At 30.9% G+C, this 72089-nt stretch overlaps 1 protein-coding gene across 9 annotated transcripts; it reads right to left on the bottom strand.

Moving 5' to 3' along the window:
- Positions 1-17866: 17866 nt before the first annotated feature.
- LOC111625167 lies at positions 17867-52587 on the bottom strand. Of its 9 annotated transcripts, none has more exons than XM_023368224.1 (19): positions 52442-52587; positions 51936-52043; positions 43372-43492; positions 43020-43202; positions 41770-41892; positions 40142-40605; positions 38394-38741; positions 37763-37891; positions 37559-37669; positions 37124-37255; positions 36701-36811; positions 36527-36625; positions 35744-35771; positions 35525-35609; positions 33932-33998; positions 20850-20960; positions 20116-20373; positions 18856-19072; positions 17867-18384 (listed from the first exon to the last, which is right to left on the bottom strand). In XM_023368224.1, exons 2-18 carry the CDS (start codon positions 52014-52016, stop codon positions 18878-18880), a joined length of 2646 nt encoding a protein of 881 aa, XP_023223992.1. In that variant the 5' UTR covers positions 52017-52043; positions 52442-52587; the 3' UTR covers positions 17867-18384; positions 18856-18877. The 9 variants fall into 9 exon arrangements, with proteins under 9 accessions (XP_023223992.1, XP_023223994.1, XP_023223993.1 ...); XM_023368226.1 differs by lacking the exon at positions 52442-52587 and adding an exon at positions 52219-52339; XM_023368225.1 differs by lacking the exon at positions 52442-52587 and adding an exon at positions 52175-52328.
- Positions 52588-72089: the final 19502 nt, after the last annotated feature.

Genomic DNA, 72089 nt, shown 5'->3' with positions numbered 1-72089 from the left:
AACTACACACCTCAATAACGTAGAATAAATTTATAAGATATCAAAAAATGCATTCCATTCTGTGAAATTTATAAATTTCCATCCTAAATTATGGATATATATTTTTTTTCTACTCATCATATAAAAAGTATCTTTGCTGCAATTTCGCGTTAATGCATCAAGATGAAAAAAAAGCAACTACTTTATAAAGTTAAAGCTGCATTAAGAATACTTAATTTATAATAACTTTCTTTTAAAAAATATGACAATATATATTTTTTTTTATTTTTTAAAATATTGCTATCATCAATTTATTTTATGCAACAATATTAATCTTTGTCTTCTAAAATAGGTCTTTTAAAGTATATTTTTTAATAAATATATAGATATGTGTATGTATGTATGTATGTATATAATATAATGAGAAAACAGAAAAGAAATTTGGTTGAATCTATTCGAACTGAATGTTAAAAAAACGCATTAAAGTAACTTAAGAAAAAGCGATAAAATTGCTACTGCTATTACTTCATATAACGTAATTAAGTATATTTCTTTTTCATTTAACTTTCTAGTTTAATATTTTTCTTTCTTTTTTTTAACTTAGTTTGGTTTATGTCTGTTTTATTTTTACTTTTTTTTTCTCTTCCTCTTCTTCATTTTTATTTTTACTGAATCTAAAAAAAAGGAAAATCCTTATGAAAAAAATTAAGAAATTTTTACATTTCTTCCTCTTCTTCTTCTTCTTCCTTTATTTGAAAAGTTAGATGAATATTATAATTAAGCTTTTTACTCAAAATATAATAGGAAAAATTATATTATTTCCTTTTCTTCTTCTTCTTTCGTTACTAAATGAGAATTTAATATAAATGATGAATATTACGTGAAGTGTTTTTGAATTTAAAGAAAATATGTCATATCGACTTAATTGAGTTGATATCTTATCTAATTTTCTATAGAGATTAGTAAATTTAATCAAAAAATAAAAATTTTTTTCTTACTTTTTTTTTCTTTGCGATTTTTAACTGTTATTGAGAAATACTAAACGTGAGGAATGAATGAAAATCCTCCAAAAATACTTGAAAAATCATTTTTAATATATTGTTACTAATTTAAAGCTTAATTAAGTAAATTAAGTAAATATTTTTTTACGTTTTTGAAAAAGTATTTAATTTTTCTTTATACTTTTTTAATGAATTAAAAAGTCAAAGATACACTTTAATGAATTATTATCATACGTAACTTCGGTTTCCTTTTTTAATTTCTTAATAAAGATAAGTATATTATAAAATTTAAACTGCCTTTTGTAATTAAACATTTTTTAAATTAAATAATCTTTATTCTAACCAGAAGATTTTGTTTTTTATTTTTATTTTCTGTCTTCAAATTTCTCGATTTTAAGCCTGTCGTTTCCTATCGATTTCACGTTTTTAAAATCTGTAAACTCTGTTTAAAATATCAATCTTTCAGTTTTGACTTCTCCTCTATTCATCTAACTCTCTTTCTCAATTTCCTATCAGAACTTTAAATGTATCTATGAAATCATCTCCGAATATCTAATACAAAATGATAGAAACAAAATTCCAAAAATAAAAATTTATTTCTACATTTTTTAGGATATTTATACATTGTTTTCTTTCATAAAAATATTATTAAAATAATTATGTAATTAAATTTAGTATATACAGATTCTTGATTGAACAATAGTGTGTGTGTATAGAGGTGTGTATAGAGGTGTATAAGTGTAGGTGTGTGTGTAAGATACATGATCAATTTTATGAAAATACTTTGTCTGAGAACATGGCTATGGTTTTAAATAATGTAATTAACACAGGCGAATAATTCTAAAGTTCAATCAAATATATTGCCAGAGGGGATCTCCCGGCGAATGAACGTTCGAAGTAAACATTAAAATATTTTTCGGGTGTAACAAGAAGAGAAGAAAAAAATTCTTTGCTTGAACGAAAGTTATATTTATTTAATTATCTTGAATATTAATTTTTACCTATACAACACACACACGCCTACACACCCTCGCACTTCTATACACACCTACACGCACATAAGTTATATTGCGTATGTTTTTCGATTTAAAAAAATCGATGCTTTATTCAACAGTATAAATAAAACAGTAAAAATTTAAACATTTTTAGTATTAACATTAACAATTTTTTTTTAAATTACTTATTACGTATTAAGAGAATTTCTAGCATCCTTACTCATTTAGAGCCCAGGACCTATGTCCCCTGTATAACCCTCTACCTATTTTGCGTATGTGCTTAAATTCTATTGAACGTCAAAAAATATTTAAAATTAAAATTTTATTAAACTGAAATTTAAAAAAAATCCCTTCAAATGTATTGCTGATTTTCCGTATCATATCCATCAAATTTTCATCCTCATCCTTTCTGTTGATAACTCGAGATATAAAAATGTGATAAGAATATGACAAGCACTTATACAAACAAGTGTAAGAGATGCTAAAATTAAATATCGTATAAATTGGTATTCTTTACTTGATTTTAAATTAATTTTTATAATAAGAAGGAAAAAAAACTGACGAGTCATCGACTTTGATATGTTTATTAATTAGTTGTGTAGCTTTAAGAAAATTAATTAAATCTCGATGATAGAATAAGATTTTTATCAACAACCGTAAGAAAAGAAATGAAATATATATATATAATTCGGAACAGTTTATAATAATAAGAAAAAGAAAAGGAAAGAAACGGTCTGTCGGCATTTTACAGCATAAAAAGTTTTTCTTTTTCGTGTAAAAAAGTAAAAAAACAGTCTAATTTATCTGCCGAACTGACAGCCATATCTTCTAACTTTTCAATAAATTTCATCTGGAAGGAAACAAAACGTAAATAAGAGAAAGAAATGTTTAATATCTCTTCCTTAAAAAAGAGTTAGGTACTGTAACTAGTTTTGAAGAAAGACGAGAAGTAAAAAAAACAAAAAAATAATAAAAAAATAATAGAAAATAAAAAAGAGCCATCATATATCTTCCGTACGACTTTGTAGAAAAGAACGTTTAGTTTCAAAAGTATAAGTCGAATGTTGGAAGACACAAGTGCCACATTGTAAATACATTACCATGACACGTCAGCTGTAGTAAAACGGTATCTTTTCTAGAAAGAAAAACAAGAGCAACCGTAGCAAACGTGAAGGGGAGGAGGAAACTTAAATTCCAATAAAAGTACTTTTCTGAGGAATTTAAAGACTATCGAAAGGCAGAGAGTGTGGAAACGGCATTTGTGTCTAATTGCCCAATTATTCAAGAGTCTCCACCAAATGAGTTTAGATTAAAAAGCGTGAGATTCGACTGACATTAAACTTGCATTTTCTGCCAAACTACAATTAACTGAAGAACTTTTCCTCCCCGTGAATTCTGAAACGGAATCTGTTTAACGCGGTTTCTATTGATAAATTTAAATGAGAAATTTTATTATCTGATCATTTATACAACTTATCAAACCGATTCTCTTAGCATATTTCTCTAATAATCGATTATTACGTACGTAATCTATCTAACTGAAGCGTGTTTAACCAACAACCGTCCTAAATTTACCCCTCCCTTATAAAAGTTTTACAAATATAATATTTATTAATGATTACATTTAACATAAGTTATAACATTATAATCGAATATATAAGAAATTTTTGATTTAAATATTATAAAATTAATATTATTAAATAACGAACAAAATGTGATTATGGTGTAAAACATGATTATAAATTAAAAATATATGCTCTCCATTTCAAATTAGTAATAACTTGCCCCTGTACATCATACTTTTCCTGATAACAACGGAGTCGTGCCGGTCATCTATTTAACTCGGTTGTGGAGAAAATTTTTGAATTGAAATAACATGACTTCCATTCTATACCGGGCTTCCTACCCCAAATCTTTCTATAACTGGGTCTCGATTTTCAATTATCTAACACCATTCTCGAGATTAAGGAAAAGCAGATAAACATAATTTTTTTTTCAAATTACAGCCCAATAAATCTTTTGTAGTATAGAAAAGTTAAGTTTTTCTACTGTTTTCATTAATCAGAATCTTAAATTTTTTTGAAAAATTCAACAAAGAATTTAATAATAATAAAAAATCAATAGTACTATAAGTTTAGTGTACAAAGATAAAAAGTTATGCCTTTATATGACTTTTTAATATTCTTTTATTTTAATCCTGATTGAATATTAATAATTCAGTTCTATTTCTAAAATTTTAAGAAGGATAAATAAGCAAAATTCGAAAGTTTCGAATTTATTTTAACAGGTTTAACAAAAGAATATTTGTATTTTTATGTTTTAAAATTATAATGTCGAATAAAAATTTGAGAAAATTATTTAAAGAAGACAATTATAAGTTATGAAAAAAAATTTTAAATAAGTAATTTATAAAACGAGAATAAACTTTTTTTTTAAAAGTTAACTTTAACTTAAATTGCAAAATAATTTTTGTTGATAGTATCATACTTGAAGCTTATTCCTGTTGTCAGAATTAATTTTCTAATCAAAGAATTTTCCTTTTGAATACATTAACTATTTTTGAATAATATAAAATTTCTTAACATATTATAATTCGTGCTTCTTTTTTTTAAATATAAAAATAAAATACAGAACTTTACGCAATATGCAAATTTCTTTCAGAAAATTGGATCATTCCTTCTTATTTCTTCTTTACCAAAGAGCAGAAATTTTATTATTAATTCTATATTTTATTTTTCTTTACATGGCTTCACTCGAGTTTTTTTTTTTAAATTTATTTTAGAAATTTAAATAATAAAAGGTAGTGATGCGCCATTTAATCTGTAGGAAAGTTTATTATTTTAATCTAGTAAAGTTACACTTTATAATGAATTAATTAATTTTTGTAGGTAAATTAAATTGCATTTTATTAATTCTATAAACAAAAAAAATCTTGTACAAAACGAAGAAATTTAAGAATTTTACGCCTGTTTCTTTTTTCTTTAAAAAATTAAATATTGACTTTTTCCAAATCTCTATCTTAATTGTATTTGAAGAAGGTTTAGAAATTATTTTATTATCTAAATTTAAACAAATTAAAAACTTATTTTCGAAAATTATTTAGAGTATTTACATATTTTATAATTTATTTATCAAATTTATAGCTTATTTATAGATCAGTCTTAAAAGAAATTCGCATTTTCTTTCTCTTGTCTCAACAAAAAATCAGATAAAGTTTGACAAAATATTTTATTATTTTGATAAATATAAATATATTAAAAACAATCAAAAGTGAATTATTTAACAATTAGATATTAGTAAAATTTCTAAATATAATAAATTTATGAATAATAATTAATAGTTTTTCTTAGAAAATGAAGGTTGAAGAATGATCAGACATCGAATGAATATGGAGTTGATCATATCCATAGTTAATTGATTATCTGGAAAATTTCAAATTTTAGTAGCTTAAGCGTAAAAGTAAAAGGTAATCCAGATTTTCTCGGTTGATCTCGTGGAATCTTTAAACGAGATTACTGCTGGATTTGTTGTGGAAGGATGATGAAGCAACCGGTATTTGGCATCCACTCTTCATCGATTAGTTGACATAAAAAGTAAATCAGACAAAATAATGAAGATAAATGCGAGAATTAAATACATAAGAGATTATTTTTTAAGTTTGATCATTCGTAGAAAGAAAAATTTAATATGTAATTACTTATTTTGGTAAATATTTACTCATTTGAAAATAGGAAAGAACTGTAAATATTAAGTTATCTCTTCTTCTTTATCAAATTTAGAAATTTATATTTTTATTTCTTAATTAAAATAAATTTTAATTAATTTATAAGCATTAGATAATATTATTTATTTTTTTGTATTTGTTTTAAAAAATTTTATAAATAAAATTGAACTCGTTCACTTTACTAAATTGTTAAGCTTTAGAATATGAAGTCGGTGTTTCGAAACAATACTCTTTTACATAAAATTTTAGTGCTTGAATCTTTACATATTTACATAAATTCATAAAAAAATATCAACAAAATTATGTATATAAAATATTCATAGGTTCATATTTAAGAATATTTACAGACGTTTAGAAAGAAAGGAAAAAAAATATGCATACTGATCGAGAGACGGCAACTACAGAATAATAGAAATTATTCACAGATTAATATTTTAAAATAATTATAATTAAACTTAAATATTTGTATTGAATTATAAGAGAAAAATGTTTAGAATCTGGTATAAATTTATAGAAAAAATTTACAAATATATATGAATATTTTGGAATATTTTCAAGATGTGTTTTGCCTTTCTTTCTATATGAAAAGTTACAAAATAAAATTTAAAAAAAAGTAAGAAAAAAATTAGAATGAATATATATATTTTTTATTTTTAAATTCTTTAACTCTAATAAAATATTCTATAAATCTTATATTGGAACCGAGAATAATTTATAGTTCTCTTAGTATTTTTCAAAGTGGCATTATCATCGTGATAAGTAATAAAATTAATTTTTATACATTTGCCATTATAAAGGCATTTAGAGCAGTGGCGAGAGAGCCAATTATTTTAAATTAAGTTTAATGATATCATTCTCGGTTGTTGAGAATCGTTGAAGAATATTTTTTTCCTTCTCTCTCTCTCTCTCAAATTGTAGCATTTTTTTTAATTTTACTTTTTTTCCCTTCATTTTAAGGGAAAAAAAGCTCAACTTTAATACAACTTTCGATAACGCATTTATCTAAGCCATCAAATTCCGGTTCTTCTATTCTAGAGAAGAGTTGATGGAAAAAGTCAAAAGAAATAATGTACTTAAACAAAACGAACTAAAAGATTTTTTTAAAAAAGCTCAACAAGGCGAAAAAGTTAGTGGCAAGAAAGAAGTCGAAAGAAAAACAGGAAAGGGAATTATTTATGCGCTATCGACCTGTCTGTCCTTATTACTTGACGCTGAATAGATAGATAAAAAAAAACACGAATGTAAAAACAGGAAAAAGTATAAAAAGTGGCGAGGGTGCCACGTCTTGTTAACTTACGGATGTTTGCACAAGGGTTCTTCCATTCACTGCCATCGTTAAGTGGTTAAATTTATAGCATCTCCCCCTCTGCCAGGTTATGTTCGATGAGAGCATGAACTCTAAGAGCATGACTATAGATCTCGTGTATAAATTACATACTATGCTCCTTCGTTATCGCGTGTCATCGCTTCACAAAGTTTCAACCTTTTCTCTCTTGGAAAAGAAAAAAAAAGTGAGTTTTAGAGTTTTATAGTTCTGGTTTTATGTGGAGATTAAATTAAATTTTAGTGGGTTCCATCATTCGCAGTTTTGTTGAGTTCTTTTTTTTTTCCGTCTCCTTTTTCCTCTTCTTCTTCCTCCTCCTCCTCCTCTTCTTCTTCTTCTTCTTGATTGGGATTTTTAAAGCGTGAAGATCTAACCCATTTCTTTAATGCTTCTTTCACCTATAAACAATTCTGACCAATGACCGTTAACAGGATATTTAGTACTTGATCGAAAAAGTCGAGGTTTATTCAATTGGAACAATGAGAAGAAAGTGAATAGGAAACGATTGCATCTTATCTCGGAGATATAAACGATAAAAAAGAAGGAAAAAATATATATTTTCCCCCTTTTGACTGCTAGTTAAGATACTTTTACTTTTTAAGAGGAATGTCAAAAATAATAAAAGAAACTTTTTTAGTACCACACAATCTATTGAAGCGTTATGAGGTCTTAAGTGTAGTTAGTTCTTCACGACAATACATACTTCTAGATGAAAATCGATCGCGTGTAACACGCTACACTCTATAAGTAAAGTATATGCCCTTGGCATTTACATAACTGCAGAGAATCTTGTGTGAAAATAACCTTTTTTTCCCCCCTTTAAGCTTCGGATATTTTGCAATAGTTTTAATATAAAATCCCCCCTATTTTTTCTTTAAAAATATTCTTTTTTTTTCTTTCTTTTTTCAAGTTACTATATTCTAATTTTATAAAATATTTTTAAAATAAAGTTTTTTTTTATATGTTTATTTCTGTTTATGTTTTAAAGTATGAAAATAATTTTATTTTTTATTCAGTAACCTTACATTCTCTGTCTAAACTAATTTTCGAAAAGTCGCTTAATTATGTTTGTTTTAAGCTAAAAAGTTATAAATTTTTATAGAAAAAAATGTATTAAAACAGAAATTATAAAGTTTAAAGTATGAATATTCGATTTTACTATTTAATTTTTGATCATTTTAAGAATTTTAAGCACATCTACAAAAGAGCATGCGAAGTGTTTAACTTTAAAGTTATTTCTTTCTTAAATAATATTTATCATTAGAATAATAAAAATATTTGAATTAGAATTAAAATGGCAACGTAAGAAACTATTTTAGACTTCGTTTTTTTTTCTATTAAATACAAATTGGCGTATTTTTAAACACTCGATACCTCTACGCGTCGTCGCGTCGCGCGGCGCAACGCTTAACATCTTTAACGCTCGTGAATCGACAAAAAGAGAATAATTTTTAATTTAAAACGATAAAATTTTGAGTAAAATATATTTTGATTCACAATTGATTAAATTAATTAGTCATTTAGCATAATTTTTTTAAAATTTGTCTTCTAAGTTTCCGAGGCGTCGACGTGGGCGCGACGCGAAAGTAAATGATATTTCAATTACTGTTTATTAATGAAGAATTATATTAAAGAAATTTTACATTTTATATATTAAGAATTACATAATCTTCCTTATTAATTATTTTAAAATAGAAACTGCATAAAATTTTAATGGATAATCATCATAATTCCTCGTAGCGTAGCGCCTCTTATCTTAGGGAGAAGGATCAAAAACTGGGAAAAACAAGTAGAAAAATATGCAAAAATTATGGAAAATTATAAATTTTTATTTTTAAATAAGATAATTACACAATAAGAAAAGTTTCGCATTAATATAAGAACTTAACTTAGATTTGTTGCTGGAGCAGAGAGATAATCAATTTTCGAGAATTTTTTTCTCCTGTTCTTAAAACAAATTAGCTCCCATCAAACAATAAAGAATAATAATTATATTCATTATTATCTAATTAAAAATTGTAATCAGAAATTACCTTAACACTTGTCGAGAAATGTGATCTGGTGCAATTTTCCCCCCTCCTCCTTCTTCTTCTTCTAATTAACGAAGATTAAAAGTTATTTACTTTCTATATTCGATTCATCTTCAGTAATAAATTAATTGAGCGTGTGTAGAAGTACCTTAGATACTTAAAAGAGCGGCAGAAATTTTAATTTATCAAAAAATATGAAACTTTTTTTCAGAAAATGCTTAATAAATGTATGAAAATTAAAGATTTTTGTATGTTAATTGATAAAGGCTACAAAATTGAAGATTTTATAGTCATTTATAGTTGATAAAGGCTACAGGATTAAAGATTTTTGTTGATAAAGGCTAGAAAACTGAAGATTTTATAGGCATTTTCAACTGAAAAGAGTCACAAAATTGAAGATTTTGTAAGAATTTCCAGCTAATAAAGACTATAAAACTGAAAAATTTATAAGCATTTGCAGTTGATAAAGGCTACAAATGAAAGATTTTATAGATTTTATTATTATAACCTAAGTAACTAAGCATTAAAACGTGATATAAAATGAATAACCTAAAACAAATCGATATTCTGATAGAAATTACAAGATAAAGAACAATTTTTGCTATCCTTTTACGTGTTTCATTCAAACTCTCATAAAACGGTTGCCATTCTCGAAGGTGGATGTTTGACTGACACCGAGTACACTTCTGGCATTAACTAAATACACTGTGTCATTCAGAACGTGACAGTGTTGGCAGGGGAGGTAGATACGTAGTCCGAAATAAATGTGACAAGTAGACTACTGACGTTCTATCGCCATACCGAAAATAGATTACATGACAATTTTTTCTGAACAATAATAATCATTCACAAAAGATTCGAATTAATAGATAAATTCTCGTTTTATTCTTCTAGTTACCATTGATCTAATTTTCTTTTTAGCTACTGTAATATATGGCTATAGGCTATATATATATTCAAAATCTATAAAACTTACTGGATTGAAAATAGAAGCAATTGCCATTATTTTAATAGTCTGAGTTGACTTTTATATCTTTTTATTCGAGACAAGTTTGTATCTCTTGGTTGATAAAATATTACTGTCATTGTGAGCAACAGTAGTAGTAGTTTAGTAGCGATCAAAGATCCATCGACAGCTATCCATTCTTCAACTTCCTTTAACGATTTATCTCATTCTTTCTTTCACTTGTCTTCTTACTTTTTCTTCCGATCCTTTGTCGTTCTCTAATACATCAGCACTAACTGCCCAGAGTTCGGCCCATTAAGTTCACTCGGAGGACTTCTACGTCAGTTAATGGTAGACAGGAGAAGGATACTTTTTATCCGGGATAACGGTAACTTATGGGTACCAAAGTTAACAAGGTGCTTAGCACATGGGAGTACGGCCAGTCGTCAGTAGGTTTACAACTGCGTGAAGAAAGCTTGGACGACTCCGCCAACTATCTCTACATCTAGTATTACGTCTATTATCTTCTTTAAGAGAACATCGTTAGCAGTATTTTTCCGAAAAGAAAGAATTTAGATTGTGACAGTTGAAGTTTCTTATCTTACATCTGGAAAATGAGCCCACAGAGAAAGTTTGTGGCGTGTTTCTACACATATTATTTGACATTCGCCTTTGTTTACGATCATCTCCTGTGCCCAATAGATACTTCTAGTGATACTGAACATCATCGGAAACACGAATTTACAGTTTCCTCTGTCGGATGTACGAAAAAATTCTTCGATCTTACGAAGAGCAACTCGTCTTCAACAAAAAAGAAGCCTATCTCAGATATAAAGAACGAAAAGAAAAAGTATTCCCGACAGTCGTATAACTTGGAAATTATTACCACAACTACGGAGTGGCACATAAAGACATAATTTATTTTTATAATGCACATTACATATTTTTAACGCCTTAAAAATTTGTTTTAATATCGCATTAGGAGAGAATGCATTAACTGGAATATTTTATCATTGGGTAGAAGATAGATTTTTCCAGTTTTCGACATAGAATAATGAAGATAAAATTTAGTAGAAGCTATCACGAAATGTGCTTTTAATATGAGATTTTAATCGATATAAACAAACGACGGATATAATTTTAACAGGGGATTAAAAAGTTCTCTTGTCTTTTGCAAACGAATAATATTTCTTCATCAATTATATAAAATCGACGACAGAATAAAATTTATAGATATATAAAGCTTTGATAGCTCTATTATCGAAAGCGTAAAGCATCTTTTAAGAACAGATTTCAGACAAACGAGTGAAATGAGTGAAGCTTAGTGGATTTCGTTGTTTTCCATTCCACAATCTGTCAAGTTCAGATGTCTGGAAGTTGATTAGGTACAAGGAACTGGTTGTCTCCTTCAGATCAGAAGTCCGAGGAATCAATCACAATAAAAAAAAAGCACTGTAAACCTCTTTTATTTTATCGAAAAATAAAATTTTAACCCTCATTTTCTATCGTAAACTACGGTAAATTAATTTGCGTTAGTAGAAACCTGAGATTGTAACTCCTTATTAATTATAGTTTTCTATTATATTCTTAGGTTACTCTATTTTAAATAATGATCTACTTTATTATTTCAGTTAGCTATTTTCTATCTTTTTACTTTTTTTTGTTATTATTTTGTAAAATTAACTTCGAAGATTATGAAAGATGAGGAAAGTTTGTCTTTAAAGTTATATTTAATCTTTCATTAACAGTGATTTAATTTGAGTTTCATAAATTAATTTCTTCAAAAATAATGGAGGCTAATGTTTGGTTGAACGTTTACTAAGTCTACAAAATTTTAAATTAGTAACTAGTTTTTTGGTAATATCGATTTGTAGATTCTTGTTAAGTATAATACTTCTTTTACCATTTCCTGCACTGTCACCACCTTTTTAATCATGTCTATCATGGGTTTAGTTAGGCCCACAATAGGAGAGGCCGAGTAATGGGACACCCCCTAAAAATTTCTTAAGCTTTTCGAACCTCCGGATTCGATCTCGGATTCCTCCAGAACAGTATAATGACACCTTAATTTCCTCGGCCATCCGGCTTTCCTTGTTAAGTACTATTCATAGCTAAAAGGTCTATAAAATCCTGTATAACTGGTCTACTAAATCTAACATTCAATGACTTCTACATAAGATTTTCATTTAGTTTCATGCTTTTTTCCTCTGTACTTTTCTCTAACTTATAATACTAATTACAAGATTTCATAGGTTTAATAGATTAGGACAAGTCTCTAATAATGTACTTTTAATTACTCTTAAATAGTTTTTGTAATATAAATTCTTATATTGTAAAGTATTCAGACAAGATTTACTCTTTATTTAACACATATTTTAAAAAAATTTTTTTTATATTTTCTAATTCTAATCTCAAAATTTCATAACCTTCATTTATTAGTAGTATCTTAAGTTCCTTTAAAGAAACCTTTTAGTTAACTACCCTTTAATACTACCGAAACCTCTTTATTAGCTACTTTTATGTAGTCTCATCCGGATTTCTGCTATCTTTATCTGCTGAATATCGTCTTTTAAAAGAGCTAGAAAGATAAGTGATGCATAAATAAGCTCTTAACTAAGATCCTACTACATTTTTATTAATGTACAATCGAACTCGTTTCGTGCTCTATATAGCTCTCTTTCCATTTTATTTAGGACAGAATTTAATTTTAAAATGGTGCAATTCTATTTATGAGTTCCGTACTTTGTCACTAAAATCATGTATCAAATCTTATTTGGGACCATCCATCTGTTTAAAGTTATTTATGTAGCTCGTCTGAATTTCTGCAAACTCTGCATTTATATGTAAAAAAAAAATCCCTTTGGTTCTAATGTAAAACGGATGTTTTCCTTTAGAATCTATAAACAAAATTTAAAATTTAAAAAAAAAATTATCTTTCAAAATTAAATATTAACCTATTTATTTTGCATTGAACATAAACGATTAAATCTTTCTTCTCTTACTTTTCCATTCAAACTAATATGTTAATATAGAAATGTGTTTATTCTCTGCTTGTTCTTAACATGAATTTAAGACGTTTTTGTTGTAGTTTTTTTTTTCGGCGAAAAATCCTTTTCACTCCTGCGCTATCTCTTTCCTGTCAAAGATGCAATTATAAACTCTAGCGCAATTTTTCATTGGTCTATAGTATAAGTTGACTCACTTCTCGACTTAAATCCATTATTCGATTAACTAAATTCATCATATTTTACAGAACTTAATAGTAAATAGAATGCGGAGGTGATGGATAGCCAGTATAAAAGAAAAGTACAGTCTCTGATGATAAATTGTAGAAGTGCACATGACCATCCAATGCAACGGTTTTAAAGATTTAAGAAAGAAAAAAAAAAAGGAAAAAAAATTATAAAATTTTATAAGTTACTCAAAGAATGAAGTTTAAGAATGATTTACCAATTTTATAAGAAAATAATCGATGCTCTTTGAACTTTTAAACATCTTTATATATTATCATTATATAATTTATCAAACGTTTATGATTATTAATTGAGTTTTTGATCACTTATGTTCATCAAAAACTATCGAATGAAATTTATTTTTATAAATCTGCATTATTCTGAGTTTAAATTTAACTAAATTAATAACATTTGATCGGTAAATTTGTCAGGAAAAAAAAAAACTAAGAAACTACGGAGTTGAAGTTTATTATTGGCTCAAGAAATCATATTTTTGAAGAAGCTAAATGATAATAAATCATAGAAAATGAAGCAGAATCGCCAGTTATTTCTTAAAAATTTATATATAAGATACTTCAAACAAAAGAATAAAAAAATAAACGAGCATCATCCGAAACTTAAAATCTTATAAATGCTGCTGAAAGATAAAAATCGATGTTCTCTCGAAATTTTCAACGGCACTCGAAAAATTTTTGCAATTAATAGGAAGAAATCGATTTAATTCTTCTTATAAAGAATTGCCTTCATAACAGTGAAGAAATTCGTTCGACCCAGAGATTTAGTACAACAGGTTATCCGAAAACTAGAAATTTTACGCCTTTTTGAAGATCGATACAGTACAAAGGCCGATAGGGTCTGGCCACCACACGTCACAATTCGTTAATGTTGGCCATCTTTCTAGCTAGGGTCGAACATTATTTACGTGACCACGATTTTATTGACTGTAACCAATTCATAATGTCTAGCTAGACTGGCGAAGATAGCGAGACCATCTGTCATATCGAGACATATCTACGGCTCTAACAGCAAGGATCTAGGCTCAAATTGATGGACCGTGGGACTTTCTTGTCAGAGAAACTCACCCCGACTCGTCTAAACAGTTAATGATACAGAAGTGTTAAATGTACCATTCTTTGTGTTTCAGTTTGTCAGCTTCACCTCTTCTTATATAAATTTCCGCAAATGTATTGTGTTTAGCAGAACTTATATAGAGTTGTTTTCATTAATCTTTCGTATTAAAGGCTTTCATTTATATATACTTTCTTTTTTTTAACTTTTATATATGGATAATTTATCAGTTTTCAACGTTTTATATTCAACCGATGACAGATTATATTGATATTGTTCGCTTTAACAATGAAGTTATTCAAACAAGAATGAGAAAAAAATACTCTTCTTTTTTTTTCTTCTGTTATATTGCCTTTAATCAAAAATAGAAGCCACCGTGAATGACACAAGAGAATACACAATATATGTTTTTAAATTATCGAAAAAAATTTATAAAAGATGGTTGCAATACGATAAGACAGATCCAATTATGCTTTCTGACGAAAATAAATCCTTTAAGGTAGAAATAAATGTTTTTAAAATAGAATATTTGCTTTTGTGCATGTTTCCAACGTCTCCAATTCATGTTTTTATGATCGAGATTTTTTTTTTAAATTTATTTAAAAATAAAATTATAATCTTCCCTCTCGTGCATAGCATTTTCATGTTTTCAAATTGCTATAAAAATATCTGAAGTGTAAACAAATTTTTTTCTAAATATTAATACGTTTCTGTTTCGTTCCTACGCCAAAATAAGTTAGTAAATAACGGAAAAATATCTTCTAAACATGTAAATTCTTAATATATTTTTTCCAATAACCAACAAATTCTAAATATATCCGCCTAAAAATACATTAATTTTCTATCTCAAACATTCATAAATTAAATAAAAAACTATTTAATATATTAAATTCGAACTTTCAGCACCAAATTTACTTAAATATAACCGAGTTTTCTAACATTTTAATCGGTTATTAGAAAGGGGATGCGTGGTAAATTTATAAAAACAACACGTAGAATGCCTCCAGAATGTTTATGTAACGGGTGTTATTCTTAAAATGTATACAAATAAAAGAAAAAAAAAAGGAAAATAGCTTTTGCAAGATGATGTTTCAAGCAGAATCCAAATTATAAAGATATTTGTTTTGTGCCCGCCTTACTCTAGACACTTTTGGATCTCATCCAAATGTTGAAAAATTCCGTGAACGAAAAGCTTTTCTACGTCGCTTGTTTTTCTGTGATCAATGACCTACTTCTATTTGCATAAGTAATATATTGTTCTATAAATAACCACCAAAATATTTTCTCTTCCTCTACCGAAGAAACCCGAATTTTAAGATCATTCACAGCGTGAGATATGTAACATTTACTTTCACCAATCGTCTTTAGAAAACAAAAAAAAATATCCAATTATAAAAACATTGTCAAGATTTTTCTTTAAAATTTTTGTTTTATTTAAATAAGATTTTTGTAAAGTTTAAAAAATATATTTTTAAAGTTTTTTTTCCCCCTCTTTATATTAAAGTATTTAGCAGGGTTTTATCCTGGTTTATTTTTCGCAAAAATTGTTTTCTTTCAATTGGATTTTTTTTCCTTCCTTCTGTTTGTTTTCTAATAAATCAAATTATCGATATATCTATATTAGACAACTTAGACTTTTCTTCTTTTTTCTTCTTATGCACTTCCACTCCAACCTTTATTGCTTTACAGATGTTATTGGAATCTATAAGCTATCTTCTTGTTTCCTTTCACATGACAAATTTCACTTATTAAACTGAACTCTCTCAAGAAACTAATTTAGAAAACAATGGAGTATATTTGAAGAAGTAAAAGTTGAGATAATTTATTCGTTGTTTTTTAACCGTTTAAATTTTTTCAAAGGCCAATAGCAAAGTATTTAGGATAGAGATGAGGTCACCCTGTACTAGGAACTTGTCATTAACTCAACTCGAAGAAATAGTTGTCAAACGTAACAGGATTACAAATTACTGAGGAGGTGGAGGAGTTTTTCTTCTTGACACTGCAGTCTAAACTTATATATAAAGGAGTGGAGTGATGGATGACGGATATTTCATCGCGACACTCGCGACTGACTGATAGCCAACACGGATTTTTCGGTAATGGTGCTACTAGATAGAGTAATGTGCCGAGAGCAGATGTTTGAGATTAACAAGTTGCTGAAAATTGTTCTTTGGCACTCCATTTTTGAATATTTGTATCATCTGTACTCTGTGGTGTATCGGTTGTATCAATTTCCTCCCGTTCTTTACGCTATTTTGCGCCATATTTGATGACTGTAATCTGAAAAAAAATGCTCTCTTCTTCAGTCAGTAAGAATATCAAATGGATTAGGAATAAATGTACTTTATTCTATTCAATTTAAAAAGCACAAAAACAACTGAATTAATGTAATTTCTTAAATTCTTAGTCGTTTAATAAATGAAATTTTTACATAAATAAATAAATTCTTGTGCACAAAACTAATACACATTTTTAAACATATAAATTCAAAATTGGGATTATCTATTATGAATGAAATTACAATCCAATCTTCAATAAACGACCAAATAACCTCTAAACAACGGCCATCTTTTATGTTTCCGTCAGTGGTCGTTGTTCAGAGATTTAACTGTACAAGTTTTAATGTTCAATTTAAGCTTCTCTGTAACAAATTTAAAGAATAAAACCTGTGTACAATTTTACTTTTTATAATATTTATTAAGTAATTTATATAATTTCTAGAGGATTAATTTTATCTCTTTAAAAAAACTGATGTTACGGGATGACCGTAAAAGATGACCAAGGATAAATCTTATTAAGGAAAAGCCAGATTTTGCTTTTAAGTAATTAAATTTAGATGAAAAATTGGACTTCTTCCACAATCGCATGTTGATGTAGAGTTTCAATAAAACTTAATCCGCAAAATTTTAATTTAGGATAAAATATTGCATCCAATTGATAAAGCATCTGGTTTGTTTTAATAATTAGCGGCCATATTTTAAAATGAACTTAGCCAGAGAAAACATTCATTAAAATATAATTTATTATTCAAAGAGAATGAGACTACACACGTTAAAAAATTCCTTATGAGCATCAGAACAAATCGATAATCTGATATTCAGCTTAGACGTAACTATTTATCTAAGTTATCATCAAAAAAAAAAAAGTAGAAAAATAACACTTTTATACACAAATCTTGCATTTTTTTTTCTTTATATATATAGGAAACTCGATTATTAATTAATAAAATTGGTTTGTATACATCAATTAAGAAGGGTCATAAACAATGTTTTTTTTTTTTTAGTTTAAAGAATGTACTTGTATGCTTATTATATATATCAACCTTTCTGACGACTTTTAATGCCTTTCTTAAAAATATATTTCTCTTCTCTTTGTCCAGCTACACCCATTTAGATTCTATTCACAAAAGTTAGCGTAGCACACATAAAAGTAAAATGAAGTGAATTAAGGACACCATAATTCACTTTACAGAATGAAATAGGCTCTTTTTTTCCTTCTCCAACTTCGACTTCTCAATGAGACGTCTAGCAGCTAAACTTATTTACACTTCAAGAAAAAAAAAATANCATAGCATAAATATCTAACAAAAAAAAAGGAGGATTAATAATACTTCATGCACGTATATATCTATATAGCTCTAGTATAATATAGTAACCTGAATTTTGGCTAATTTCTGCTTTCCATCACGTATAAGCAGTACGTTAATATGTTTAATACAAGGGATAATAATTAAAAAAAATTCCATGCAATAATTTAAGGGTAAAAATTTTACATCATTTCTGTGAAGTCCTATTATAATGTACCTCTTAGGAAAATTGTTACGTGATAAAAACGACCGCCCACACGAGTGGGGTCGACAATTTAAATAATTAAAATACAGAATAATTATCTTCGATAAGGCAGCTTTAAGTAGAGAGCGACAAAGTCGCTTTCATTCGAACATAACAAAAGCTCTATTAGGTATTTAAAGACGAGATGACCAATGATACGAGGTCTTAAATTTGGCATCTCTTCTATCCCGTCTTCCATTTGTACCATAAATTCGGAACATCGTTAAGATATGCTCCAGTTCCAATTCGTTATCCTGAAACAAGAGAGATTTTTCAGTATTTTCTATATAAATGTATACTATTTATAGTATGTATTAAATATAATTTTAAGGAATATAAATAATTTAATATAAACACTAGAAATCTACTCTACGCGTCAGTCTCTTCTCCTACATCCAGATCTTTAATTAAATTTCTATCTGGATATTTTTATGGTATACTCCTTACACTGTCGAGAACAACAGTGGACGAAATTGCTTCCAATCTATTATCCACAAAGCAATTATGTGTCTACCATCTGAAAGTTAGGTACATCCTTGGAAGGTACTGTACACACACGGATACGATCCAATGATCATCCGAATGCCGTATTTATCTGGTTCTCGCGTGTCTTTCCTACAGGATGCAAATATCTTTCATTTTAGAATTTTACTAATTTATATATTAATACTGGGATGACAGTTTCTTATAATAGCAAAGTGATTAAAAGTGTGGCAATTTCTCACCTGTAATAATTAGTAGACATTTTCATGGATCAAAACCTGGCATGAAATGTCTGTAACCTTCGGCGCCAGTAAAGATGACATCCACCCAGATCCGCATCGATTCGGAGTTGGGAGCCACCAGATAGTAGAGCTGATCATCAGTTTTCACGCAAAAAGTAGAACGTGGGTTCGGGCTGCGAGATGAATGTTCGTGATCCACATATACTTCTTCGATGCACTAGAAAATAAGGTTTATCGATTTCATAACTGAATCACGATCTCTTCTATCTTATCTAAACGCGAATTTTTTTTCCCTCCTTCTATCCGAGTGTCAATGCACGAAAAAAAAATATCGAAAACAATGACTGGAAGAATCGAAAATAATTATTTTCCCTATCCTACTGTAATTATTTCACGTATTGGGATTACCAACTAATCCACTTCTTGTTACGTAGGGTAATTACGAAAAACTGAACATTAGTGCCATTGAATTCGATTATAAACTCATCTAGCCGGATGTAAAACTTTATTGGGATTGGGATTTAAAGCTGTGTAACGTCATAGAATTTTTGGAAAACCAATAAAAGATGACCAGATAAGTTATTAGCGTGGCTAACGTAATCCTATCTCCCAAAGGAAGTTGAAAAAAGCTAGGGATTGTCTCTAGATGGAGTTATCTGAGGAAGAAAATAATCTCGTGTGACATCGGATGCCCACTTAATGTATCCAATGTTTTGCACCCTCGCAACCAAGGGAGTCATTTCTGGTAAAGATGGCTCTATACTTTACACCATTGGCCATTACGTTAGATTTACAGGACTATGGATAAATCAATTTAGAACGGATAATGAAGATGAAATGTCGCAGAAATAGCGGAAATTGTCTCACTCAGTCTAAATAGTTTATCTAGACACGTACCAGGACGTCTGTCCTGACTGGTTCGTGATCCGCATCCCCTCTCTCGCATCTACATCTTGCAAGCAAATTTATATATATATTCTTCGAAATAAAATATAGGACTATCGATTTAAGTAAGATTATTATTAAATTATACATTAAATATAATTTTCTGTAAAGTCATTCATGAATTAAAAATATGCTCGAAAGGAGTAGAAAAACTTCCTAGTTTTGAGATACTTTAGACTTTCTCTATTTATAAAACGTCGTTATATTTTGGACTCGCACATGTAGCAAATTTTGGCCATTTCCAAGGTCGTTATAAAAAGATTTAATCTTTCTAAATATACCAGTAAAAAAAGAAGAAAAAATTTCAAAACTCACCTGGAATGTTATTCCATCTTTTAGTTTATTTTCGGACCGATCTGAGTAGAACACTAATGTTTTCTGACGTCGATCGAATACCACCCAACGTTTTTTCCAGCTTCTCCATCTTCCAGTCAAAACTTGGAGATATCCTTTGCAGGTGGAAGTGGTGATGTCAACGTGGTGACACAAGACTATTTGGTGGCCCGCCGATTCGATGTGTCTACGAAGATCGATATCACCTCCTCTTACTGGTAGATAGCGCGTTAAAGGACGCTGAAACGAAAATAAACATATTTAACCCTCCCTCGACCAGGTAACTAATGCTTATGGCCAAACAATTTTTCTAATTATAAACTTGGCAATCTGAAAGACGAAAATAGCTTAATAAGCTAGTAATGGTGTAGTGTGCAGGCAGTGAATTAAAGGACGATGTTAATCGTCTCATACTTTGATGATTGCTCGATCCGAAGCGATAGTAAATCTTATCTCGCTGTTTGATCTTCTTTCAGAGAAGAGAAATTGCTAGCTGAGACCATTGGCACACACTAAGTTAGTATGCCTTCGAGTAATTGAGAGTGACTTGCTTTCTTTTTCCTTCTTTTTCTTCACCAGAAGTGATCACAACTTTAAACACACCAAAACAGCTTTGCTTAATAAAAGTGAACTTTGGAAACACTACAGCTTTCCGACCACCCTTCTTATCGGTTTCCTAACTTCTAAAGGAATTTATAAAGACCAATATAATATACCTGTGCATTCTTGTTCTTCCTTTCGCCCGCATCTTCGTTTTGACTTTTGTCGTAATCGATGCAGCTATCATCTGGATTAGCAATGACCAACGATTCTCTTCTGGTTTTCCCCTAAAATAATAAAAATAATAATAACAATAAATTTTATTATTAACTGCATCGTTTCCTCTACATTTTTACATTTAATGATCATCACTCCGACGTCTAGGCAAGAGCAAAGGTTGGCTCTTCTCTTCTACTAATGGTATTACTTCGGATGTTAGAAGAATCCTAACAGTAAGAGCCAAATGAAGATAAAATGGAAAGGTTTAATGTCGAGTGGAGAAGTTATCCGAGGCAATATTCCACGATATATTTTAAAAGCTGTCAGCAGAGCCATTAATTATACCAAAGGATAAACGAAACAAAAAAAGAGTAAAGTCAGCTTTTTTTCTTATCGAAGAACACTTTCTTGTAAATTTTTATAAATGTATCGAGACGACGTTTTTCGATTAGGAATTCTTCTCGAGTTTTTCGACTTTTAAGATTTTCTTCGCACCTGGCCACCGTACTAAAAGTAGCATATCGTAATTCTGTAAGCGTTACTTAATCGAAAAACTGGTGCCAAGAGGGGGTAATTCGAATATTTCTCACATACGTTAAGACGTATAAAGCTCCTATTTAAGTTTCAAAGATAGAAAGTGACAAAATAATGGCTTAATGCCATTAGATAAAAGTGATACAATTTTGTTTCCTGTAATTCGAAGATGCAAGACGGAAGTCGAAGGGTTAGTAATGACCCGATTAATTGTCCATATTAAAGACAATAAACAAATATTTTTAACGGTTTGGCAATTGGGATAGATCTTTAATAAAACTAGAAAATGATTATAAAACTTATCTTTCTCACTTTACCGTTAATATAATTAGATAATTAAAGCAAATGAAATTGTTAGAGTAATGTTAAGCGCATTAGGAACAGTACCTTAACGTAGTAATACCGTTAGTACTGTTGTAGTGGAATGCAATGAGAGCTTATTACGAACATGTAAATCTTAACGCACTTTACCAATCGACTCAAAGGTCAAGAGAACTTCTCTAACAGACTTTTGCCACGAAGTTTTCTCCGAATCTACAGAGATTTGAATAATTCCCTCGGATAATACAATTAAACGTAGTGCGACTCGACCTACAGCGCTTTAACTTATCCTATACGGATAGATTTAATTTCCTAGTCACAACAACGACGGCCTTTTCATCGGCCTACCATTAAGTCCTCAAGAGAATTGGCTTTGTCCACGTTGACAATTTATCCGACAGTCATGCCTCCGTATCGCTGACAGATTAATGCATACAAGAGCCGCTTAATAGCGAAAAATTCCTTTGAACGTAGAGAACCATAAGCTATTTTCTTGAATTTCAAATGCTTTAAGTTGTTGTATGTGTTACGAAGATATAAGCTGAATGAGCTATAAGTAAAATTTGCTTTATCTTGAGAAGAATTGAGAGTTGCTTCTATACCAAGTTTAAATTTCCCATGTCCAGTAATATTTGAAAATAATTAATTTAATCTTTATTTATTCTTAAGTTGTTTAAAAATATAACAGCCTGAGTGACTTGTTAAACTCAGAATAAGGATATCTATCCACATTTTTAGTTCTCCAACGGATAGTCATTAAAATATTATAGAATCGATATCACGAAGATCGCGAGAGACGATCTTGGAAATCATTTTATTAAATTTGTTTCCTTTACTAAATTCTATAAATATTATACTTTCAATTAAAGTCTATCAGACCAATTAAATATAAATCACAAATAACGTAATGATCCTTAAACACTTCTACTTCTAACAAACCGTAGTCAATCCAATCGAAAGTATCCTGGTTACAACTTTGAATTTTGATACGGATATATTTTCGTAAGAAAATTCTCGATTTGAAAACATGAAAGGAAACACTTAACAATATGTCCTTAAGAAATTGTTTAAACAACAGTCAAATACGTTAAAACTCTGGTATGCTATTCCCGATATTCTCTTAGGAGGAGGAGAACACTAAGAGAAAATCAATAAGAACCTGATATAAAGATCTTAAGGGGTATGAGAGAAATGGACGAAAGCCCGTCTTAAGCTTAACTTGGTAAGAAATTCGCGTAATGGAACTTTTCCACGGTGCCAATCCAATTATTAAAAAATAAACAAGCAAAAAAAAGGTACAAAACAAATAATAATTATTTATCTTCTAACTTTATTATTGATTTTCTATGATAAATGCGCCTGGCAGGAAACGAGAGAGTGCCCCGTTCCTACCTTTAATGGGGATGACCTACCTTACCTGGCGGAGGATCGCTTCCTTCGCTAACTAACCAAAGAAAAATTTAATTCGAGAGCGCCAAAGGGCAACTACAAACGCAATCTAACGTGGACAATCGATAACCGGTAATAAGCAGCAAGGTCCCTCTTCCATTCTGCAAATGAGATCTGCAGATGCCCAATTCGCCCAGAAGCACCCATACCAGAAGCGACCAAAGTATCTACGATGTAAGAGAAGTTATGAGAATTTTTTTTAAAAATATTTTTATTTTGTTAATAGAATTTGGTGATTTGAAAGAATCGCTTCGAATTTCCCTATTCCACATACGAAAATCTAGAACGTCTGAACTTTTTAAAGATTTATGAGGTTCTTTCATTTGCCAATTTCGTCTCATACAGGTTATATAAGTCTAAACAAAGTAGGATCCTTTGCCAGAAAGATGACGAAGTAGCAGTAAACAATCCGACATCTTTTCTAACGAGTGGGGTGGATCGACCTTTCCTCCTGTAAATTAACCCCTCTCTCGCTTTTACTGATGGTAGATTCGATTTAAAAATTTAATCGACGGATGTTTACGCGACTCAGCGGCCGGAAAATTATATGTTTATGTAAATGGAGGGGGGTTTTTGCAAGGCCGATCGAGTAGCAATTCCCCCTCCGAACACTACTTAAATGATTGAAGCTTTAAATGAAAGTGGTTTGGTTTGGCGGTGCGGTCTATAATCGATTCGACATCTGGCCAGCCACCTTAATGAGGCAGGGTCATCAATCTCGAGGGAGGAAAGCGCGCTTATCATTTATCATCCCTTTCAACCGGTTCATTTTCGAATCTGGATCGAAAGATCCCGATTAGACATTAATACCTCCAGTTCCGTAATTAAGTAAGGCAGCTCTACTCAAAGGATAATCTTTTAATTCGCCACTCGTCACTCTGCGTTTAATTAAGCACTTCGATTTAATCGACTCGTTCCTGATTTTCCTACTTTTTTTAAGGTATCGACTGAGAACGAACTAGAATTTCCCAACGCCATTATCGAAGAGAATTTGGCAACGTTTAAATAGATAATAAAAGATTATCGAGTGAAGTTTAACCGCCTTTATCAATGACCGCTTAACACTTCCTCGCAGCAGTTTACATTCGATCCCAAATCTAGTTTTCTAACGTCGCTAGAGAGCCAAAAGATCTCAATTCTTAAAGAATGTAAGCGCTTGTAACTAGATTGAAGAAATGATACGTGCATCTAACTGTATAGGCTCTACAATAGATCCAGTTTCTCTTTTATCTATAATAAATTGCGAATGTTGCAGCCTAGATTTTTATTTGACGTTGGTAGCATCAATATGAAACAAAAGTACTCTTTCTTCGTCACTTTATGAGAATTAATATTTTGTCTATTGTAAGTAACGTTAAGAAAATCGTACCAGTTCAGAAAATGGGTTTTGTGAATCATCTCGAGAGGTCCGATTTAATATCCGAAAGTAACAAGTTAAAATTGAAAAAAAAAGAGCAAAAGCAAACAACGTTACTTGGGGGAATAACAGCAGCTTAGCTACTTATTTGACACCGGAATATAACCGATTCGAACATGTGAACGGGATGTAGTCTGTTGCTGCTCATCACTTTTCAGCTGTCGAGTAATGAACTTTCAATCCCCATCGGCCGGTAGCTTCGGTTACTACAGCAAACTGGTGATAGATAGCGCAGCTTCTAACCGTCCCCGGAGCATAGCTCCTCCACCGCATCCCGGAGGAGCGCGGCTACGCAAGTAAAGAACCGAATTTTCCATTCTCGACTCGATCAGAGTCGAGGGAGCGTCACGAATGGTTTCCATTTCCCTTTCATCAGTGCGAAAAGTCACAATTTTTGCGCCATTTACAGATTTGTTTTCGAAAATAGCGAGGAAGATAGAGAATTTATAAAAAGAGTTGCAACTATTCAGACAAATGAAACATTCTGAATATTTCCACGTGTCCGGGATGATGGTTATTAAAAAAAAAAAAAAGTCTTTCTTTTCGTATCAGCAGCGAGTGCACTTTCGTAATTTTCCAGCAAAGTCGTTATGGAAGTCGGGAGAACGGTGCAGACTTTGTAACGTGTAGCTTTGCCCCCTTTTTTTTCCTGAAAGAAAGCTCTGACCGCTCGTAAATCTATTCGACTTCCAAACAGATATAGCCAGACGTAAAATATTGCCAGAGATTGCGGAAACGTCGAAAAGGCGCATGTTTACAACTCCACTCCTTTTACGACTTTCCAAGATTTAGGAGTGTCGAATATGATTTGTAAACTATGAGTTCAGATGTCGGTGGAGATGCGAAAACGCTTACCGTGTGTCAAACTTTTGTTTCTCCTTTGCTTGTCTAAAATATAAAAGCGGGAATGCTTTTAATTCTATAACTTAATTCGGTTTACCGTTAATTTGACGAGTTTAGATCCCGGTTGATTAGATAATCAGATTATTAAACCCTCGTAGAGATGCTTTGTCGTCTACAAAATCCTAGAGGCACGAATTTAATCCATTTGGAGGATCGGGAATAAAGCGTTTAACATATAATTAATTAATACCTCATTGGATTTAAATTACTTAACCGGCTAAATGATGATGATGGTAACAGTAATGAACTCACCATTTTTCCATTTCGAAAAAAATAAACCATAAAAATGATGAGGAATTCGGAGCGTGCATTACTCCTACCCCCCAGAGACTATTCGCAAACATGACACGTAGAAGCGAGTCGGGCACACAACCCTTCGATAAGATCGCTGAACTCGGTTTCCGTTAACTCTTATCAGGGATCCTGATCCTGGCCGATAATTTAGGATAAAATAGCAATGTGATACGGCTAATGGATATCGGAATGTATCCTTGGGCCAACAGTTTCTCCCGCTATAAGTCGAGAATAAAATCCTCCAGGGTAGATTTACCAGAAGTTTATAATAAGGGTGAGCTCTGGGTGAAGAAGTTGCGATAATCCTCAAACTTACTTTTCTTATCTTTATCATTTACAAACTTCTACTACTGAAATTTTTTTTTCTTTCTTATTTTTCTTTTTGTACCTCCAAGCAAACGTCACACAAAAATAAATACAATTATATAGGGATTCTCTGTTTTACATCGTGTTACACATATTATATGGCAGAAGAAATAGTCTAGTTCACCCGATATGACATTTATAGATAATCCGTTCATCTTTTCCTGAATTAGTTTCTCTCTTCTGTATCTGTGGGCGATAGTAAAGTAGCTGTTAATGCGATGTTATTAATGTTTGAACAAAGCAACTTCTATGTAAGCTCCTTCTTCCTTTAGTACAACACACAGAATGATAACTAAGAGAAGAAAGTTGTTAACCGACAGCTATTAATTCAAAAATTCCGAATTCTTCAGCTAAATTTAACTGTGTTTATTTTAAACTTTTACATTTTGCAGTAGGAAATCTGTTTTAAGAAATAAAATTTAAAGAAAAACGGGTCTTTTCCTTTACCTTGTCGAAGTTCTTGCCATCAATCTGGCAGTAAAAACACGGAAAAAAAATTGAAGTGCTTCCTATAGAAAGAGAGTAACATAAACGATTAACCAATAAGATACATGGCGAACTAAAGTTTAAAATACTCTAACATGAAGTGCACTTTATTACACCAACACTTTTGTCAAGATGGAGACATATCTACACACGGTAGACATTCTCCGTTAGATACAGATAACTGTGTCATCTCCCAGAGAGCAATCAATGAACGTCAACTCGGTGCAGGTGTCACAGATAACAAACGTTTGTAAATAAAGGAAAAATCTCCGGAGAATCTCCCATCTTTGTCTTATAAATTTGATACGATTTCGCATTTTGAAGAGAAGAATGCACGAAAAGAAAAGAAAAGAAAAAGAGATTCGAGAGCACGACGATGAAATTACACGAAGAAAACACGAAACAAGGTAATAGAATTAAGTTTCCTCCTCTTCCAGCATCTAACTATCTCTAACATCATCATTAAATTTTGTGCGTGGCTAAATAAGGTCAAAATTAACCTAAAAATTGAGTATTAACGTTAAAAAACATCCTGCTAAGAAACGATTATTTTTAAAATTATCGGTAGCGGCATCGAATGATGTGTTGCATCGTACCGAGAAAGAGAATTGTGTAAGAGTTGCAACGCTCTTTATTTTTAATATCCGTTCTTCCCGGTACTCTTATTTTTAGATGTAATCCTGCTCTTGAAAGATATTCTCCAGCAACGTTTAAGGACATTGCACCATTCTCGAATACCACATTTTGTTTTTCCGCATCATTTTACAACTGTAAAAGTCTGGAAAAGCTGTTTTTACATAGAAATTCTTTGTAAGAAAAGCTAGAAAACTAGGAGAAAAACTCCCGAAAAAGCACATGTAAAAGCTATTAAACAATCCTCTCGTCTTTTTTTATAATAAGGAGCACTAAAGAAAATTGCTTAATTTACGAAAAGAATTAGTGATATAGAAATTAATCCTTGTTTTTTTTTTAATATAACGTCTAGTCACTATTATGCTTTTGAACCCGAGAAAAATAACAGCTATTTATCACCTCTCAAAAATAAAATTTAGGAGGTGATAAACAAAGGTAAGGTAAATTATCTTTCTTCGCCTCCGGGTTAGATTTTAACCGTCGCTAAACATTAAGCAGAAATCCTTGGAAAAAGCATTGTTAGCGAAAAACAAAAAAAAAGGAGGATGTTGCAGCACCTTAAGTTGATTTTGGACGTCTGCCAGGACCAAACGATTTTGACTAGACATTGACGAATGCTCATATTAGAGAAACAAAGTGGAAGAGGTATTAGAAGAGTTAATACAGGTTGTGGGCTTTCGTGTCTAGGGAGCGATGAGACACGCAACGACCGGGCTAAATGCCTCAAAACTGGTCCGAGTCGCCATTATGAGGACTCTTTCCTCATCCTGCGTGGATTTAAGCTGCTCCCCTTTCTCGACATTAAGCCGCTATCTGCCTCATTACATCACAACTCGGACGAGGTCTTAGTCTAATTACCGTCCACATAAACAGATGAACTGTCTTGTAAACGGATAGCTCAAGTTGTTTATCTCTTGTTATCTGCGCTAAGATAGATATTCCCACTTTTACTTAACACATGAGAGTAAAATAACCGAAAATTTTAAAGAAAACATTAACTTAAGTATCGATTGTACTGTACATCATCGTCGTTATCAGATCAAACGGGATGAAGGTTATCTAATAATCTCCCGCATCCCAGTTTTGTTATCCGTAACAATGACATCCTCGTCTAGTGGATAAATACCACGCAACAAGCTACGAAATATATATATATATATATTTGCATACTTTCACGAAAAAATTCACGTATCTTATCGGGGATAGATAAATATTTTGCATCAGATAGTGCGTTTAAACGTGAGATATAAACGTAATAATCTATTTTTAGAAATGGAAATCTTTCGCAATGGATTAAAGAACTCTTCCAAAATGTTTAAAGTTAATTAAATAGCTGGTATGTCTGCCAACACTTTAGTGAAATGCGATTCAAAGAATGAGATAATTTAAATGTAATTATAAGGGTATCGTTAGTTTAAAGAAAAAAAAAACACTTCTTTATTTAGAAGTTTTAATGCTAAAAAAATCACTATGGAGCTCTTCTCTTAATTTATAAAGACACAATAACACGTAACAGATACTAATTGCCTTAAACGCGATATTTTTCTGCATAAACAAACTAGAACTTCACACGTAAATACTATTATTCACCAAAATACAGCATTTTGTATAGAAAATGCCAGCTGCGCCTTCTCTAAGGCAAATCTGGTTTAACGTCCTATAAAAAAAAGAAAACAAACAAACAAACAAAAATGCTAATTTTATATAATAAAACACGATGCTATTGTCGAATAGGGACAGAACTATTCTTGCGGCTAAGAGGATTGATGACAAAAGCGATAAAGGGTTGTAAAAGTATTATCGCGTAGAAGAGTGTAGATACTCGAATCTTATTCGGAGCTGACAGATTATGTGCCATATAACAAATCTAAAAGCGGCTTATAAATCCGGAAACTGCGTGATTATATCGCGTACAATAACGTATAAATGCGTAAAATAAAACACGAGTAAGATTTTTCTCTCATTCTCCAGTCTATATAACACTTACGAGTGTTATAATTTTTCTGGTTTTTATTATTATTTTTTAATCTATATTTTTGGCAAATTTCTCTTTCGCTCTATCATTAACGAAGTAAGAATTGTAATAAAAAAACCCGAATTCGGTTTTATGGTTTGAATAATCTCATAAAAATACACGCATATTAATCGCTTTGAGGATAACCGAGCGAACAAAGAAAGTAGAGAAACATCCCAAAAACTCTAATTTTTCGAGTTACATCTTCCGTTATCGAAGCCAAACCGAATTTTATACGATAATCTGTATCATCTCCGGATCATAAACCAATGTTCTCTTTATATCAAAACCGAATAGAGCTTTAAAAAAAAGAAAAAAAAAACTAGCAGAAGAAAAATAATAATCATCACCAAAATTGCTCATTTTTCGAGAAAAATTCCAGATTAAAAAGCTGAAAAATATCTTTACCTGTTTATGATGTTGAGGTCGTTTCGTTTGTTTTTTAATCCTGATAACATAACCCATCAGAATGGCAGACATGTTATCCCTTTTAGAGACAAGTCACATCTGAGTCAACAGAAGATCGAGAGGATATAAAAATAGAATCGGGGATGAGGAAAAAAGGGTTATGGGGAGTGTCTAACAACCGCGAGGGTGGGTCGACGTCAAATCTATTCATCCACTTCTCCGTTTTAAAAAAATTTGATTCGACGTCCCACTTCGTCGGCTTATGCATGATTTATTTAAACACGTGGCCTGAATAGTAAGTATTTGGGAAGGTGGTCCAAACTAAACATTAGAAGAGCCCACCTGCAGCGACTCATCCATTCACAAATGTAATAACCATCAATTTTACTTTTTTCAACGTGACACTTTTCTGTAATGATCTGATTCGTGTTAAACTCGATAATTTACTTTACTGTTTATCATTACACTATTCTTAATGGAGTAAAAATATATATAATTAATAAATTTAGAAGCAGAAAAAAATATATATCACTTCCTTTCCAGTAACTACAATAATGTTACTCAGTTGGCCCACATAACCCAACCTTCACCCGAATTCAACCATTCATTGAAAACTAAGAATATTATCGGTATGTAGGTTGCACGTTTCCAAAAAATAACCCATCCTTAAAGCATAACTACCTTTTCTCTGTGTTTTAAACTCCTCCGACCTTCGTACACAGGAATAGCAGTGTAATTCTTAAACAAAGAAGTTTCGACAATTGTTTTCCTCTATTGTAAATCCTAGCAATACGACCCCTTTACCATACTTAGAAGTGCAACACCGAACCCTTTTGTCCGACCTTTGTCGAACTTCTCAAAGAGGTCAAACAAAAGTAAAGATATGAAATTCTTCGATCCAGTAAGCGAAACAAAAGAATATCGATTTTGATCAAAGTCGAATATTCAAAAAGTTTATGAACATCTCAGAAAGATAACGCAAATAGATAAAAGAAGACAAAAGAATGTTTCCTTTTTATCTTTTTTTTTTCCTCCTCCCCTTCTCTGCAGATAAGCGAAGCCAAGGTTTTGATAAACAAGAAAAATAAAATGCAAACGTGTTCGTTAGACTTGTTAAAGAATTACACAAGTTAAACAATCAAATAAATATCTATATTTTAAATATATAAATATGTATTTTATAAAATAGCTTATAAAATAATTCTTTTCGTTTATTAATAATACGATATGTATCATTTTCTGATCAAGTTGTGTCTAATAAATTCAATCTAATAAATATTTTTGTTTGTGTTTATCTATTTAAAATAAATAAATAAATAAATTATGCAAATATTCGCTGTCGGAATAACACGAGTTCCTGCTCGAAACGAAGAAAAAAACTTTTAGATTAAAAAAATGCTTGCTCCGATAGAAAAATCAAGAAGTTTTTGATAAATCCAGATAACTAAAACTCTTATTTCAACCGTGAAGAAAGCATAAAAACTACAACTTGTAATTCGTTGGCAGACAGAAGTAAGAGGAGGGAGAGACAGGGGGGAACGTCAGAGTAAAAAAGGAAAAAGTTGGATTTAAGAAACAAGCTGTTGCTTTTCTTAACGCTCAGTCGCTTTCCATCATTCCTTCTGTTCCATTGACCCCGCATTTTATAGAAGGGAAAAGATTCGCTGAAAAAGATCTACTAAGAAAGCCTCCAGACATACTAAATCCCTAAGTAATCCTCTGTTCCCTCACCATTTCTTGTCAAGTGTTTGTTTCGTATAAATTTCAGTCTGACGAAGCAATAAGGTGTTTACTGATATCGGTTATCTAGTAAACCCATCAAACCCTAACCTATCTGTTCAGATAAATGTAAGATTAGTTTTCTAAGTATCAATTTGATAAAGTTAATTCCTGGATGTTTATTTCGTATTTTAGTTGAGCGAAAAACCTACAGAAAAAAATTATATTTGAGAAACGTTACACAAAAATATTAAGAGAGAGTGAGTCACAAAATCGTCACGCTACCAACAGGAGCGATAAAAATACTCTGGAAGGAGGAGGAGGATTTCGGAATCCTGGATGAGAAAATTTAAACCTAGTAGTAAATCCACCCACTTCAACTTTAGAGATTGTGCCAACCCGTTTTGCCACCATTTCTGGTTAAAAAAAAAATCATAAACTTGAAAACAAATATGACCCCTGCCAAGGCGACTTTTCCTTTCAACTCCACTGTCTCGAGGCGAAGCAAACTTTTGATACCTTTTTAAATTGTCATAAATGAAGTAAAACGTTTGAAAAAAATCATTTTAATTTGTTAAAAATTACAAATTTATAAACGCTTAAGATTATTATTATTATTAACTTTAATTTACCATCTTGAAATAAATAAATATATGATTTATCCTTTTCATTTTTTTTCATTCTGAATAAAAGGATGATGACTGGAAGATGGAAAAATCGGATTTATCTTGGATGAAGGAATCACTTATTCAGTTTTTTGATTAACCCGAAGAGAAGATGGAGACATAATTCTGTCACGAGATCCACCAAATCAATCAGATTCGACCAGAGAAATGACATCGAATATCGAATCATGATGCTTCTATTTACTAAGAACATCAAATGGGAATTTAATGTCAAGCTTGAGCCATATACTTAATATAACGTCAACAGGAACATTTTTAAATCTCTTTTTTAAGACTTTTTGAACGATTAAATATCACTTTTCCGCCCGAGTTTTGTTATTGTATATCACTTAATTTTTCCTTTTATTGTTTATCATCAACTTGTGACGCTACCCGCTTCCGAAATATTACATTTTTTAGATTTTTTTTTCTTTTAAAGGAATAAAATTGGGAAGCGAAAATAAATTAAAATAACACAAAATATAAAAATTAAAATTCTTAACATATTCAAGATTTTCCTTTTCTTACACAGTATAAATACCGAATACAATAAGAGAAGGGAGATCTTCCACGTTATCGATTCTTGTCATTTTTAGGAGGTATGTTAAACGATAAAGAGCAATTACGATGCTTGTTCTTCTAAAAATATCTAAACTTCGATGATTCAGTGATTTTTATCTTTCTTGCTTCGACATAATGAGAACTTTCCTACGCAGCTTGTCTTTATTCATTTAAACTAGTTACCAGCTTTGGTTGGAGCCAAAGTTTAAAATATTCATCGCAGAAAGGATGAAAACTTTAGTTTATACATGGCGCCATCTTTTGAAAGAAAGTTTTAATATATATATTTTTTCCTTCAAAATTATTTTTTAAATCATTAAAAGTTTATAAACAGAGAGGGAGAGAGAAGTATAGTCTTTATTACTTTTGATAACAGCTTTACAGTAAATCATTTTGATCTCTTGATCTTCTATGGTTATTTAGTTGTAATGATTAATCATAACCAATGATAAACATATTCATTTTTCCTGTTATTATTTGATGAATGAAATTTAGTAGCTAAGACGTAAGTGTTTTAATGTTTCGTTGATTGCATCCGACATCCGAACTACTGATTAGATAATCCCGGAATCTACTAATTAACCACTTAGCAATAACAATTATCTAAGGAGAAATAGCTTTTGACATTTTCCTCTCAGGACGATATCTTAAAAGCGTCATTAAAGAACAAATTACACAGATTTGGATTTAGTTTCTCTGGCACTTTCAACAACCTTCCTGTTGAGAATAGTCTGTTCAATTTCCAGAAGTGGTTCAGTTACTTTAAATGGTTGCAATAAGAGTTGTTGTATTGGAAGCATAATGCCACTTTTAATTTTATGATTTTTATCGATAGTTTTAATTACTAAATATTGTCATGCACTTTTTTTTTCTAATGAGTAATAACATTAAAAGTAATTTAAAATTTTATACTGGTCTAAGCTCATCAGAGTGTTTATTTTTCAAATTGCAACTTCAGTAATTTGGAGAAAAAAACACACAAGTAATGAATTATTCATTATTCTTAAAACCTCTATAATTTTTCTAATAAATGTGTATTCAATTTTAGTTAAGTGAGTCATGAAAGTTTTAACAGAATAATCACCTTTCTCGAGTTAATGCACTTCTATGAAAAATATTTCTGGAAGCCATTCTCGACACAATTGTGGGTGTCATAGTACCAAAAAAAAAAAAAAAAAACGTTCCAAAAGATAAAAAAAATAATGATGATTGCATTACTTAACTAAAAATAACTATTTTACTAAAGACTATATATGTAGATTGACTCACATTTTCTGTACAGTCGGTGATATCTGAGTCAGAAGTTATTGCACTGCTACCCTCATAGATTCCATCACTAAAAAAGAAAAATAATAAATTTCAGAATCACTTTTATTTTATGATTAAACTTAAGTTTAAAAGTAGAGTTAGTTAGAAAGTAATTTAGAATCTGTTTAAAGTGAACATATCATTTTTCTTCATTTTCTAGACATAATTTAGATCGTTTACTTCTTTTAGATGAAGATCATGAAAATCTGAGCATCATAATGATTCTAGGAATCTACAAGTATCATATTTTTTCTAAGTGGGCTAGACATCATTTACTACCCTTCTCAAGAGAAGGTTTTAATTATTCTAGAACCTTTTTTTATAATCTTCATTTCTTAATTACTCCAATTTTTTTCTTCTAGAAATAAATTGGAGTTTGCAAAAATTTACCCAAAGTTCAAGTTATAAAATATTAAAAGAAATAAAGAGCAAATTATTTTAGTCAAAGTTATACTTTATTCAAATTTAATTTTATTAAATACAGAAATTCAATTAAGTATACTTGTCAACTTATTATCTTATTAAATTATGCATAATCTAATATACACAAATATATAAAATTTTTCTACAGGAAACAGAAATTATTTAATTTAAAATACCTCTTGGCAACTGCATTAATTCTAATTAAACTTCTGAAAGAAAATTTATTTTACTGAAAATAATATCCTGTAATATGAATTAAATGCTGTAGAATTAACTTTAAATTACAGTATGATTTCTACAGATAATTTTTCTATTAGAGTTTAATATAATTTATATCTAAAATGCAGAGTATTTTCCTTTATTATTCTAGAAAGAGAATTTACTTTATGATATTCAAATTGTCAGAAGAATTTTAATAGAAAAAGCTAATAAACAAACATCGAGCTAATAAGTAAAACAAAGAAAAGTACGATTATTAATTTAATCAATGTTTACACATTTCATTTTAAATATGCCATATAATAATAATTGCAACATATTAAAAATTAAATCTTTAATAAAGTTTTGAATGGAAAATAAACTCATATTGCTTCCATGAAATGTTCATTCACATAACTTGTTGTTGTTCTAACCAAATGTCATTACAGCATTTAACACTGTAACAACATAATAGCTGAGTGAAGATATTTTTCTAAGATAAATAAGATAGTTCCTGTTTGGTAGGCAATGTTAACTTTGCCTATCAAACACAACTACTCGATCACACTTAGCCGACATCATTAATCACTCTCAGATGATGACACGTCGCAGAAAACTGACAAGCGTGACTAAGTGACGTCCCACGACAAATTAAAAAGAGACAGGAAAGCGATGGGTTTTCACGCCTTTGTTCTCTGTCACAAAAGAAAAATCAAAACTCCAAAATGTTTATATAAACCCAAAACAATTCGTAGAGAAAATACCAAACTGATGCTGGAGTTCGAGGAGCGATCCCACAGTCTGCAATCTATCAAATGATGGTCGTAAATCGAACAATCATTTTGAACTCAGGAACGAGATCATGTAACCAGAGTGATTAGGCTGGCAAGTTAAGCATTTGCATGAAAACTCATTAAAATTTTGACAAATTACCTGCCAGTCCAAAGATCAGAGGTCCTCTTCTGTGCTTCGTCCGGTTCCAAAAGTTCTGCCGAATATTCAGCATCTCTTTCTATACCTGAAATAAAAATGATCACTAAGAATGATCACTTTAAACTATCAAAAATCAAATTTAGTATAAAACATACAAAAACTTTAATTAAAGTTTTCATTGAATAATGTGATTGTTAATAATTTAATTATCATTTTTACCTTTTTCTCTTTCAAATTTATTTCCTTCCTAGAAAATAAAATAAAAATAATCTTAAAAAATTACTTATAATTAGTCAATTAAAAGTGTAATCTTTAAAAAATTTGAAATGTCATATAACTTTCCTTTGCTTTTTACAAAAAATGAATTTTTATTTGTATCATTTGAAATTTTAAAAGATTTCTTGTGTAAAAGAATTATTCTTTGTGTAAATCAAATGATTTTTTGCAATTTTCTTTCATTAGTCAAATCATAAATGGCATCTTTATCAGTGATTAATTATAAGAGATACATCACACACCTTTACAACTGACATTTGACAAGAGAATAAATGAATACTTTGACAAAGTAACAGTTTTAAATAAAATACAATAAATAACTTTCCTAATTGACTATACATTTTAATTTCTTCTGATGTTTAATTTACAAATTATGCCAGATATTTTTTTTTGTATCTGGAACATTAAAGTCAAAACATAAATTTTAGCTTACGAATGATTAATTAATAAATACGTGACAAAACTTTACAAAATAATTTGATTTGTGTGAAAGTTAAAGAGCTTACATTAAGTATGTATGATATTACTTTATTTATAAAAAAATTTAAATTATTGTATAAAATATCTGATATTTGTAATTAAAATTGTAAATATAATTATAAGAATTAATATAAAACTTAATTAATAAATTAGAATAACAAACTAAACAGAAAACTATGATAAAAAATGAAAACTAGAATCTCTTAGTACTTTTTTTTTTATAGTTGATAATATAAAAGCACTTACTTGAATTAAGCAACTAACCTTCAAGTCATCTATATCAAAAGAATTAAGCAGATTTAAGCTTTCCAACTCTTCTTCTATCCTCTTAAGTTTACCCATTTCCTAATTACAGAATCCCATCTAAGAAAACTGCCACAAGATAATGATTTTTCCATTTAAAACACAAATCTTGCTTACCTGTTGCAGGTAGTGAGTCAATTGATCTTTTTGTTTCTGAAGACTCTGCCTCTCTTCTTTCAACTGTTTGACCAAAATATCCTGCTGCTGCATTAAATCTTTTAATCTGCCCTACAAATAAATAAAACATGTTAAAAACAGAAATTAATTATTTACTTTTTCTCGTATACTGTTAGATACCGATAATACTTTTATAAAGCCAAAGGATCAAAACATTTACAGTAGAGTAAAGATAAACAGTGAGTCGACTTTGAAGCAACATATCCGCATTAAGTCAACTTAAAAGTTCTTTTTTGAAGGAATTTTGAGAATTTTGAAAAGGAACTTCTGTCCTTTATGTGAATGGAATGTATAAAAGACTTCCTTTACTTGACACATCAAACAAATCCAATGTCTGTCTGTCAGAGGAAAAAAAAAACTCACCTTCCTTTCACATATTGAACTCTTTAGCGTGTTAATCTCAGTCTCCAAGTTTGATACACTTTTTTCATCCAAAGTATCTTTACAGTCTTCTTCATTGGCTTTCTTTTCACTATCGTTACCATTTAAAGTCTCCTAAACAATTATTGTCTCTATTTAATATTAAAATAAACTTAATTTTCTTTTATGTAACTTTTATAATCAGTAATTTGGAAAAGCTATTTAACTGAAAAACTTTATGAGGTTTGTTTTACTATTCAAAAAATTACAGAATTAATTTAAAGAATATTTACAAAAACCAAGCTTTATTATTAAATTCAAATGGTTTAGTGATTAAAAAACAATTTTTTTTTTTTTAAACTTTTTACATATAGGCCTACAGTATGTATATACAATTTTCCTTAAAACAGATACAACCAAACTTTAAAGTATACTCACTTCACAAATTTGTTTCTTTTGATAAAGATTTTCCAATTCTTCAATTTCTTTTTCTTGGTTTCCTTGTTCATCCAATTCTTCTCCGGCTATCAATGCGTGTTCCATGTTTAACTAAGGAAAAAATTTTATGTTATTTTTTACATAGAAATTCCAATCTATTTCCATATTTGATTGCATCGTATATCAAAATATTTTCTTTTTTACTTCATGTAGTGTCTCGTTTTCTTGTACCACTAACTCTTCCATGTTTCTCTGATATTCCGAGATGGCCTTCCAGCACCGAGCCCTTATTTCTACTAATTCTTTGATTTTCTCCTGTACAGATGACATGTTCTAAGTTTGAAAAGAATAAATTAGTAAGATGTAAGGAAGAATGTAAAGAAAAATTATCAAAATAAAAAAAACTACACATCATCAAGATAACTAACTCCATTTGTTAGTTAAATAAACAAAATACTATTTTATCAGTTCGTAGGTCGCATTTAAAACAAAAAAAACGATACTAAATTACTATAAAATAAAGAAATTTTGTTTAAAAATATATATATTTTTTGCTGCTTCTATATAGTTTCGCATTGAGTCACGTGATGAGTCAGAAGCATGGTTTTCATATTAATGTGGTTGGATGCGGCAGTCGGCATCTGCGAGGAAATCGGAGAGAATTGGTATCGACTCGCAGGTGGACGTATCCTGGCACATTCGTCGNTAGTTAAATAAACAAAATACTATTTTATCAGTTCGTAGGTCGCATTTAAAACAAAAAAAACGATACTAAATTACTATAAAATAAAGAAATTTTGTTTAAAAATATATATATTTTTTGCTGCTTCTATACCTTTTCGCATTGAGTCACGTGATGAGTCAGAAGCTGCGAATCTTTATTAATGTGGTTGGATGCGGCAGTCGGCATCTGCGAGGAAATCGGAGAGAATTGGTATCGACTCGCAGGTGGACGTATCCTGGCACATTCGTCGATCCCGTCCATGCTGGAGTGGTTGCTATGACGAGGTAGAGAACCATTGGTTTTGATGCGTTTCTGGTGAGGAGGAGACTGGGCACAGGTCGAGGGATAACGATAGTGATTATTGTCTACGAGGGGCAAATCCTCGCTCGTTTTTACATCGTTTGCACCATCTAAAGCCTTTTGCGAATCGATGACATTTTCTGTATTTCCTGACGTTTCCTATAGGAGAAACGTACAGTTTTACTACGAACAGAACTTTTCTAATCGCTCTTGTATCTCATAAAAACCTCTACTACCAAGGAAATGCGAGAAGATAAATCAATGTACTAACGTATTTCAAACTTATAAAGTTACATCCAGCTGCGTTACTAGAAAGATGAAAGAATAGTTAATTTATGAAAATTTAAGTTTAACAAAGAAGTTAACTAATCTTTTAGAAAAAACAAAATCTTTTTCTTAAGCTTAACAGGCTATCATCAATGACAAGACAAGACTTTCCAGCAGTTAATTACCTACTTTCAATTAAAAAAAAAAAAGAAAAAATCTACGTTTAAAAAGTTGTGGAGAAACTTTTCTAATTTGATATCGATATTATGTTCTAGTAAATGATAATTGTGTGCTGGTATCGACAGTTAATTGGCAAATTGTTCTTTATGATAGCTATTAATTGCTGAGATATTTAATACTCTGTCGATAAACATGTTCCACCTCTTAGGGCGGTTAAAATCGCTTCCACCCTTCTATTCAACCAACTAAAATTCGTAGATTAATTTTGTCTTTCTCTAGTTTAAATTACACACACTTTCTCCAAGAAAATATCTTTGCAGAGGAGAAACTGATGCTAATTCCAAGTTAAGCTAATATCAAATTAATACCATTAAAACAGAACAATAAAGATTAAAACGTTAGTAATTATTTATTGTGACATCGTCACAATGCCTGGCTGCAATTTTTAATCATTTTTTTTTAAATTTATTTAATTTAAAATATACGCTCTCGATCTTAAATTAGTGTCTTGTCCCTGTACATCATACTTTTCCGCATAACAACAGAGTCATGCTGGTCATCTAGGTAACTCCATTCAGGGAAAAATTTTTGAATAGAAATTACGTCGCCTTCAGAAGTTCGTATATAGTTAATTGAGGCCTCCTACCCCTAAGCTTTTCATATATAGTCTCGATTTTTATCTACCTAACTCCGTTCTCGAGATTAAGAAAGGACAGACAGCCACCAGTGGGTATTTATAGGTCCACAAATTTTTCAAATTGCAGCCCAAAAAATTAAAATTTCTAAAATCAAATTTTTTTTGTAATGATTTTAATCATCATATTAATAAATAATTACTTTTGAGCTATTTAATATCGAATTGAACTTTAATTGATTTTTGTCAGAAAGTATAAGGAACTTGTCTTCAATATGATCATGTCTGATACTTTCACTTTAAAGTTTGGAGTGATCCAATAAAACATCCAAGTCCTACGAATTGTGGATAATTCCAGAGGGGAGGAAGAAAAAGAAAAGTAAGAACTGAATTTTTGTGATTGTCTCTATTAAGCGAAAGTTCAACTTTAGAGAAAAGAAAGTTAACAGGTAAAATAATAAATTTCCTAAATGTTTACCTGACAATAAATATTGCTATCTTTGGGTAAATGGTTAACTTCTGGTTGCGAAGGCATCCCTTGAGTTCTTGTTCCGCCATAAAGGTCTTTCAGAAACTTTCTTTTTTCACGCTCGATTTCGTTTTCTCGATTTAAAGCGATACGACTGGAAGAGGAATCAAAAGTAGTAGAGCTGCTGAAATGAGATTGTTGAAGAATGATACACCCAGGACTGTGTTCCGGGGTCGAAATGCCCGTTCTGCAAGGACTAGTTGGCCATGAAACGTCCGAACATCCGCTATCGCGTGAGGATTTGTCATCCGTTGGGTTCCGGTGGGATAGATATTCAAATTTCGACACTTTATCCACAAAGTCGACGCTGTCCCACACCTCCCTATCTCTATCCAAGCCGGAAGACATATTCTGTTGGCTCTTCTTCTTGGATCCCTCTCGAGAGGAACTCAACTCTTGTATCTCGCCGATATCTGTAAAGAATTAAGTGAGATTTTAATCGATAAAAACAGTGCATTGATAGTAAAAGAAAATTTAGAGAGCGCTCTTAATTTTCCGAAAACCGCAATCTAAACGTAAAAAAAAAAACTGTAAAGAAACCCACAAAATACTTCCATAAATATTCAACTTTGCTTAAACTTACACCCTTAATTTATTTTGGGTGTATCTAATTTAGCTCTTTGTCAACTTTCATCGGAGACAAGGCGGCACGACACGTTATAAATATTCATGTTCCAACTGTTTAAAACTACCCCCCAAAAAAATTTTACGATTGATTTTACGTAAAAAAAAGAAGGTAGGAAAGAAGAAAAAATCTTATTTTTTTTCTTCTATGAGACAGATTATAAATAATTCCGAAAGTCGAATGAAAATCGGTGCTAATTAAACCGAAGAGATGAATCAGCTCAGCATAGAAAATAAAATTAGAAAGAAGTGGAATTAAAAAAAAAAGAAATTTTTAAAATAATAATTTGATCCTTTTTTTTAATTAGAAATCCGTCAAAAAGTAATTTTTGAATATTGAATATTTGATAAAAATGTATTTTTGTTTCTCCTCTTCCTTTGAGGGATAGATGATGAGATGAGATTCTCGGTTGATTGATGCCCTTCATTTATCAGATACGCAACATACTTAAATCGTTTTACAAAAGAATATAGGCCTATGTATAGTTGTTATACAGAAAAGTGTATCATGTTCTTCTTCATCCTTCTCCTCCTGATTTATTTAAGACATTAAAAAAATTAATTGAAGATTATGAATTATTTTAATATTAATAAAAACATGTAAATTGTGTTGGTAGAGTCTATAAAATTTAAATTTTATACGATTTTTTAAAAAAATTTTTAAATTTTTTTAATATAAAATTTTAAAAATTAACTGTATATATATTTGCGGATTTTTTCTTCGTATTTTTTGACTTTTTCTATATTTTTTCGGGGTCTTTTTTCTTATATTTTTAATTTTCTCTTTTATTATTATTTTCCTTTCTTCATATTTTCTTTTTTAATTTAAAAATAAACAAGATCAATAACCCGAACGGGATACGGTCTACGGAGTTTTACCCTCTTTTTTTTATATTAAATTGATTTTTCGACCAAAGATAATTTTATTTTTTTTTTCTATTCTTTCTTTTTACCTCTGAGTTGAACGGCGGGAACGACAGAAATATCTCCATTCGGTAAAATCTTTTTAATTTGTTTGGCTTGTTGAGGATGGTTGAAACGAAAATGATTAGATCTGCCGAAACACAGCATGCAACCTGCAACACAAAAGAAAAAAAAATCCTAAATACAAAATAATGGCAATAATACTTATTACATCCTATTGACGTCACGGAGCGGTCGGAAGAGACTACACTTCGCTGTACGACGTCTCCATCTGGCGAGCGTTTACAGAACTATTTTGGCTAGTTTCCGACTTTCGATCGATTACACGTGACCGGGCCATCCGACTTTCTCCGTTCGTAAACAATTTCCCTAATAAATTAACGAAAGATGGAATCAAACTATTTTAGGAGAGGCGTTAAATTAATTTGCTTTAGTCATCATTCTGTGCCATTAGTTTACGTTATAGTAATTTCGATACACTCGATACTTGAGGCGGTTAGAAGAGTGTCGAAGGATTCTTGGAATTTGCCCTTTGGGATTAACCCCGAATTCGGGGTTAGGGGTTAGAGTTCGTCGAATAAATACGGTACGTCACAAAGTCGCACAGGTGTAAAAAGAGAAGAGAAAGAAAATGCCAGTCGATGTACGTCTACAAGACCTTTCGTTCCCGAAAATGTAGGAGATAAGCTCCGTCGACAGCCAAACAAATACCAGATTCGTTCCTTCTACTGAAGTTCGTTACTCGACTTTTTTTTGTATTTGTAACCACCGTCAATAATAATTTCATGTAATCCCGAATAAAATCTTTTTATCTATTATTTATAAGCGATTAAGGATGCTTTATTAAACGCTTGATAAACTGTACACGTCATACGTGACAGACTTAACGCTTGGAGCTTTTTGTGCAGGGAAGTGGAGAGGGATTAACGTTCAATCCCTCCCTTAATTGAACGACAATAGAATCCTAAACGGTTTGCATCCCTAACATCTGCGCTTTTGGTGCGAGGGTAAAGATTGCACCGCGACTATTTTTATCACTTTCATTTTTTTGTACAACAATGTTTGCGTGTTAAACGCCTACATTTCCCTTTTGAATCCGTAAACGTAGTGGATATATCGTTACAAATGTATAACATCTTACGGTGTAACTCCCACATACTTTGTTTCTAGTATCGTGTAAGCGTTACTCGTATAAAGAGCTAAACGTTTTCTTTGTAACGTATGCCACGTGCTCGCATCTTTGTTACTCGATTATTATTATTGTTCAAGACGAGAATACCTTGTGTCAAACGAACGGGAGAATCGGCTTTGATACCGTCGACGGTTACAGATCCGCAGAGAGGATAAAGCACCACAATCCCTTCTGTGTTTTCGATGACACAATGCTCCCTCTCGGCTCCGTTGCCTTGGATAATTATATCCTGAGGTCTTCCTGCATCCACTCGTCCTACATACGTCGTGCCTGTAACATTATAAAAACCTTTCAAACTGTTTATTTATTTAACTATAACATCTGTCCTAGCTCTAAATAATTAGATATCGAGTCGAGGAGTGATGTCTGTGACGTCTAAAGGGTTACTATTTTAAAAACCAGATTGAAGTAACCCGAAATAAAGTATATTTACACTTACCTTCTGGTAACGGGTGGATAGTTATACCCGTGCTTAACCTTCCTCCACCTAAACTGACCAAATGAGGTTTATCCGTCTGCACTCGAACCGACTTCCCCGACTGTTTCACTTGTAAATCGACCTAAAAATATACCAACGGGGACAATTACAAACACCTCTAGGTAGAGTAAAACAGAGAGCCTATTGAAAAAAACCCACACCCACACGGAGGGAGGAGGATGCGTACAGATGGGGTGTTCACGTCCGATTTTAGCTCCCACTCACCTGACACGAAGTAAGGTGGAGAATCCACGGTACGTTCCTGTCTGCGGGGTACACACAACGAACATTCACCAGCATGAAGCGAGAAAAAGTGGCGATGTGTACATCAAAATGTCTACTCTGCCGTCACGTGTTCAACATACGTACATATCGTGCAGGTGTTCTATCACACCTGACTAACGTCGCATAAAACAGCCGAGTAAGCCCCAATGACATTGGAAGAATACAATAGTAGAGGGGGAGATAGTCACTTAACTGTCAAAAGTCATAGGCCTAACAGATCTTAATCTCAGTTTGTAAACTTCTGAAATACTAAGAATTGTGAAGCCATTTATCCGATTTTCAAACAATGATTTTAGCTTTTCCATTGACAAAACTAGGTCCGAAATTTTAACAGCGTACTTGCATATTAGTCTCGTGCCTAATTATATAGGAGCTAAAAGTAAATTTCTAAATACCCATTACTGTACAGTGATCTACAAGTTGATAGTTAAAACTTTCGTGACGTTTAACAAAAACTTCGAATCGTTCATAATCTGTGTTGATAATTTACGTTACAATAGAGTAACGAACCGTCACCCAGTGTCCCGGAAACTCTTAATTACTATAATACTGAATAAACAAGGGAGCGTGATAAGCTATATAATATGACGTGTACAGGTAGAAACATCATTTACTCCAGTTACAAATCCATTGTTCAGGATAAGTCTGTCCATATTATTCATGTATTTTTAAATTACAATCTTTTGTTACAATTTATTCTACCAAATTAAATTGTTACGATTAAAACCAGATAAGAAGTTGATTAAATTTTAGGGGCAAATCTACGTTCTCAGACTATTTTATAGATAAAAATAGGAATTAGAAACGTTGGTAAGAATAATCCAAGGGCTGTAAACATCTGCGAGCGTAACACAAAGACGAAACGTCGAAGTTAAAAGCTCTTTTGGATAAATCTGCAGATGTTAATCAGTGCAAGTGAAGGTTTGCAGATGGACTCGATTGGCACTTCCTGTAGTTACGCTTTGACAATTCTAATTACGGATCGCGGTTTTCCTAATGTCGTCATCCTGTATACAAAAGGCCGAAAGTGTTTCCTTAAAAATTACGTCTACAAATATAATTCGTTACGTTATTCGACTTACTTACGTTTGTTTACCTAGCGATAATTTTATTAACTCAATAAGCACGTAATTAAATAAACAATTTAATAAATTAAAGGATATCTTTGGTGGATTTTTCTTTGTTATTCTGTGTTTCCTCGATTCAAAATTTTAAATGTGTACGTATTTTCACATTGGTTTCGAATTGTAGAAGCGTATTATTTATAAAAGGAAACATCCTATTTAGATTTAATTCGAAAGCTATCTCGTAACAGATTACTCAACCTTTAGCTATTAACGAATCAAAAATACATACGCAAGTAATTTACTGAATGTATTAATCTAATAAATGCAAATTTTGCAATTTATGTGCGAATTTAGGACGGAGAAATAATGGCGCCCATCGAATGTAATAGCAAAGTTTAAAACCTCGTTTAACGTCTGTTTCTCTTCGTTTTTAAATAAATGTATCCATCGTTTAACGAACTGAAACAGATGAATGGAGTGAATTCGAAGCGGGGATGAAGATGGATAAGTAACCTACACTACACGAGTGCATAAATACTTACTTCGTAAACAACGAACCGCGCCTAACTATCGAACCTGAAACCACTGTACACGTTCGAAAACATGGGAATAAACGGAAGACTGGACTCTACTAGTTCGTGGAAGGGACCTTTCCCTTGCCTAGGATGTCGCACTTTATCATTAGTGATAAGTGAATTGTCTTTGGATTGTTTCGAGTGGGAACCGAGCGCTCGCTCTAAGTAGTTTATCTGAACCCTAGAAGTTCTTCTCTATGATAAGTGGAGCAATTATTATCGAAATTATATTCGATAGTTGATTCGCTACGTCCGCGGATTGTTTGTTGTTGGGAAACTCACTCGAGCGTACGTCATTAAGGTCAGACACATACCGCCGGGTCTCATCTCTGGCATTGTTATATCAGAATGTAAATAAATAATCGGCGAATTTGGATCCGTCCTTAAAATTGGGTCGACCCATTTTAAGTACGAGAAACTTCTTAAATTCTCCTACAATGAGTGGAAAGAATTCTGAAGAATTAAGCTGTGGATCTCCCATTACTTTTATATCTAGAAGACGTGATGCAATGCCGTTGTAACGCGTAATATCTCAGCGTGGTACTACAGAAATAAATGTGGTTATGTTATCTAAAAATAACCAGAATACAACCGTAAAGTAACTCGATACAATACCCGAAAATCCTCGAGAACAGCTTAAGAAACGTCTTCCATTCAGATAATACGACTATAAAAATTTGGTTTGTTTCCTTTTATCAGTCAGCTCCTCCCCTTCCTTATCGTTATCTCCCGCTTTTTTAAAACCTTCAATTATCATTATTATTGTTACGAACATTTAAAACGCGTTACTTATCTCGAAAACGTCGAGTCGAACGTCCTCCACAACATTAAATTTAACGTGTTTTACGCAACCGAAACGTATCGTACCAGTTTCGTCACGTACACGTAATAATCCAGTTTCGATTGTTTGTGACGACTTATTAGGAACTCGTCTTCCATTTTAAGGAGCAATTTTCGAAAAAACAAGAAGATAAAAATGCAATCCGAGCAGAGTGTAAGTGCACAATGAAGATTATGTAACGCGTACACGAGAATTCGCCCAGCTGTTAAACCAATGATGATCGAGTTACGAATGCAATTAGAATCGTGAAGAAAGGAAAAAATGATGTTAAATTATCTATCTACAGAATATAATACGCTACGTAACTATTTCGCGGCTCCATCAATCTGGATTAACCGGATAGAGAAGAATTCGATAAGCAACAAAAGAGTTTCCGCCTCCCTCTCCAAGCTACATAATAGGGATGACGAGTGAAGGAACACGTGTTCAGACCACAGAAAAATTCGTTACCGATCCCTTTCCAGACACAGAAACTGGCAACGAAACTTCTTTCACCTGGCACACGTGAAGTGGGGTGAAAGGCCCGTCTGGCACGCAGAGTTAGTTAATAAGTGACGAAAACACATTTCCTTTTTGGATTTACTTTATCCCCAAACTTTGCTAATGGGGATCAAGTAAAAACACAAAAAAAAATTGACCCGCCTCACACGAAGCAAAGGGAGGAAGGGGGAAAAGATTAATACAAGAATGCCAACTTTCAAGATTCCTTTTTCGGTTTTATACGATAAATTAGAACATTTGCGTAATAAATCTATAAACCGAGTAACTTACTTCGATTAACCTACAAAAAAATATATAAAAAAAGTACGTAAATTATGACATTGACGAAAAACTTAAAACACGCAAACGACACCTATAGCATAAATAATTCATTAGACACGTAAACAGTTGAAATAAAGGAGTCAATTGTCTACGTCATTTGTATTATAAAAATCCAAATCATAGTGACGTAACGAAAAAAAATATATTTTCGAATATTGTATTTTTTTATGGTTAATTTTATGACGTAATAAAAATCGTGTGAGAATATTTTTAAACAATAAAGTCCAAATTTCCTACATTTTTTGCAACAGGATAAAGACACAACCTTTGTTTCGGTTCCTTGACACTTTCGAGTTTAATTTTCTTAAATTTTTATTAATTTTTTAAACCAATTTCTTGGTTTTGAAATCTTTAAAAGATTTCGGAATTGTCACGTTTAAATAAAATTGAAATGTATGCGAATAAACACGGGGAGGCCCTATTAACCTAGAACACTTTCTACGAGCGCGAACATTTAAGGAATACCGATAGGGAATTTCCATTTTCAAACTATAATTCTTCTGCAGAGGAAAAAAAAAAGAAAAAGAAAAAGAAAACCCCCGAAGCAACAATCGTTAAAGTAACGATTCTTGTATTTCTAATGGATTCGCGATTATCTCGGCCCAATTTTCGGTTGTTCGACCGACAGACGGGGAAAAATCCCTGCGCTTCAACGGCGAAGGACACGAAGGGAATTTTTATGTACCGATTCTTGGCATTGCTGGACAACTTCAGAAACGAAATTCCATCATTTTATCTGTTTACAATGTAAATAACCCTTAGTTGAACGGTTAAACGAGACCCCACCTCCCGCTCGGACGACTCTGTAACTCGTAAAACTTCTTATAAACAGCTGACAAGTAATAATACTCCTCTATAAAATGGATGATGTCATTCTCGTTCGAGTCGTAAAAATTAAATTAATGCTTTCCAGAACTGAAATATATAAATATATAACCAGAAATTTTTTCCTTATCGATTTATTTAAAATAAATAAATAAATAAATAAATTCCGATCCGTAGTTGGATTCCGATAACAGATTAAGAACAAATCAAAACAACAACCACAATAAAAAATAAAAATAAAATACTACTATTTTCCTAGAGGAAATTATTAGATATTATTACAATTATTAGAGGAAACTACTAAAAATATTAACGTTAGAGGTTACTACTAGTCGAAAGAAGTACTTCTATGGAGGGAAATAAATCTATTTAGTAGTATTTTTAGTAGTTTCCTTTAGTTATATTTTCCTAAATGGGGTGAAATGTCTTTCATTTGCCTCTTACTTGGAATTTTAACTTTTTGTTTGTTCCTTTAGAGGAAACGTCAGCTCTGATTCCCTAAAAACAACATGGAAACAACATGAGGGTCGAGGACGAGCCTCTTCCTCCTTTACGGCACCTTCCGACCCAACCAGTTCCCGCGAAGGTTATCCACTAAAACGCGCTATATACCGCCAAAAACGCACCACTTAATTTCCATTATGAAACTTTTTAAAGTGGACTTTGGTGTTGCTGCTGCTACTATTACTGAAGTAATAAACCGTGCATTTCCATTGCAACGGTGTGTGTGTGTGTGTTTGTGTTTGTGCGCGCACACGTGTACTAGAAACAAAGTTTGTTACTTGTTATCGCGGAAACGAGATGAGATATTTATCAAATTCCATTGTGTGATGCTAGCGAAGATAAAGTGACAAAATGGTCATTAACGGGTATTGCATAGTTCGTACCTGCACCGTAAAAAAAAGAAAGGAGCCGGTTGCGCGCGCGCGATTCGTACACGCATCTATTGTTCGAAAGTGTTGCGCGACACGTAGCGCACGCCGATTGCGACAGCGTTACGCGGCGTGGCAAATCGCTCGCTAGCGATTTGCAGTCGGGCGAAAATGAACTATATTATAAATTACCTCGGAGGGTGGAGGATCTCGACCTCCTTCTTGGTCTGGGCTCTGCTCCCGCGGCGACCGAAATTCGTCGAGTAAGGTCATGATGATGGCTCATAGTCGGCCAGGCCGCTGAAAAACACAAACAGTGCTGTTACTCCGGGAGTGAAGTCCGTTCTGGTTTCGCGTAGTCGTAGATCAGCCGAGTGTCGCCACTCGACTCCGATAGGTACGAGTGTCGTTTAAAGGCGCGCCGACAATACCTCCGGCGCGTGGACGATCGTTTCCGTTTCCGGAGCGTTCTTACTTTTGTAGGGTGCACATTCTGGTTTCGGCCATTCTTTATCACCCCTTCCTTCCCTATTGTAAAGCACGGCGCGGAAAGTTTTCGCGCCGGAAGTAGAAAGTCGGCATTCGGTGTAGAGGATGTACGTTGCGCCCCCTACGGCTGGTATCGAGAAGGAAAGGAACGTGCCTTTTTTCACCCCTTTTTTTTNAATCCGAGCAGAGTGTAAGTGCACAATGAAGATTATGTAACGCGTACACGAGAATTCGCCCAGCTGTTAAACCAATGATGATCGAGTTACGAATGCAATTAGAATCGTGAAGAAAGGAAAAAAACGATGTTAAATTATCTATCTACAGAATATAATACGCCACGTAACTATTTCGCGGCTCCATCAATCTGGATTAACCGGATAGAGAAGAATTCGATAAGCAACAAAAGAGTTTCCGCCTCCCTCTCCAAGCTACATAATAGGGATGACGAGTGAAGGAACACGTGTTCAGACCACAGAAAAATTCGTTACCGATCCCTTTCCAGACACAGAAACTGGCAACGAAACTTCTTTCACCTGGCACACGTGAAGTGGGGTGAAAGGCCCGTCTGGCACGCAGAGTTAGTTAATAAGTGACGAAAACACATTTCCTTTTTGGATTTACTTTATCCCCAAACTTTGCTAATGGGGATCAAGTAAAAACACAAAAAAAAATTGACCCGCCTCACACGAAGCAAAGGGAGGAAGGGGGAAAAGATTAATACAAGAATGCCAACTTTCAAGATTCCTTTTTCGGTTTTATACGATAAATTAGAACATTTGCGTAATAAATCTATAAACCGAGTAACTTACTTCGATTAACCTACAAAAAAATATATAAAAAAAGTACGTAAATTATGACATTGACGAAAAACTTAAAACACGCAAACGACACCTATAGCATAAATAATTCATTAGACACGTAAACAGTTGAAATAAAGGAGTCAATTGTCTACGTCATTTGTATTATAAAAATCCAAATCATAGTGACGTAACGAAAAAAAATATATTTTCGAATATTGTATTTTTTTATGGTTAATTTTATGACGTAATAAAAATCGTGTGAGAATATTTTTAAACAATAAAGTCCAAATTTCCTACATTTTTTGCAACAGGATAAAGACACAACCTTTGTTTCGGTTCCTTGACACTTTCGAGTTTAATTTTCTTAAATTTTTATTAATTTTTTAAACCAATTTCTTGGTTTTGAAATCTTTAAAAGATTTCGGAATTGTCACGTTTAAATAAAATTGAAATGTATGCGAATAAACACGGGGAGGCCCTATTAACCTAGAACACTTTCTACGAGCGCGAACATTTAAGGAATACCGATAGGGAATTTCCATTTTCAAACTATAATTCTTCTGCAGAGGAAAAAAAAAAGAAAAAGAAAAAGAAAACCCCCGAAGCAACAATCGTTAAAGTAACGATTCTTGTATTTCTAATGGATTCGCGATTATCTCGGCCCAATTTTCGGTTGTTCGACCGACAGACGGGGAAAAATCCCTGCGCTTCAACGGCGAAGGACACGAAGGGAATTTTTATGTACCGATTCTTGGCATTGCTGGACAACTTCAGAAACGAAATTCCATCATTTTATCTGTTTACAATGTAAATAACCCTTAGTTGAACGGTTAAACGAGACCCCACCTCCCGCTCGGACGACTCTGTAACTCGTAAAACTTCTTATAAACAGCTGACAAGTAATAATACTCCTCTATAAAATGGATGATGTCATTCTCGTTCGAGTCGTAAAAATTAAATTAATGCTTTCCAGAACTGAAATATATAAATATATAACCAGAAATTTTTTCCTTATCGATTTATTTAAAATAAATAAATAAATAAATAAATTCCGATCCGTAGTTGGATTCCGATAACAGATTAAGAACAAATCAAAACAACAACCACAATAAAAAATAAAAATAAAATACTACTATTTTCCTAGAGGAAATTATTAGATATTATTACAATTATTAGAGGAAACTACTAAAAATATTAACGTTAGAGGTTACTACTAGTCGAAAGAAGTACTTCTATGGAGGGAAATAAATCTATTTAGTAGTATTTTTAGTAGTTTCCTTTAGTTATATTTTCCTAAATGGGGTGAAATGTCTTTCATTTGCCTCTTACTTGGAATTTTAACTTTTTGTTTGTTCCTTTAGAGGAAACGTCAGCTCTGATTCCCTAAAAACAACATGGAAACAACATGAGGGTCGAGGACGAGCCTCTTCCTCCTTTACGGCACCTTCCGACCCAACCAGTTCCCGCGAAGGTTATCCACTAAAACGCGCTATATACCGCCAAAAACGCACCACTTAATTTCCATTATGAAACTTTTTAAAGTGGACTTTGGTGTTGCTGCTGCTACTATTACTGAAGTAATAAACCGTGCATTTCCATTGCAACGGTGTGTGTGTGTGTGTTTGTGTTTGTGCGCGCACACGTGTACTAGAAACAAAGTTTGTTACTTGTTATCGCGGAAACGAGATGAGATATTTATCAAATTCCATTGTGTGATGCTAGCGAAGATAAAGTGACAAAATGGTCATTAACGGGTATTGCATAGTTCGTACCTGCACCGTAAAAAAAAGAAAGGAGCCGGTTGCGCGCGCGCGATTCGTACACGCATCTATTGTTCGAAAGTGTTGCGCGACACGTAGCGCACGCCGATTGCGACAGCGTTACGCGGCGTGGCAAATCGCTCGCTAGCGATTTGCAGTCGGGCGAAAATGAACTATATTATAAATTACCTCGGAGGGTGGAGGATCTCGACCTCCTTCTTGGTCTGGGCTCTGCTCCCGCGGCGACCGAAATTCGTCGAGTAAGGTCATGATGATGGCTCATAGTCGGCCAGGCCGCTGAAAAACACAAACAGTGCTGTTACTCCGGGAGTGAAGTCCGTTCTGGTTTCGCGTAGTCGTAGATCAGCCGAGTGTCGCCACTCGACTCCGATAGGTACGAGTGTCGTTTAAAGGCGCGCCGACAATACCTCCGGCGCGTGGACGATCGTTTCCGTTTCCGGAGCGTTCTTACTTTTGTAGGGTGCACATTCTGGTTTCGGCCATTCTTTATCACCCCTTCCTTCCCTATTGTAAAGCACGGCGCGGAAAGTTTTCGCGCCGGAAGTAGAAAGTCGGCATTCGGTGTAGAGGATGTACGTTGCGCCCCCTACGGCTGGTATCGAGAAGGAAAGGAACGTGCCTTTTTTCACCCCTTTTTTTTTGTCGGACGGAAATCAGCCAACCGGATTACTTACCCCGATGGCTTATGGTTCCGTTTCTAGACGCGAGCCCGTCTGTGTATGTTCAGTTAGGCTGGCAAACTGATAGTGTGTTTGGGCCGATCACGCTCTCTCTTAACCCACATCTGGCGCGAGTCACGCGTCGTCGGTCGACCGTGGCGCCCCCTTTTCATTCCCGACTCTTCGCGCCTTTTCGCTTACCCCCGTTCCATTTCGAAACTGTCTTCGGGTCGAGTGAGGTGTTCTCCTTCCCGCCTTCGTTTATTCTTTTCTTTCTTTCGGTTCGATTCTCTACATTTTGAAGACGTCATTTACTTCTTCCAAGGTTTATAGGATAATTTCTTACGAGAAAACGTGTTAATCTACACCGAGAAACAATAATAGTTACACGTCATTGTTAATTTTCTGTCGAAATCAGTACCTCTCCGCCATGTTTGATGTCATTGATGCATACGCTCAAACCGGAAACTTTCTCTAACAATGGATCGTGTACCCAATCTGCCCAATCGAATAAAGGGCGGGAGAGCTTTTGATCTTGACTTTTTGATTGTAACTTTTTTTTTTCCTTTTTGTCCTATTTTAATCGAGTATTTTATTACAGCACGGGCCTAGCGCTTTGAGTTTCGAAACAGGAAGTCATCTGCATCTCTTCACAACCGTTAAAGACACGTTTAAGTATTGAAAAAGTATCCTAGAACATACTTCACAAGTTAAGATTGCTCTCAAATTTACTTTAATCACGAAATACTCTCACTTTGAGTGTTATTTTATAACGAGCGCGTCCGTTTTTTTAGTTCCGTTCGCATACGCTTCACTATGAGGCAGAGTGTACGGTGCAGATTAGACATACTTTTAATTAACTACACGCTTATAAAAATCAATTTAGGACCACGCATTGTATTAAAAGCCGTAAATTCCTCAATTAGTTTAAGATATCGGTCAAGGCTACAACATTTTGCATTAATTTTTTATTTAGAAACAAATTATCCTTACTTTTTAGGATTGGTTCCACTCCCTTATAGACGTAACAGAACAGTAATCAGAATTAAAACTGGGACGTCTTCAAAGGATTTCCGATGTTACGCTTGTCATCTTAACTCGTAACATTCGATTTATGTTATTTTCCGTAACCCACTTTTCGTTTATTTTCGTTTATTTCGTCACCTTTCCTTCCTCGCAGGACAAATTACATCAAAATTGCAAAAAAAAAAAAAATCGAGAAGAGGGGTGGAGCAACCAACCGAAAATTAACGCGTGACGGAAGTCACGGTCGGGGGTGGCCGGCCAGATAGACGCTCGACCTCCATTAATTCCGTTTATAGAAAGGTCGTCGGCCAGTCTGTCGGATGAAAACAAGAAAGGAATAGCCGAATCATTTTTATATCCTTTAATTCGAGGAAACAAAACGTCGAAAATGTTACGTGCCAACGTACTCTATGGCTACAAAATATGTGAAAATTAAATATAATTAATACAGAAATATGAACTATAAAAAATATGAAGGTCATTCAACTATCTACAGGTTCTTCTTCTTCTTCTTCTTCTTCTTCCTCTTTTATTTGGAGGCACGTGGTCTGTAGGAGTGCAAGAGATCGAATTATTTGAATTTTCTGTTTTGTTTCAGAAATTTCTGTTTTGTTTACGAAAATTGTAAGAAAAATAACAAAACTTTTCTCTCCTAATCGGAGTTAGATGAAAGAAACCGGTAAGAATAATTAAAATGAATAATTTCGAACGTGATACACGGACTAAACTTTCCTCCGTTTACTTGTACTTAACCATTTAAACGTGGTCTCGATTAACATTCACGGTCGTCGTGACCGAATTTTCGAGGTTTCGTGACGTACAAAAACGTGTCACCATATTAAAGTAGAATACGTAATATGTTATTTACATCATCGATCTTTCAAATTTTAATTTTTTTTTTTTTTTTTAAATCTCTACAAGCTTCATGGTTCTGGAATCTCGGCGCCTTTCCGGACTTAATGGAGTGGAATGAAACGGGTCCAAAGTTTCGACAGTTCAACGTTTACCTTTAACTGCCTCAATTCTTATCTTCGACTAAAGTAAATAAATGTGATTATTATGGAACCAAACATTCTCGGCAAGTATCATTTCCGGAGGATAAGGAAAATTTCTTTCCCCTCCGTAATTAAAATGGATGGAAAAAATCCGATGAAGTGACCGAAATTGGTTTCAGTAAATTCGAAAAGTGAATTAAGAAGTAAAATTGGGTATGTGGCTCCTCGTGTCCGTATATATTTAAAGAATCTTAGCCTATAAAGGGATTTTGTGATGGAGATGGAGATTTTTAAATTCAAAATATATCATAAATTGATTATATAATGTACATAATTTTTCTTTGCTACATAATATTAATTTACAATGCAAAAACGGTTGCAAATTAACAGCACGAATTCAAAAATCGGCAAGTAAAACGTAACATTTAACAGATAAAATCGATAGTTTGAAGGGTGTAAAAGCATCCAAATTAATTTTCTTTCAAACTTTACACGAAAATTATTATAATTTCGTGTCTCAACAGTAAATTGAATAAGAAGCAATATATTGACTTAAAAAAAAAAGAATATTTTAATTAAACTTTATATAATAAATTTACATTTCCAGAAAAATCATTCCAAGTTTCTCACAATGATAAGCCAGGAATAATAAATTATCGTAAAATGTTATTACAGAAGGAAGAATTTAATCATTCAAATCTAGCTTTGTATAATAAAAATAAATTAATATAAATTCGAAGAAATTCTTTATGGTAATAACAAATATCAAACAACAGGTATTGTGGTGAACTTTAAATCACGGAACCAGTAAAACGAGATTTATCTTAAACTTATTATTGTCTTATTTCAATAAAGCAGTTAAGCAAGAATATTTAGCATCTTAAGAGATAAGAAAGATGGGAATTTTAACGCTTCAATTGATTTTAATTTATTCAAAATTGTTTTATTATCTTTCTTTAAAATATACAGTATTGTAGGCTAGATTCTTTTATATATATATATAAAATTTTTTTTTAATTAGTATTTTGAATTTTATTAAAAATTAATGTAGAATTAATACAAATAAGTGATATTATTAAGCAAAAAACAAAAAATTGTCTTTATCATTTGAATTATAATTGCGTTATAACTGTTAAACTTTGAAAATTCATTACAAATGTATAAATTTTAAAATCTAAAATCAGAGCCGAGACAAAATACGGGATGAAATCTTTCAACGTCACTAGAATTATTTTCTATAATTTCTGTATTCTTAAGTGCGAATTAATATTGAGAATCCGGATACCAATGACTAAGGTATCGATCTATCGTTCCAGAGACCCGGTCGGATCGAAAAACCTCATGAAGATTTCGAATTTGGTCCTTTCAGGATATGTTGGACTCTATCCTCGCCACTCTGTCGCCTCATTATAGGCATTGTAGGCCTAGTTGAATCCAGAATGGGCTTGCTAAAAGTATCCACGGGCAGAAATAATTTTTTAAAAATAATAATAATCAAGAGCGCAATCATGCACAGAACTAATATCTTAACAAGAAACAAGTCTCGAATTCAGATTTATTGTATGGGGATGATAAATTGATATATTATTTTTCTTATCTACTAATATAATTGAAAAAAATAAAAGTATTAGATGATGATATAATGAATAGCGAATATAAATTATCAAAGAAGCTTGTCTCTGTTAATTTGCTTGAAGTTTGATTATCGTAAAGCTTTCGTGATAATTAGGCGTGAAATAGCCTAATTATTTCGTTATTTGGAAAGTTTTAATTTTCGTATAAAATGGTATCGTTATTCATTGATATAAATGCAACCACCAAACAAACGAGCAATTATTTTATTGTGATATAATCACAATGCCTGCCTGCAATTATTAATCATAATTTAAATTTATTTACTGTATATTGCAATTCAGTTTGTAATTGTCATCATAGAGAGCATCTTTACTAAAAAGAAAGAAAGAAAGAAGTAAAATAAAGCAAAGTGAATTTACTGTTTGTCGGCTTAATTCATCAAAAATGGATCTAATGGGAACATTAATTCTGATATCATAATTATAATATTCATACAATTTCCATTTTTGTCACGAAATATTAGCATATTATGAACAATATGAGGAACTGATCTGATCTAACCTAATCCATAATGTAATCTAATCCCGAATAAAACTATTCTTAAAAAATTAATAAAACCATATTTTATATTTTAATTCCACTATTCTCTTACATGAGAGTGCGAAAAAGAATTTAAGAGCATCTACGTCTAAACACTATTTAAATTCAGTATCACTATTAAGCAAATTGAATAATTTCGCGTCCTGTACCTAACCGGTTTTAAATAGTTATAATATATATATTATATATATATAAAAAAGATTTATATACCTTAAAATTATATCATCGTTTCACTCGAACATTTTCATTATGTCACATAATTGAATTCGATTCAAATAAATTAAAATCAAACTCTTCTTAACGAATATTTTAAATTTCTTCATGCTAAATACATAAAATATAATTGTCCGAAAAAAACAGCAAAATAAATAATTCTTATTTTAATATATTTCTGAGTTTTTATATTGACATAACCAAAGATAAATAAGCACCTACTGAATTTATCAAATTTGTNTATCGATCTATCGTTCCAGAGACCCGGTCGGATCGAAAAACCTCATGAAGATTTCGAATTTGGTCCTTTCAGGATATGTTGGACTCTATCCTCGCCACTCTGTCGCCTCATTATAGGCATTGTAGGCCTAGTTGAATCCAGAATGGGCTTGCTAAAAGTATCCACGGGCAGAAATAATTTTTTAAAAATAATAATAATCAAGAGCGCAATCATGCACAGAACTAATATCTTAACAAGAAACAAGTCTCGAATTCAGATTTATTGTATGGGGATGATAAATTGATATATTATTTTTCTTATCTACTAATATAATTGAAAAAAATAAAAGTATTAGATGATGATATAATGAATAGCGAATATAAATTATCAAAGAAGCTTGTCTCTGTTAATTTGCTTGAAGTTTGATTATCGTAAAGCTTTCGTGATAATTAGGCGTGAAATAGCCTAATTATTTCGTTATTTGGAAAGTTTTAATTTTCGTATAAAATGGTATCGTTATTCATTGATATAAATGCAACCACCAAACAAACGAGCAATTATTTTATTGTGATATAATCACAATGCCTGCCTGCAATTATTAATCATAATTTAAATTTATTTACTGTATATTGCAATTCAGTTTGTAATTGTCATCATAGAGAGCATCTTTACTAAAAAGAAAGAAAGAAAGAAGTAAAATAAAGCAAAGTGAATTTACTGTTTGTCGGCTTAATTCATCAAAAATGGATCTAATGGGAACATTAATTCTGATATCATAATTATAATATTCATACAATTTCCATTTTTGTCACGAAATATTAGCATATTATGAACAATATGAGGAACTGATCTGATCTAACCTAATCCATAATGTAATCTAATCCCGAATAAAACTATTCTTAAAAAATTAATAAAACCATATTTTATATTTTAATTCCACTATTCTCTTACATGAGAGTGCGAAAAAGAATTTAAGAGCATCTACGTCTAAACACTATTTAAATTCAGTATCACTATTAAGCAAATTGAATAATTTCGCGTCCTGTACCTAACCGGTTTTAAATAGTTATAATATATATATTATATATATATAAAAAAGATTTATATACCTTAAAATTATATCATCGTTTCACTCGAACATTTTCATTATGTCACATAATTGAATTCGATTCAAATAAATTAAAATCAAACTCTTCTTAACGAATATTTTAAATTTCTTCATGCTAAATACATAAAATATAATTGTCCGAAAAAAACAGCAAAATAAATAATTCTTATTTTAATATATTTCTGAGTTTTTATATTGACATAACCAAAGATAAATAAGCACCTACTGAATTTATCAAATTTGTGAACATTAATTCCGATGTTTACGAATAGATTTCTTTTTTCTAAAACACAAAGAAATGTATTCATAAACACCGAATTCAGTAATTACTAATATACTTCTATCCACCCACTCAACTGTTTGCATACAGAAGTTCAAGGAAAATTCATCAAAACATATTTTGTATTACGTAAAATATCATTAAACAGGTAATACGGGAATTATTGTAAACAATTACATAAGAAGTTTTGGCTCTGAAAGCAAAATCTGTAGAACTGACACGTTAATATATTAAAATGTGTAGAAAATAGCATTGCCAAAAAAGCTAGCAAAAAATATTTTCCATGAAAAGAAAATATGAAATATATAAGTAAGTCTTTGCTTATTTATATTTATATTTATAATCATTATTTTCAATATTTATATTTATGAATCATAATATCCTTTGGTTAATTAACCAAAGGATATTATGATTCATAAATATAAATATTGTCTTGATGGGTAAGACAACACAACAGTTGTGCGATCTACCAAGAACTACTGTAGGAAACTGGCTCCTATTTTGGTGTTAGATACGAGAAGAAAACCCGGAAAACTCCAAACGTCAGGCTGTTAGTCAGTCACAAATCTATAGAACCAGTGTTCAGTCACTTTATAATAAAAGTATAATTCACTACGATAGATTTTACAATCACTATCATTATCAATAATGATGTTGCGTCAATTCATCCTCCAAAGTCGTATTTATGTAATCAAGTGTAATCAACCATTTTGAATTTCATTGCTTCCTCTTATTGTTTTGTATTGACAAAGTATTATATATAAGCAATTTATAATTCTTGAAATTTAAGATTTTTGAGAATATATAAGTGTTATTTATTAAATCACTTAAATATAGACGATTAGGCAGCCTGGTGGTTAAATTATTGCTACCGTTCTGGGGAGTCCGGGATCGAAGTGGTCGAAAAGCACTGGCCAAACCACAATGGATTTGGCGAAAAGGCCTTCTTAGTGTTCATAGGGCGAAAAGTGTTTAAAAAATGAAAAAAACGATTACTTAATGACAGAGCTACTGAATAATCTGAAATAACAAAAAACTACATTAATGTGCATTGAGAAAATATTTTTAATATGTTGAAAAATGAGAAAATTTATACCTAATTAAGCTATATTAATTAATTCGTTCATTTATTATTTATTAATTACTTTTATTTTAACGATTTCTAAATATCATCAAATTCTAATTTATTTATTACTTTTTAAATTAATTTCATAATAAATCTAATTAAAAAGGTTTAATTATGATATAGCATAAATGGAAATTTATCAATAGATTTCTTATAAATACATTTTTTTTTTTTAAATTTCTGAACTAAGGTCTTTTATTTGTACATGCTGGCCTATCTGCCCAGCATGGGTTCAGATAGGCCCACAATGGAATGGCCAGAAAGTGAGATAGAGCCCGATATATCCGGGTCGATCCACTCACGGAAATTTGAGTCGAACTAAATTATTGCTTTGATAGCATCAGAAAAAATATTTTTTTTTGTAATATTGAAAATATATGTATTTTTAAAAACACCTTAATAAATAAATAAACTTATATAAAGAATAACATTTATTTTAAATATTGCAAAAATTGTTTTATTTAGTACAGTTAAATTTATACTCATTTTCCTAAGCTTTTTTTGAAATTATTATTTCTGCTGCATAATTGTTTTGGTATTAAATGAATGTTTGGAAGTATCAAATATTAAAAATATTGCAATATAATTTTAAATTCGAAAATATAATAAATAATGATTTTTTATTTGTCTGTGTTTTCTATTTTAAAAAGTATTGATTCATAGATAAATTTTACTATTTTATATTAAAAACTTTTGTAAATTTTTTAATTTCCTTCGTATTGCAAATCACTGAATAATTGAAGTTCCGGCATGACAATGGCGGAATGCTCACTTATTGCTTTAATTTTTTTTTCCATTTTGCTGCTAAATATTATATAAAACAAGGGATAATTTTTTAAAACACGGTGAGTATATGAAAGTAATTATTAATATGTACTACATATTTAAACATTGATATACAGTAGAGAGTCGTTTATCCAAAAGTCTGTTATCCGAAACAATTCCAGTCGGCAAATTTAAATTTTCGCTGTGGCGCTGCAATCTGTGGATATATCTTGGGCTACTCCAATATTTTTTTGTTGATGTGTGTGTTTTAGCTTTCAGCACTGGCACTTTTGTGTGGTGTTTTTCTGGGGACTGTGTGTCGTGCCGAATCGAACGTTTTTGATACTAGATTAACTTATAAAAACAAAAAAATTTATACTTTAGATTTTTCAATATATTTATTTCGTTTGTAAAAAATAAAGAAATAATTTTTAACGATACGATAACCACGATTATTATTTTAAAAAGTTTACATTAGGCTTAACATCGACGAAAATTCAACGCGAAGCGACACGCAATGGAGAAAAATTTCAACATGGGATAGGTTAATATAGTTTTTCGTACATAATCGGTTATCCGAACAACCCCAGTCCCCAACTGATTCGGATAAACGACGCTCTACTGTATCATGTTTAGTTATTAGTTTTTATAGAAAAATCACTGTTCTTATTTTTTAAAAAAATATACATGTACATTTTTATCAGTGGCGTAGCGTAGGTGTCAGCCGCCCGGGGCGGAGGAAAATTTCGGCGCCCCCTTATTTAGGCATTTCAATTTAAAAGACCAAAATTCAGTTTTGTCACAGAACAAGGAATGAAAAATTCGGTGGTAGTGCAGCGACCTGTTTAAAATACAGTGATACCTCGACTTACGCTACCCCAACTTACGCGAACCCGGAGTTACGCGATTTTCAAATCTCGTCGATTCGTCTTTTGTTTGAGCACCACGCAACTCTTGATTACTCATTCCCTCTACACTATTGTTCAACTTACATGTTCAGACGTGTCGCGCGGAACCGACACATAGCTACAATTTATTTTGTGTTATTTATTTCTGTGTTTGTTATATCTACGGAGACTCGAGAGACTATGTGGTGATTTCTTACAACCGCGAACGAATCAAAAGACGAGATAAGATTAACGAGAACATTTATTAGCTTACATACATCCCACTTGGATTTTACACACATTGAGAAATTATACCCCGACTTACTCGGTTATCGCTCGGTCCCACCTATCGCGTAAGTTCGGGGTATTACTGTAGTTCTATTGGATATTGGATAAGAAAGTTACTAGTTCACCCGGACGGCGAGCCGATTCCCGGACTGTCCGGACGATAGCACTATCGTAGGCGCGATGCAAATATAGATTAAGATGTTTCAAATTTTTACAAGATATTATTATTATTATTATTTATTGTGAAATTTTGCCACCCCCACTACGGTACGCCACTGATTTTTATAAATAAACCAGCAACAAGTTGCTCAACTTTCCTGGCAACATTTGAAAATTTGGTGGCGCCATCTGTTATCATATTCTATTAAAAAACTTGTTTTTAACTATTATAAAATGAAAAAAATCTTAATTTTGAGGGCAGAGATGAGTTTTATATATATATATAAATAAAAATAAAAATGGTAAATACTAATAACGAGTAAAATCGTCAATAAGTCTGACCCTACTGGAGATATACACGATCCCCATTATCTCCCCACTCACTCCACCTTTAACCACCAAAATTTAATAGCATCAATCCTCTAAATCCTCTTAATAAATAAACCTCGCAAAATTTCAGAAATTTTCAACAAAAAGCACAGGAATTATTAAGCTTCAAAGAGGGTAAACAAAATCATGCCCCCTACCAAACTAACATCCATACATACAGAAAAAAAAACCCAATTTTTTTTGCATTTATTGACGTTTTAAGGTGTCCTAAATCCAAAACTAAAAATCTGGTGGGATCATTTTTTGCCAGATTGCCATACTTTTCCTATATATAACAGCCCGGAAAAATAAATGTTAAAATTATATAATAAAATTAAACTTGAAAAAAATCATAAAATTCTCTTTTGAGTCATAATAATCATTCAATCAAATCAAAATAATGTAAAAATAAACGAATAAATTTATGAAAATTATAAAATATTGAACTATCATCATTAACTAAAAAATAACAGTATTCAGTATTTAATTTGTGAAGCTTATATTTAATAAATTAGAGAAGAAAAACTATATATATACTGTATATATAATCTTTTCAAAATATTAGATTTTAAATTATAGTATAAATGATCTGTAGACAATTGGCTTGATTTTGATGGTATATAGAACCCATTCTGGACTTTGAAACTCTATAATAGAACAAAAAGCAAAACTCCACAATGTTTTAATATTGAAATTTTATATTGTTCTTTTAAGCAAATACAAAATGATGTAATGGTATTAGTAACTCTATGAACACTTGTATTATTATTAAATAGTTTCAAAAATAAATTGTTATTTTGCAAATTTGTAAAATTTCCTTAAAGCAAGCAATTAATTTATTAATGTGGTATTTTCAAACAACCTGCACAAACTTTAAATTTTTAAAGATTTTCATATCTAAATTGCTTCTGTTTAAAATTTTAACATTAAATAACATTCAATTTATTTATTATTCATTTAGTTATATACTTAATTTTATTTTGAATTTTCTTCTAGATTTTTAACAATGTTTAATTTTAATTAATATTTTTAAAATCATAGCCTTATTTATTCTAAAACCATTTTTATCAATTTTATTTGAATCCTTTATATCTGCATAATTCCTACAAAACTAAAAACAGTTTAAAAATTATATTTTATATTCTATGAAAATTTTGTGTATGTGTGTGTCCCAATTTTATTTCCACAGAGTATCATTTCAAAGGAAAAAAAATTTTTATAATTTCTGCTGACTGTATTTGAGTCAAATTCTGCCAAAGATTATAATGTTTTTAGTACATTAAATTTTCATTTTATAATGACCTCAATTTTTAAGTAAGATTTAGTTACCATATTTTGTAATTGTTAAAAAAAATATAACTACAGTAGTTAAGAAGCAATTAAAGTATATATATATATATATATACACACACATGTACATAAAATCAATTAAAGAACATAATTTTGAAACAAATATTTATGATTATAACAAAACATTTATTACATGCAAAATACTTTATCAAAAGAATTATTTCATATCTTAAAATATTTTTGAAATCTTAACTAAAGACTAGAGTTTAGAGTCTTTCTAATAATTTATTTATATAATAGAAAAAAAAATAAACTTTGTTTTTGTCATAACCTTAATTACAAAAACTTCAATAAACTGATCTTATGTTAGTTTATTAAATTTTTCCACTCAGAAAATGCTGTAAGTTCTAATTAAACAACAAAAAATATAAATTTAATTTTTATTCAAAAAATGGCAATAATAAATTCTAATCCTTTCTAAGTGGCAATTTCACTTATAATAATTTGCAGCAGCATATTTAAATGATTTTATTAATACTATATCAAATCTATATTATAATTCTGAATTAGTGTAATAATTTGTAAAGTATGATAAATTTGAAGTTTATCTATGCATTAAATATAAAATTCCAACTCTTCAAATATCAAGTATCAAATGTAAATGAATATCATGATAATAAGATTTTAAAATGATTTACAAAATTATTTAAGAAATACAATAAGATATTTTGTGTGACTATGATATTCTATTAACATTATAATTTCACATATTTATACTGTATTTGATAAAAGATAATTCAGTTGATTTTGATTTGAATAACATTAAAATATCAATTTAATGAAAACACTAGTTAAAAAATTAAGGTGCATGAGATATGCAGAAAATCATTTATGATAAATGATTCTGAATGTTAGATATTATTGTTACATAAAATACAGTAAGATCTACAATAATATGAAAAAAAAATATGCATTTGATCCAAACTTCAATCATCTTTTCATTTATTCCATAGTTTTGCTACACACATGATCACTTAATTATTTTGATCAATGTATATATGAAATATAGTTGAAACTGTATCTCAAAATTTACTTTTTCTCCTGAATTTTTAGCTTAAATTCAATATACTGTATTTTCCATGTTTATCTCAAATAATTTTCTCCCAAAACCTCTATATCTGAAATTATGGACTGAAGTATCAGTTACAATTACAAAAGTTTCAAATTTATAATTTCAAAGCTCAGTGACATTTTAATAGCATAAATTGTAATTGAGAAATATCTCTTGCAATACAGTATATAGTTGCAATTAACACCACTTTTCTCTGATTGGCTTGTGTCTTATTGGTTGAAGAAAGTCAGGCATCAAACTACTGACAAACTATTTCTGTTAAAGTATGTCAAAAATGTTTTATTTATTTTTATTTATACCTATTAAAGATATGTACTATACTTGCATTGTATTAATAAAATACTGTATCTCCAATCAAGCCTATTACTGCTTACTCTATAGAAACTTCTATATCTCAAAAACCTATCTATCTCAAATTTTTTCTTGTTCCTGTGAGATTCAAGATAGACAGGATCAACTGTATATTTGAAATATGTAATATAAATTGTAATTAATTTATTCAAATAAATGAAATTATAAATTAATGATATGACTTTAAAACTGGTTATTTTAATTATATTTTGACTACATTTGGTCCAATATTAGTTTTATTTTGTTTTTATCTTAAGAAGTATTTCTTTCTTAAATTCTTTCATATTAGTGTAATAAATAGTTAAATCATCATCATATCAATGTATGTTATGTTTATAATATAAATCACTGACATTTCAGTAAATGTTACTGAAACAAAATTGTAGTTAACTTTAAAATTAACTTAATATCAAATTAAGATAAATCACATAATCCCTAAGTTTTTTAAAACTCAAGTGTAAGATACAGTTTTTTCAGGTTTTAGTATCTCTGAAACTAGGATGTGTCCAAGATTTGATGTAATAGGTCATAATTAGTGACATTGGTGCTGGAGCTGGAGAGCAGAGGTGGCAGTTGCCCCAAACTACTTATCGAGGGAGCAAAGTATACATTTTTTCCCCAGACAAGTTTGTGAAAATGTATATTTTGAGTAAACACAATTAACTAACAAAATTTCAAATTGATTTTATGTTAACTCATAAAAGGTCATATGGATCAGGCCATGGTGAACTTTTGTGAGGCTTGGTACCAAATTTGTATGGGGACCAAGGAACACATTTATATGTTGGTCTACTTATAATAAATAATTTATTATTATAAAATTTAAAGTTAAAAGTGCAAATCATGCTAATGAATTTTTAGTTTTCTGAAATTAAAACTCAAGAGTGTAACTAAAACAACATTAATATGTATCTATATACAACTTATTTTACAACTTTTAGTTAGAAAAGTAAAATATGTAGTTTATCCTTAGTTTTATTTTATCTTTTAGATACATATTCTGCAAATGAATTCACCATACACATGATACTATGCATGGGGCATACAAAATGCATAGAGTCCTGCAAAATGTACAATGAGCTTTTCATTGACTGTGGGGCCAAGTTCCAGAGAATGCACTGAATCTACCTCATGCCAGCTCTGACACAGGTGCATGAGAAACCCTACAACAATTTTCATGCGATTTAATTCACTAAAATAATGACAAAAATTCTGACAACTTTTATACAGTGGTACCTCAGGATACGAACGCCCCAGCATTCGAAATTTTCAGGATACGACATGAAATTCGAACATATTTTTGCTCCACGATACGAACAAAAACTCATCATATGACATTATATTAGTTCGCAGCGCCATTTTTTATTCACTTCTGTTCATTGGTCTCAGTCCGCGTGTTTGCTTCGTCGTGGAAGGATCTAGCTCGATAAAGGAAATCTTGAAGTATTATCAGAAAGTGACTGATTTTATTGAAAAGAAACATCCCGAAAAGGATCACACTGGCCGTATTGCCGCTCGGAGTAATGACATTTGCCTAAGTCATTTTAGAAACATTTTAATTAAAAAGTAGGCAAAGCCAAACTTCTTTGGATAGATATTTTATCAGTATCCAGTGAAAGTGCTGGTGGAAGTGAAGGAAAGAAAGCAAAAAGCAGTGAATAAAAATTTTAAAAAAATATATCTATATAAAACAATGCTAATTTTTTTAATCTTTTCTAAATTATTTTTAAGTTATTGTTTTAAGTATTATTATGTTATGTAAGTTAAGTTTTAGTATCATTTCCCTTCTCCCTGTCTTCCGCTACCAGTTTACACCTCCACCGTCGTCTACCTCAAAGGTAAGGTGCAAATAAAACTACATTTTTTTTTTTAATCAATTATTATTCTATCATGGTTATTTATACATTTACAACTATAAAATGCATTTTTCAGTGTTTTCCTTACTATAGTTATTTTTTTTATCTACTACTTAGCTTTAATTTGAGTGTGTTTTTCGTGTTGGAACGAATTATTTGGTTTTACATGTAATCGTATGGGGGAAAATGATTCACCTTACGACATTTTCATGATACGATCTGTTTCGGAACGGATTAATTTCATGTTCTGAGGTACCACTGTATACTGTATTTGATGTATAATGAAATAAAATATTCATATATAAAGTCATACTGTATATTAAAATTAAAAATTATAGAATAAAATCTTTAAAAATTGGCACATAATTACTGATCCAGAATTACTTTGCTCCACATTCAAAATTTCATTTTGACACCTCTGATCAATGACTTCTAGTGTCTTATATTTATTTCTCTGTCACTAATCCCACTGCATTGTTTTAATGACTTTATTAAACCAATATTTTTAATAGTAAATATTTCAGGTCAACAGGTCAATCTCATTGATCTATTAAAGTATCATCATAAGTACTGCATGAAAATCCCATTAAAAGTTGTATGACTTGTCAAGTAGGCCTAACAGAATGACGAAGACAAGGTTACTTGGGCAGTTCTGTTTTTCTAGTGGGGCCAGCTTAGCATGATGCATTATCACCAGAATGGTCAGCCATTCTGATCATGGTGGACCTGGATGTCAGCTACTAAGCTAGTTCCAGATTGGACTGTTGGATCACTGAATCCCTTAAAATGAAGGGACAAGGACCAAATAGGGAGTGTTCTACAGTTTTTCCCTGAGAGTTATGATTGACCAATTTTCATAGACAAGTTTTACAGTTTCCCTTGGAATGTCCCAAATTCATGTTTACTTCTGGACTCTGATAGCAAGCATCAACCAGATATCAGACGGAAAGTTCTTGAGACAGTCAAACAGTAGTGGCAGATTTCTATGGATTCATCTGTCAAAGAGACCAGTTAAAGAACTGTATATAAACCTGGGCCATAAGGTGTCTTTCCAGTAAACCAGAGATGTTTCTTTGATGAAAGGAAAGATCATTCAATCAGATGAATCAAATGGATCAAACTACCTGTGAACTTCACTGCACTCTTTCAAGGAATGTTGCATTTTTAATGCTTCAAACAACACTGAGGGTGATTGCGAGTGGGAAGATATGAGCATCAAATCCAGTGTTGATTCAGAGGTAAAATTGCAGCTCTAATTGATGCAGTTGAGATCTTATCAGAGTTAGACTATACCCATAGAAGTAAAAAAATCAAAGAAACTGATGGACTATATGTGATCCGTTGAGAGATGTAACCCCCTGAAATGAGCCTATCTGGAATTTTAAACATCCTCAAAAATAAAGTAAAATTTAAAACTTATTTTAATAGTGTTAATATTTAAAGTTTATTTTTATATTATATTATGTATATAATATAATATATTATAGAATTATTTAATATAAAATATATGTTTGTTCACATAAATTTGTGTTGAGTTGTCTATTTTTTCAGAACAAAAAATTCATGGGTGATATGTAAAATTAATTAGATGCATCTTAGATTTGAGTAAATACAGTATATTTTAATACAAATGGATATTAAAAAAATAAATTTTAATTTATAGTTTTATTCAAACTTACCTGTCACATTTAGACAAACTAATTTAATTTTGCTATTAAAATTGTTGTTATTATACTTGATTTAATCTCTGATAAATCTCATGCTTTTCTTTCAATTATTTCATATTTTAGTGCTGTTTATCAAAATTCTAAAAATTCAAAATTCTTTCCACCTCCAATCTTTATTAAATCTGAATTAGTACAAAGAGAATTTATTATTATTTAACCCAAATAAAAGTTTAGAAGAATGGCAAACCAGAAATGGAGAAATTCAGTTAAGATAACAATGAAATGCACATTTATTTAAATAGGATATGAATGACTTAAATATATTAAAATACTTAAATTACACATTTATATCTAGAAAAAGATTTTTTGAATGTGTTTTTTTATGATTTATTTATTTACAATTCTTGTAGGAGGACGGTGGAAGTCCAAAGTTTATCATTATCTTATTATCTGAGAAGAATTGAATCTCATTAGAAAATATAAATTTGTGTGTCTATGATTTACCTAAAAATCTCCAAATGACATACATAGATTGTACACAAAGCTGACTATAGAACATGTATCAAATTTATTTAAGCAGATTGTTTAGTGTTTTTCCAAAACTGATAATTCTCTCTTCCAATCCTATGTACATAAAGTATCAATCTGATAACATAATACTGTAATATATCACTTTTTTTAAGAGTAATTTAAACACATTTGTGAATTTTTACTTAAATTTTACTGTGGCCTTGAAAAATTCTTTATATTTTACAATTTACAACCAATTCTATTTTTCTACAGGTCATCCTTGCCATTTAATGAGCAAATATTTTAATTGGATGATGCACCTGTCTCGGCACTGACAAAAACACAATTGGCACATGTACACAAAACATGAAGATATTGTACATCACAGTCTATTTAAATAAGAACATAATATACACATGATTTCTTGCAACTGATAATTGCCAATTTTTATATTCATTGGCCAAGTAGAAGCACAGTGAATGACTGTCTAATATATATTTTTTATTTCAATTTTTTTTATTCCAAAATGCAGTTCATTCTGAATGTCTGTTCTGATATTTCATAAATTTAACTGAAAATCTTTGTACACTTTACTCATAATAGGAAAATATTTGTGACTTGTCTCACTCTTCCTGACTAGTTTTTATTTTCAAGTGATGAGTAAACATGGTGTCATACCCGCTTTGCTATGAGGTAACATTTTTCAGGTTCCAGATTTACGATGACTTTTGACCATTCTACCAATCTGATGGTCTATTTTCTTTTTGTAACAAATTCGTGTAAAATATCTCTAGCCATCTGCAAGTCATTTCTCGCTATTCCAAGAGCTCGAATGACTGCGTCCTGAGCATATCCCTCTGAAGTCAGTTCAGCAATATAATCCATATGGAGATTTTCATAACTAACTCTATCATTCTCTTTGTTTTCTAGTGCACTGGTTCCTAAAGGCTTTATTGACCTAATTCTTAATAAAAAAAAAAAAACATAAATAAATAAAATTTTGCATGCTATTAAAATTATTATTATTTATAATAAAAAAGTTTTTAATTTTATACATTACATTCCAGATTATGTAAAATTATCCGTTTTACCTTTTTTCCATTTTTAAATTATTCTGTTGAAAAGACGACGTTGCTTGAGTTTGTGCGTCAATTTCGGGTGCTGATTGTCGTAATGGTAGCATACCTGCTAAGATGTAATAATAAATCTTTAAATTACAGTAAATATTTAAAATCTTATTTGTAGCTTTTGTATCAATCTGTAAATTGAATATTTTAAGATAATATAATACCTGTTAGACTTTTATATTAGTATATTTCATGAATTAATGATGTATTTGTTAAGTCATTGTCTCAAAATAAAACAATCTTAAGCTATACATTAAACTTGATAAAATAAAGTTGAACATATATTCCCTCTTATTTTAAAACTAACATGAAATTGTTTTTAAATCAAGTGCTGGAAAGAGTGGAAAAGTGGTATAAGTGACAAAACAGTTTTATTTATTAAAAATACAAACAAAATTAAAAAAAAGAAAGCGTAATAAAAGTCAGTAATATTTAAGTAGATATATTTAATTTAATAAAATAATTTTTTAACCAATGCTAAATTTTATCACTAATATATTCAAGTTATATTATTTATCACTTCTATTACTATTCCACTAAACCCTTCAAATATTAGATTTTACACTTGATATCATCCTTGTAGTCACAGTTCTATATATAAAAGTGCAAAAAAAGAATATATATTTGTCTTAACAATGTAAGAATAGCAATAATATTTAAACTCAACTCTAAAAAGACTATTGTTTTTACTAAAATGTATAAAGAAAAATATATTATACTTATTAATCAATCAGAGTAATATTGTTTCTGATATATCTGTATATTTGTATTTTTTCTAAAAGTAGAAATTTCTCTAACTCACTAATTACACTTAATAACTTTCAGGAGTCAAACCATTTATTTTAGTTAAACATTTTTAAAAATTTAAATACTATATTATTCTTTGAAATGAAGAATTCTCATTAGAATTTTTCTTTTTTGTGTGGATCTAAAGATGGAACTAAAAGTTTTGAGAAATGTTTAATTGAAATAATAATTTTTAGTAATCAGAACATTTACTAAAAATGGAGTTGAATTTATTACAATTGAAAATTTATCTTTTAAACATTTAATATTAAATTTTTTTTATTTTAGAAATTAAAAAAAAAAATATTATAACGAATCATTATTTATTTCAGTTAAAAATAGATTGATATTAAAATCTTAGTTGAAATTAATTAAAATTTGTTTATATATTAATGTAATATTAATTTATTATTAAATTTTATTTATATTTTACTTTGTATTTATTCCATTCTATTTTTCAAGTATTTTTCTATATTCTGAAACTGAAAATGTTCTTAATTATTTTTTTAAATATGTGATTAAACAAAGCAAACATATTTTTCATGGTTGATATGGTATGAAATCTGGAATTTATATGAAAATAAACTAAATTTATCAAGCAGTAAATTAATTAGTACAGCAATTCCTGACTTGGGTATTCTCTTGGTGGTTTGGGGTATGCAAAAAAAAAAAAAAAATTAAAAATGGCAGATTTACTATAAGAATGTTTAGATTCTGTGTTGAGACCTCTGGCAACATTATGGCACTCTCTGCTTAGTTTTAAATAAAAATATAGTTACATTTTTATTATATTTATCTGTGTCTTTCCTCCAATGCTTTTCAATTTAAAAAAACTTTTTTACACTTAATTGTACATCACTGTATAATTGACCAAGACGCCACTGTTTGACTAACATATGAAAAAACTTAGTGAAAAAGGGAAATAAATTTTGGGAAAATGGACTGTGTCAAGGGGTAAGCAAGTCAAAAAGATTGCTGAATTAGTACATACATGATGATAAATAATATTTTTCTTATATTTAATAAATAAAATATTATTTGTTATATATGTATATATATGCTTATATTGACATTAATGCAAATATACATTTTGAACGTGAAATGAATAAAATGAAAAATAATTCTCAAAAATTATTAGAAATAGCAAATATGGTAGATTTATAGAAAAATTAATGGAAAAGACCAACATTAATACTCTTAAACAATTGCTTCTAATAATTAATTTGTATGCTACAAATAAGTTACTACAAAATTTAAAATATTTTTATAATGGTGCATCTTTTCTTTCTTGCATGCTCTCTTATCATAGAAAACTTGGCATAGTATGATAAAA

Source organism: Centruroides sculpturatus, unplaced genomic scaffold (genome assembly GCF_000671375.1).
Source record: "Centruroides sculpturatus isolate CEXI.00-Female unplaced genomic scaffold, Cexi_2.0 scaffold258, whole genome shotgun sequence".
NCBI lineage: Eukaryota > Metazoa > Arthropoda > Arachnida > Scorpiones > Buthidae > Centruroides > Centruroides sculpturatus.
The sequence above is the reverse complement of the archived record's forward strand: the minus strand, read 5'-3'. Positions and strand labels throughout refer to the sequence as shown.

Bases quoted from the DNA above. Each gene is read 5' to 3' on its own strand.
- LOC111625167 (XM_023368224.1), bottom strand. From the start codon at position 52,016: ATGACCTTACTCGACGAATTTCGGTCGCCGCGGGAGCAGAGCCCAGAC. The intron at 41,893-43,019 runs GTATTCTCGTCT...TTTGTGTTGCAG, and splicing joins TCCCGTTCGTTTGACACAAG to GTTGCATGCTGTGTTTCGGC. The intron at 38,742-40,141 runs GTAAACATTTAG...TTTCTCCTATAG, and splicing joins ATAGCAATATTTATTGTCAG to GAAACGTCAGGAAATACAGA.